This window comes from Nicotiana tabacum, chromosome 21, assembly GCF_000715075.1.
Source record: "Nicotiana tabacum cultivar K326 chromosome 21, ASM71507v2, whole genome shotgun sequence".
NCBI classification, from domain to species: domain Eukaryota; kingdom Viridiplantae; phylum Streptophyta; class Magnoliopsida; order Solanales; family Solanaceae; genus Nicotiana; species Nicotiana tabacum.
This window is the reverse complement of record NC_134100.1, coordinates 62346777-62418865: the sequence shown is the minus strand read 5'-3', so window position 1 is coordinate 62418865 and position 72089 is coordinate 62346777. Positions and strand designations below refer to the sequence as shown.

The window sequence follows — 72089 nt, the reverse complement described above, 5'->3', positions numbered from 1 at the left end:
GTTATCTGATTATGATTTCCAGGTATGTCGTAGTTCTACGACTCTACTTTCTAGTTTAACAAACCATTTGTGATTTCGGCGCTCCTACGACAGAGTTATGAATTTTCTCCTGCAGCTGCTCCAACTGCCAGGAAAGTTTTGTCGCAAAATAAAACAAGGGAAGAATAAAGTTAGCTTTAAACTTGGCTTAATCTGGAGCATAACAGAATACATGATCAACTGGTAAACACAAGAAATGAAGTTATATTCATAGTCTCGCAACATAAATTGGAACAACAGGAAACATCTATTCTCTCGAACGCCATAATAATACGCAAAGTAGACCATGAAAAGATTATAGTCAGGTAATCAGGTTTAATAAAGTATTACGTATTAATATTTCTCTCGACTTGGGTAACTAAATGACAAGGAGATGTATGAGTTACGGGTGCTTAGAATATATCAGATACTAAAGCAAAAAGACATGTGAGCTCACAATGAAGGAATGCAAGCCTCGAAAGATTTGTGTGAATATAATGCATCAGACTGGGTCTTTGTGTAGGCTCTCAAGAGTAGTATCCCAATCCTTCTTCACATGGTTTACCTGAGCTATCACTCTTTGAGAAGGATTCAAAATTCAGGATTGAGAATCTTAAATCTTAAAATTTCTGGACAAGAAAAGTGAGTTCCTGGGTAACTGAAAATAAATTAAAAAAACGGCAGGCGGCAGCTCTCTTTCTCCAATTTCAAGTGAAAAAGGAATTCCTTTGGTGTTGTGCAATGGATGAGCCTAATTCTGAAGTTGTTGCAAAAGAAGACTCCAAAATTGTCTCAGCAAATACCAAGTTAAGTCAATTCTAATATTATATTCTGCGATATACAAAGTTGTAATTGTCTATTACGTCTGAAAATTTTAAAATATGAATGGACTAATCATGAGTAGTCAAGATTGAACATCAAACCAAAAAATAAGAATAATATGGGAAAATCTCACTTTATACCCATTAAGCATCATTTAGTTTTCTTCAGGATTTGGCCCGAACTGTTCGGCAGATTCCCACGTATTACGTACCTGTTCACCACTTTGTTCTCAACTCTTCTCACCTCTAGTGCGAGACAAGCTACCTTTAGCTAGGAGCCTCTTTTCCTTCTGCCTAGCTCCCCGAAAACAACGTTCGACTTGCATGTGTTAAGCATATAGCTAGCGTTCGCCTAAACTATTTACCCTTTAATACTCAAGCCTAAACTATTTACTTTTCTTTCCTATGCGGCCCAGACTATTTACTCGGCTTACTCATTAGCTATTTACCTTCGCATTTGAAGTACATAATGTTAAAACATCCAGCTTCATTTTTGTAAGGTCATTTAGTACAGTAGCTATTACAATCTGATAACTAAATAATTTGATCTTTCTTTATTTTAAGTAGCACATACGATTACTTAATATATTAAGTTTACCGGATATAATTTTTGTGTGTGTATGAAGGCGCACCATTATTGAGCTTGAAGCTCCTCACTTTGAAATTTTATTTTAAAGATTTATTATTTTATTCAATGTGGGTGCTATAAAATATTACTTATAGTATCTTCGAGTAAGCTTCCCGAATCTGAATTTATGTGTATTTGAATATCCACCATTGATGGACTTAAAACTCTTGAATTTAAAATTTTTATTTTGAAGATTTCCTATTTGATTCAAAGTGGGTATTATTAAATATTGCTTATAGTACCTTCTGGAAGTTCATACTGAAATTTGATCGCATTTGGAGCTGATTTGAGGTGATTGAGATCGAATTTTTCAGCCGAAAATCAATGAACACATTTACTCAACAGTATACCGCTATATTTGTGTGGTTATAAAAGCTTCTCATTAAGGGTAGAATTGGAAGTTTAAGCTAAATTATTTTCAAATTTAGAAAGGGGTCATTCTTTTGGAACGGACCAAAAAGGAAATAAGTTCACATAAAGTGGAACGGAAGGAGTAGTATATAGCTATACTGTAACAGTATACTGTTATAGTATACAATATATTGTAATGGTATATTATAATAATATGCAATATATCGCAACGGTATGTTGTAATAGTATACAATATACCATAATAGTATATTTCGCCTGCTATTTTGTTGAATCATCTAGGTGCTATTATGCAAAGCTAAAGTCATGGTTATAATAACATTATACTGTTATAGTATACAATATAATATAACAGTATACTATAATAAATAAGTCTTTTTTTCTAACTATGTCCTTGCAAATATTTTCTTAAAATGAATTTTTTGATGGAGTTCTATAAAAATAATATTCATTGTATAAGAAGTAGGTGTCGCAAGATATAAAATAGTAATATACTTATTTGGTATATTTATATGCAGTTTTGGTATACTATTGTGACAAGTATTTTACAATAACATTAAATACTAATATTCCAATTAATATACTAATGAAAAAGATCTACATAAAATGCAAATGAGAAATAGTAAGACAAAAATATATTATATCAGTTATATTTAAAAAGTGAACGAATATTTACTATATCAGTTATCTTTTTATTATTGCATAGGGAAAAAAAAGAATAAAGAAAAGGAGCAAAAAAAGTGAATAAAATTAAATTATGTAGAAAAAGAAAATAAAAGGAAAACAGATTTAAATAAAATTAGAAAAGCAACAAGAAATAAAGAAAATGAACAAAAGAAAAAAAAAGGGGGCCAAAATTGAGAAATGAATCAAATTATGGTGAAAAAAGAAAATAAAAAATAATATGATTGGAAAATAAACATAAAAGGAGAAAAAAGCAAAGAATAAAGAAAAACGAAAAAAAAGAAAAGGAGAAAAAAAGGCAATTACCACAAAAGTTACAATGAGTATGAAAGGTAATTAGTTTGATGGGTAGAAAAGTAAATAAGTATCCAAGGGTAATTAGTTTGATACACATATAATAAACTTATTCGTGCTTCGCGCTGTCATAAAAGATATTAAAAAATTTATGAATAATTTATTTAAATATTTTCCCTCTTTCTATGAGAAGGAAAATGCACATAAACAACAAACATTTGGGGTTAATTATAGTCATATGCTTATTCATACGTTTGGATTATTTTAATTCTATATAATTAAGAATGATTTAAGGAGTATTTAAAAATAAAAAGGTAAAATTAAAACTAAAAGTTCTTAAGATTCATCTTATAATTTCTAATTACCATAAACATAAAAACGTTTAAAATGGAGTATTATTAGTTGTATATTGAGAAGGTATAATTTTATACAAATGAATTTAATAAAACTTTTTTATTACCAACATGAAGTGTTCTTCGTAGGCAACAAAATCAGACCGATATTTGGATGAACACCGCTAGTAGTCACACCAACAGTTAGTTTCTCAATATTCCTCATAGCCAAAAGTAGATGTCTTGGAATATTAATTTTATTCTTGTGATCTCTGTATACGGTCGAAATAGATTTCGGCCTTCCTATGTTCGATCGAGTTCAAGTGGTAAGAAGTTGGAGTGGGATTTTGGGAGTGAGCTCCAAAGTCAATACTAACGAGCCTCGAGACCGAAGGTCGCTCGAGGCGTTGGCTCGGTAACCTTATCGAGTCCGTGACCGAATCGATCCGCAAGGCACTGCTTCGAGTCGGAAATGCGCGACGCCCATCCCGAAGGTCGAACTCGAGCCAAGACCGAAGGGCTCGACCCAGTAACGAGTTCGAGCTAGTATCGAGCTCACAGACAAGAGCCGTTGCAACCGCACCAAGAGAGAGAATCTTGGCGGGAATCGAGGAAGAGACAAATCATCATGTGTCCTCCACTGTATGCTTTATTTTATTATTTTTTATAATGACCCTCTACTATAAAAGGGGGAATCCTTGTAACCTATGCACACACTGAATACATGGTATAGATTGGAATAAAAAGATCTTTTCTCATATACAAAGATATCTCCTTGTGCTCGTTTGGCTGGAACTTATTCATTCTTTCTGTTCATCATTGTCATTCTCATAATAAAAATACTTGTATTGTTATCTTTATATCAAAGGGTATTACGTATCCTTAGAACCATATATAAATTTAACATTATCCAATTTTTCGGGTAAACAGTTTAACGCCCACCGTGGGGCTAAGGATAACAGTGATTGTTTGGTATAAATACACAGTACACACCAACCTACAAACGCAAATCAGCAATGGCTTTACCTATCGACCACAAAGTCGGCCTTCAAGATGAAACCAACAACTTAGCACCCGGGGCCGGAAGGCTACTTGACGACGGCACTGAGGCTCGAATCGAAGTACCCAAAATTCGAGCCGAAGTACCATTGGATGTCAATTCACAAATAGCTCTGGAGGCGAATCAGCGTTCCGAACCAGAAAGAAGCATTCAGGGCGGTACTCGATCCGTAGCCCGAGACACCCATAACGCGGGGAAAATCGGGGCCAGCTTGTGTATGATCTTCGAGATGCTACAAACCCAACAAGTAGCGATAGCTCGGTTATAGAGCCAAACTCATATACAAAGCAGGCCGGATTCCAATCCGCTTCGAGAAATCACCCCCAAAACGGAGCCCGCCATAGTGAAATCAAACAAGCAAGAATCGGGGACCACTCTCGAAATTTCTAAATTGCTCAATGAACTCACAAAACGAGTCGAAACTAACGACAAGAGAGTGGAAACATACAATGCCAGGGTCGATCAAATCCCGGGGGCTCCACCAATGATAAAAGGACTTGATTTGAAAAAATTCATACAAAAGCCTTTTCCCTCAAGTGAGGTACCAAAACCAATCCCCAAAAAATTTCGTATGCCCGAAATTTTCAAATATAACGGTACGACCGATCCTAACGAACATGTCACCTCTTACACATGTTCCATCAAAGGTAACGATTTGGAGGACGATGAGATGGAATCCGTGTTGTTGAAAAAGTTCGGGGAGACCCTCTCGAAGGGAGCAATGATCTGGTATCACAATTTACCACCAAATTCCATCGATTCTTTCGCCATGTTAGCTGATTCGTTCGTAAAGGCACATGTTGGTGCCATAAAGGTTGCAACAAGAAAGTCAGACCTCTTCAAAGTAAAGCAAAAGGGTAAGGAAACGTTGAGGGAATTCGTATCCCGATTTCAAATGGAACGCATGGAATTGCCATCGATCACGGACGATTGGGCCATACAAGCTTTCACCTAATGGTTGAACGAGCTAAGTTCGACAGCATCACGTCGGCTAAAATAAAATTTGATCGAGTATCCAGCAATAACTTGGGCAGATATACACAACCAATATCAATCAAATATTAGGGTCGAGAATGATCAGCTGGGAGCCACATATGGACTCGTGCATCAGAACAGGACAGCTACTAAAAACCAAAGGGAGATCGACAGAGAACAAAGGTCGAACAGAGACCGATATCAACCGTACGTCGCAGATCGGATGAACAATGGTTCAGCACGCAATACAGTTCGGAACAATCGAAGGATTGATCAAGGGAAAACTTCTCGGGGACTTATGAGCAAGAGCATCTTTGATAAATATGTCGATCCTATAGAAGCACCTCGATTATCAGAATATAACTTCAGTGTTGGTGCATCCGCCATCGTGTCGGCTATCGGACGCATCAAAGACACTAAATGGCCTCGACCAATGCAAACTGATCCTGCCCAAAGGAATCCTAATCAAATGTGCGAATATCATGGCACCCATGGCCACAGAACGGAAGATTGCAGGCAACTAAGAGAGGAAGTAGCTTGCTTATTTAACAAAGGGCACCTTCAGGAATTTCTGAATGATAGAGCGAAGAACCATTTTAAAAATAGGGATTTCGACAAGCAAAACGAGCAAGAAGAACCACAGCACGTCATTCACATGATCATCTGCGGCGTCAATATCCCTCATGGACTGGTGCTTAAACGCACTAAAACATCGATTTGTGAGGGAAAAGAGATCTCGGACTCAAGATTACGCACCCATGGGGACTTTGTCCTTCGAGGATGAAGATGCAGAAGGAGTCATCCAACCTCATAACGATGCACTGGTAATATTCATACTCATGAATAAAACTAAAATTAAGCGTGTGTTAATCGATCCAGGTAGCTCGGCCAACATCATCAGATTGAAGGTCGTATAACAGCTCGGTCTGCAGGACCATATCGTACCCGCAACTCTGGTTCTAAACGGATTCAATATGGCATGTGAAACCACCAAAGGCGAGATAATACTACCAATAAACGTGGTCAAAACCATCCAGGAAACAAAGTTGCACATGATCGAAGGCGATATGAGATACAACGCCCTTTTTGGAAGGCCATGGATCCACAACATGAGAGTTGTACCTTCGACCCTACACCAGGTCCTCAAATTCCCAACATCGAGAGGTGTCAAAATAGTGTACGGAGAACAACCGGCTGAAAAGGAAATGTTCGCCGTCGAGGAAGCAAAATCAATATCATCGCCTTCGCCGATAAAGGGATCTGGCTCAGAAGGAGAACGGAAGACCAAATAGCAATCACAGACGTCGGCTTCGACCCAGCCAGATAACCAGAAGATCGAAGAAGATGATGATCAGAGGATCCCTCGATCCTTCGTGATCCCCGATGATTCCGACGCCACTAAATCTACAATTGAGGAACTGAAGCAAGTCATACTAATCGAGCACTGGACCGAATGAAAGGTATACCTGGGAACGGGGTTGAGCCCCGAACTCAGGAAGAAACTTGTTCGATTTCTTATCGATAACATTGATTGTTTTACTTGGTCCCATTTAGATATAACAGGGATCCCACCGGACATAACGACGTATCGGCTAAGCTTGGACCCTAGGTTCAGACCGGTGAAGCAAAAAAGAAGACCCCCAGTCTGAGGAAAAGCACACATTCATAAAGGACGAGGTAACCAAACTTCTCAAAATAGGGTCCATTCGGGAGGTGAAATATCCCGAATGGTTAGCCAATGTGGTTGTAGTGCCTAAAAAAGGGAACAAACTTAGAATATATGTGGACTATAAGTATTTGAACAAAGCATGCCCCAAAGATTCCTTTCCGCTGCCCAACACCGATTGCATGATCGATGCCACGGCCGCTCACGAGATCCTCACTTTTCTCGATGCCTATTCCGGGTATAATCAAATCCAGATAAACCCGTAGGACCAGGAAAAGACTTCATTTGTAACCAAATATGGAACATATTGTTATAATGTGATGCCCTTCAGGCTAAAAAATGCGGGGGATACTTACCAACGCCTAGTAAATAAAATTTTAGAAGAACAAATAGGTAAATCAATGGAAGTTTATATTGATGACATGCTAGTTAAGTCCTTGCGCGCAGAGGACCATTTGGCCCATTTGCAGGAAACGTTCGAGATTTTGAGGAGATACAACATGAAGCTCAACCCCGAAAAATGTGCTTTCGGGGTTGGTTCGGGCAAGTTCCTCAGCTTCATGGTATCAAATCGGGGAATCAATATTAACCCTAACAAAATCAAGGCCATCGAAGATATCTCCATCGTGGACAGCGTGAAAGCTGTACAAAGGCTAACGGGGTAGATTGCAGCCTTAGGCCGATTCATTTCGAGATCATCAGATCGAAATCACAAATTTTTCTCTCTACTCAAGAAGAAGAACGATTTCGCTTGGACACCGGAATGCCAACAAGCATTAGAGGAACTAAAACGATATCTATCGAGGCCACCGCTACTTCACACTCCAAAAACATATGAAAAACTTTGCTTGTACTTGACAGTATCGGAAGTCGCAGTAAGCAGTGTCCTAGTTTGAGAAGAGCAAGGTACGCAATTTCCCGTCTATTATATAAGTCGGACCTTAGGAGAAGCAGAAACTAGGTATCCGCACCTAGAAAAATTAGCACTTGCACTGATAAGCGCCTCTAGAAAGTTAAGACCATACTTTCAATGTCACCCCATATGCGTATTAACCGCCTACCCACTTCGTAATATTTTGCATAAGCCCGAGCTATCAGGTCGATTGGCCAAATGGGCCATCGAACTCAGTGGGTACGATATCGAATATCAACCCCGTACGGCCATCAAGTCTTAAATTTTAGCAGACTTCGTGGCCGATTTCACGCCAACCCTCGTACCCGAAGTCGAAAAAGAACTCCTGTTGAAATCAGGTACATCATCGGGGATATGGATCCTTTTTACGGACGGGGCTTCGAACGTGAAAGGGTTCGGGCTAGGCATAGTTTTGAAACCACCCACTGGTAACACTATTAGGCAATCTATTAAAACTACCAGGTTGACTAACAATGAGGCCGAGTATGAAGCCATGATTGCAGGTCTCGAGCTAGCTAGAAACTTGGGAGCAGAAGTCATTGAAGCCAATTGTGACTCTTTGCTGGTGGTGAGTCAAGTAAACAAAACCTTCGAAGTTCGAGAAGGTAGAATGCAAAGGTATTTGAACAAACTGCTTGTCACTTTGCACCATTTCAAACAATGGACTTTACGGCATGTTCCATGAGAATAGAATAATGAGGCCGATGTGCTTGCGAATTTGGGATCGTCGGTCCAGGTAGATGACTTGGGCTCAGGGACTGTTGTTCAACTTTCAAGATCGGTAATCGAAGAAGGTCATGCCGAGATAAATTCTACAAGCTTAACCTAGGATTGGAGAAACAAGTATATTGAATACTTAAAGAGCAGAAAGCTCCCATCAGACCCTAAAGATTCTAGGACCCTACGGACTAAAGCTGCTCGATTCACATTGGCTTAGGACAGAACGTTGTATCGAAGGACATTCGATGGACCGTTGGCAGTATGCTTGGGTCCGGGAGATAACGATTACATCCTACGGGAAGTGCACGAGGGCACTTGTGGGAATCACTCCGGTGCCGATACATTAGTTCGGAAAATAATCAGAGCAGGGTATTATTGGATCGATATGGGCAAAGATGCGAAGGAATTTGTTCGTAAATGTGACAAATGTCAAAGGTTTGCGCCAATGATCCATCAACCCAGAGAGCAACTTCACTCAGTCCTATCCCCATGGCCGTTCATAAAATGGGGAATGGATATCGTCGGCCCTCTGCCATCGACCCCAGGTAAAGCCAAATTTATTTTATTTATGACTGACTATTTTTCTAAATGGCTTGAAGCGCAGGCATTCGAGAAAATAAGAGAGAAAGAAGTTATAGACTTTATTTGGGATCATATCATATGCCGATTCGGGATACCCGCCAAAATAGTATGTGACAATGGAAAACAATTCGTTGGCAGCAAAGTAACAAAATTCCTCGAAGATCACAAAATAAGAAGGATACTATCAACACCATACCACCCCAGTGGGAATAGACAGGCCGAATCAACGAACAAAACTATCATTCAAAACCTAAAGAAGAGGTTGAACGACGCTAAAGGAAAATGGAGAGAAATCCTGCCCGAAGTCCTTTGGGTGTATCGAACAACGTCAAAATCCAGTACGGGGGTGACCCCATTCTCCTTAGTATATGGGTCCAAAGCATTGATACCAGTCGAAGTCGGTGAACCCAGTACCAGATTTCGATTCACGATGGAAGAATCAAATAACGAGGCTATGAATACCAGCCTCGAATTATCGAACGAAAGAAGAGAAGCTGCTCTCATCCGATTGGCCGCCCAAAAGCAGCGAATCGAAAGATATTATAACCGAAGAACCAAGCTCCGCCATTTCAAACCCGGGGACTTAGTGTTAAGAAAAGTCACTATCAATACCCGAAATCCGAACGAAGGAAAACTAGGACCAAATTGGGAAGGACCATATCAGGTTCTCAAGAACATCGGAAAGGGATCGTACAGGCTCGGCATTATAAACGGCAAACAACTATCAAACAGTTGGAATGTGTTACATCTGAAATGATACTACTGCTAAGGTACGACCCTTCCATATTCATTTATATTTCAAAATTGACTCCTGCAGAAGTCCGAACAAGAGCTAAGATGGACCCATCGCTTGAAAGCACGCGTTGCACTCTTTTTCCCTTAGACCGGTTTTATCCCAAATAGATTTTTCGGCAAGGTTTTTAATGAGGCAACCTATGATCATGCTGCACTTACAACAAGTATCCGAGGCCTCCATACAATCGACCTCGAATACTGGGGGGCATTAGCCCTCAAATATATCAAGTTCTGATACAAGAAAGTTATTTCGCAACAACGGGGTTCCAGTAGGAGAGATTATAAGAGCCAAAATGGTCAAAACAAACCATGATCGTGTAGTTAGCCTGAACCCAGATGCGAAACATGAACACATGAATAACGACTTATATCCAAGAAAAATTACTCTATTTGGAGATTTATTATGCAATCAGAATTAAGACAAACTCGACCATTATGCCCACGGGCTACATTACTTCGAGTTCGAATTATTCACTCGACGACTAAAGCCTACATGCTACTTCCATTTCGAGTTCGAGCGAGCACTCACTCGACCATTACACCCACGGGCTACATTACTTCGAGTTCGAATCATTCACTCGATGACTAAAGCCTACAGGCTACTTTTATTTCGAGTTCGAGCGAGCACTCACTCGACCATTATGCCAACGGGCTATATTACTTCGAGTTCGAATCATTCACTCGACGAGTAAAGCCTACGGGCTACTTCTATTTCGAGTTCGAGCGAGAACTCACTCGACCATTACGCCCACGGGCTACATTACTTCGAGTTCGAATCATTCACTCGATGACTAAAGCCTACGGGCTACTTTTATTTCGATTTTGAGCGAGCACTCACTCGACCATTACACCCACGGGCTACATTAATTCGAGTTCGAATCATTCACTCGACGATTAAAGCCTACGGGCTATTTTTATTTCGAGTTCGAGCAAGCACTCACTCGACCATTACGCCCACGGGCTACATTACTTCGAGTTCGAATCATTCACTCGACGATTAAATCCTACGGGCTACTTTCATTTCGAGTTCAAGAAAGCACTTACTCGACTATTACGCCTACGGATTATATTTCTTCAAGTTCGAATCATTGACTCAACTAGTAAGCCTAAGGGCTACGTCACTTCGAACAATCAATCATAGAGACTATGAAGTCCAAATTTGATTGAATTGTTAAGATCCTTGTGAAAATATTTGTAAGGCACGTATAAAGTCTTCACAAATCGGCCAAGTTATCCATATACAAAAATTTCTACATGATTGATTATAAACATAAAAAATAATTATGAACTAAGCTTCCTGATCATCCTCAGGAGCGTTTGCTTCTCTATCAGGCTCTCCCCTATCCTCGGATCCGCTCTTGTTACCGTCATCATCATCATCGCCATCATAAGCAAAGGCTTCAACTTTAGCTTCGAGCTCTTTAGCCTTTTTTATTTCTTCAGTAAGGTCGAAACCTCGAGCGTGTATCTCCTCGAGGGTCTCCCTCCGAGACCTACATTTAGCAAGTTCGGCAATCCAATGTGCTCGAGTGTCGGCAGTATCCACCGCCACTCGTGCCTCCATCTGAGCAGCCTCGGTATCAGCCCGATACACGGTAATGGACTTATCCGCCAAGATTTTCGATGACTCAACCTCCGCCTTGGCTTCAGCAAGCCGAGCTTCAAGCTCCTCGATCCTCTTAGCTTGAGCGGAACCCTTTTGCTTAACGTTTCGAAGATGAACATCGGCCGATAATAAGTTGGTCAAAATGGTCTCTTTTTCCGCAGCCAGGCAGTCGATAGTCTCCTTCCACCGATTACATTCAGCTTTGATTTGATCGACTTCTTCTCGAAGTGACCCGATCTTTTCAACCTTTTGTTGCAGCTGAGACTACGAAGGGTTAACTTCCACAGTCGAGTCAAATCCATACTTTAAGAGAACGAGGCTCACCTGCTTATCAAGTTCGGCCTCTTCTTCACGAGCCTTAGCCAAATCCGCTTGGATGTCCTTTATAGCCTCATCCTTTTTGCTGCAAAGAAGCCGCAGGGCGTCTCTCTCCCCCGAGACCTTCTGAAGCTCGACCTCACACTGGCTAAGGTCGACTCGAAACCTACTAATAGCATGCACAGTAGGGAAAGAACATGAGTCAAATTCAGAAAAGAACAAAGAAACCAAGTATAGTAAAATCATTACCCGAGTAATGAAACGCTGGGCCTCTTCTAGTAGAAGAGAAGCGTCCCCAATATCGGAAGCATCATCGACTCCAGTAAAGCAATCCCGAAAGGGATCCCCTACACTAGAGCCTCCGCACATATCGGGGGTCTTCAATTCTCTAGCTTCTTTTAATGCCTCCTCATAAAAAGTAGGAAGGGAAGGCGAATAACCCACTGTCATAGCCCCAAGCAAATCACTCGGGGCGTTCCGATCAAGACTCGGGATCCCGGGGCCAACCCCGATCGGTACAGCCGCCATCAGCTCAGGAGCTTTGGTAACCTCGATAGCTCTCGCAGATCGGATCACCAAAGCCGAGGCACCTCCTTCTTCTTCTTCCTCGTCTTCTTCTTCTTCTTCTCTCAGTCGTTGGACCGAGTCAATCGGAAGAGCAATTGCCTTCCTCCTCGCCCTTAGAGTTTTGGGCTTGGGGCCCTCTGACCGAAAGACAGCTTTTCGCTTCTTATCTTTCCCCGGTTTCGGGACCGGGGACTTGGTTCCTTCTTCACCGCTCAAAGGCCTCAAAGCGGCGTCCTTGGTTACACCTGCATGAAAGGAAATTGGTAACGAATGGAGCACAAAGAACACTTCGAAGGAAACGAGAAGTAAACCCTTATCATGGTTCCTGGCCTCCCATCTACCTTTTGTCAAATCACGCCAAGCGCGTTCGGCATAAGAGGAAGTCGAGGCTAACTTCCGAACCCAATCCTTGACGTCGGGCACCGCTTGTGACATCCAAGGGGCAGCTGTATATCGGGAAGAAACATCAGAAAAAAAATCAGGAAAGGATACGAAAAGCAACGTCTTATGAGAACCACGTACGGTCAAAATTCCATTCCTCGGGGAACGGCATCTTCTCTTTCGGAATAAGGTAACGGGTCCTCACCCAAATATAACTCCCCATCCAACCCCGATCCTTGTCTTCGTCGATGCTTGACATCAAAGTCTTCGATGCTCGACATCAAATCCAGCCACCCGCCTTTGATGGAGAAGAAGCGAAGTAGGATTACTATACGCCATAGAGAGGGATGAATTTGACCGAGGGTGACCTGATATCTTTTGCAAAATTCAATGATCACCGGGTCGATCGGACCCAATGTGAAGGAATAAGTATAAATACTTAAAAACCCTCCACATGGGTGATGATGCTCTCTTCGGGGGATGGAATTTGCAACACAACCTCGGGACCCCAGTTGCAGTCTTTTCTAATGGCCTCGAGATGACCCTCCGTTATAGAGCACATATACATCGACACGTGCTCACATCGGCCCGGGACGGATGAAGGATTCTCAACCTTGAAATCGATCTTCAGAGTACACGGGCCAGGAACGTAGTCATAGGTGGACGGCTCCACCGGCGCCTTGTCATCGGCCGACCGTGAAGAAGAAGCTTTCTCCTTCTGAGGTACAGTTTTCAAAGTTTTGGCCATTGATACGAGAGGAAGAAAGACAAAGGAAAGTGAAAAATTGACGACACCAAAACTCTGTTAGCGACGAGATAGAAAGAAAAGATGAGAAAATTTGGAGGAATGAATGCGTAAAAGTGGTAAATGTTAGATGGAAGAGTTATTTATAGGCTCGCATCATGACGGTTCAATATCAGAGGTGGCCGACCGCCATCTGACAAGCATTAAATACCTTGAAAGGCTAAATCGATGGGACAGCTATCACATACGTCATAATCGATCTCTGTTAAAACGTCGACTTACGACCCGATCGAACCATCGAAAATCACATCGATTCTCACTGCATCCTTCATGAGAAATGAGGGACTATCTGTATACGGTCGAAATAGATTTCGGCCTTCCTACGTTCGATCGAGTTCAAGTGGTAAGAAGTCGGAGTAGAATTTTGGGAGTGAGCTCTGAAGTCAGTACTAACGAGCCTCGAGACCGAAGGTCGCTCGAGGCGTCGGCTCAGTAACCTTATCGAGCCCGTGATCGAATCGATCCGCAAGGCATTACTTCAAGATTGGAAATGTGCGACGCACATCCCGAAGGTCGAACTCGAGCCAAGACCGAAGGGCTCGACCCAGTAATGAGTTCGAGCTAGTATCGAGCTCACAGACAAGAGCCGTTGCAACCGCACCAAGAGAGAGAATCTTGGCGGGAATCGAGGAAGGGACAAATTATCGTGGGTCCTCCACTATATGCTTTATTTTATTAGTTTTTGTAATGACCCTCTACTATAAAAGGGAAAATTCTTGTGAGCTATGCACACACTGAATACACGTTATAGATTGGAACAAAAAGATCTTTTCTCATATACAAAGATATCTCCTTGTGCTCGTTTGACTGGATCTTATTCATTCTTTATGTTCATCATTGTCATTCTCATAATAAAAATACTTGTATTGTTATCTTTATATCAAAGGGTATTACATATCCTTAGAACCATACATAAATTTAACATTATCCGATTTTTCGGATAAACAATCTCGAACTTTCATTCTAAACCGATTCTAACACCTATAACTTTTAATTACAAGTTCACTAAACAAACGAAATTATGTACATCTAAAGATTTGCAAACCACTTCTAACAAATCAAACTTCCCCTTAATATATATAACTAAAAACTATTTGACCACAATTCACTCCTTTCCATTGGAAAAAAATCTTGAAGTTTTGAACCATAAGTAAGACAAATAGTTGTTTTGAATTTTTTTGCTCAACCAATCACTTCGTTCTAGACAAAATACAATTAATTATATTGACATTATTTTTCAGAAACCAAAATAAAAAACCTTCTAATTTGCAGAAAAGTAATAATCGATTAATTTCCATACGATGAGAAAATTTACCATTTAACATCCCTATCTTATCACATCTCTAATAAGCACACCCACAAAAACTAAAGAAAAAGGAAAACTATTGCTTACATAAATAAAATAATATAAAAAGAACAAATTAAAGACGAAAAACTAAAAGGGGAAAATAAACAATATACATTAAGTAAAATTAAGTCGTCTAAATATCTGAATTATAAGAAAAAATAGATGCCTTCCAGCAACCACATTTATTCTTTTGGGTGAAGATACTCAAGTGAAGCATAACATTGTATTACAAGACGCTTTTACAAGTACCTTCTTCCATGTTTGCTCCTCCATAGATGCATCAACAATGACAACACCCCCTTCCCCTTAGCAGCGAAACTTAAATGTCATATGATCACTACAATTGTCGATGAACAATTGCTTATCCACTCATATCACTAAAAAAAATAGAACCGCCGGTCAAAACCAGAAAATGTAAATCTCAATTTTTTGGAATAGTTATAAGATGATGATTGGACATTTGTGGAATGCTATACATAAGACCTCTATAATAGAACAAACTTAGAAAATAGTAAGGAAATTTAGTTTACCGTGTCCTCTTTCGAGTTGGCTGCCGCAAAATAACTCACATGCATTCTAATAGAAAGCTTGAAGAACTGGGAATTCAAAGAAAAGATAAATTGGATGTAGTTGGGAACTCTTGGAAGCAAATGGCAAAAGACGACAGCTAGGGCTGCACCTAAATTAGAGCTCATTTTCTTATAGTACTAAAAGTTAGAAATAGGGACCATTATGAGGACTACGAATGGAATGATCAGTTACAATAAGGAGGAATATGAAAGGCTGGAATAGAAACTGTTGAGATATTTTTTACAACGTTTTTTTCAATAAAGAATAGAAAAGAGAGTAGTAGTAATGATTGAGACATTTATTCTTATACCAATAAGATAAGATAAATAGAAAGTAAGAAAAAAGTTAAAAAAGAGAAAAAAGATAAATAGAATACTTGGTCAAAGGTGCCAACTCATCTTTTATTGTCCCAACTTTATATATATATATATATATATATATATATATATATATATATATATATATATATATAGATAGATAGATAGATAGATAGATAGATAGATAGATATAGATATAGATATAAATATTGCAAGTGGAAAGACCATGTGTTGTAAAGTTGATTTACCAAAATATTCATAAAAAATTAAAAGACATTTTTATCCCTCATTTAAACACTACTCTTTAATATTGTTGTACCAAATAGTAAATTTTCCTTCCAATAAATGATAATAAATCAATTAAATGGGAAGTCATTGGCATGAAGTTCCCTGTAACTGCCACGCAATTAGTGAAGTCTATTTACTTTCTTGGAATTAGTCTACCACTTTTTTGTTTTATGTTTATGAGCTCAAACGTTTCAGTTTAGATTAACTAAGGGAAACACGTCTGCTTTAAAATTTCGCATACACTTGTACAGTAATAAATTCGGAGTTGAATTAGACAAGGTTTTCCCCAATTAAATGATGAAGTTTAAAAGACTCACTGTAGCTGTTAAATCACGAAATGCAACATGTGTGATATTTCACCTAATTTTATTGTTAAGTATCGTTCATTGACAATTCTGTCATGCAAATTTTTTGTTTTCCACCTTGTTGAGTTTAAAATACTTTCATAAGGAGCTGTGCATTCTTTGCATAATATAGTGTTGTTGCGAGGAAGCATGGCAGTGGGTATAGCTATCTCTCTTTTTTCTCTCTTTTCTTTTTTAATAATTTGGTGTAATAAAAGAATATGCACCTTTACGTTCTGTGCTTGTATAGTACAATCAAATGCATGCAATATATCATTGTTGGGTTTTCAGAACGAGAAGGATGCAATTCAAAGTCTTGATATCTTGTACAGGCAAGTTGAGGTATGTGGAAAGAGCTTTGTTTCAATATGAATTCTGCTCACAAAAAAAATAATCTATTTCTTAGCATCAATGCTTGAAATGTTGACTATTTTATTCTAGATTTTTGTATAGGATAAAATAGATTTATATTAAATGCTCGAATGACTATGTGACACATGAAACTGGAGGCATACGGAAGATGAAGCGAGTGGAACCAAGACCGAAGACAATAATTTCGGTTGGTACCGAGTAGATTCCGAAGGGAACGCAGTCAACGGAGGCAAATGAATATTTGTCGTCGGATGACATTTAATGAAGAATATTCCTCAATATTAAATACGCAGCCGTTGCAGAAAATTTTGGCATTTATGACATGTCATTACATATTCGACAATGGCCCCCTTTATTGTCATTTAAAAAGGGCTTGATCCTAGGACCTTGTTCCCTAGATATAACTATAAATAGTGACTTCAACAACTATTATAGGACACGAAATCTCTGACAAGCTTAGGCTACACACTATTCTCACGCTAAATAATACTTTATTTTCTGTCTGACATTGTTCTATTTGTTACCTTCGGAAGCCTTGCTCCCGGAACCAGGTTATCTACTATTTATCTCGATTCTAACGCTAAGTCTTATATTTTTATTTAATTTATTTATCATTTCTGGATCAAATCAGTTCGCTTGTCTATAAACCACGCAACAAATTCAACTGTACCGTTTTACGGGTAAATAATTTTTTAATTCAATCATAATTGCTAATTTTAACCTTAAAATGTAAATATACATTCTAATAAACTTCTTAAAAAAGTTAAACCTAAAAGAAAAAACAAATATGAGAACAATTTTAGGAGATAATTTAACATTATTATTTATGTTCCTATGTACGTAAGTTTTATATAATAGCATATAGATTATATAGAATTGTATACTTTTTGATAAATTATATATCTTACTTGAATAGAGTAGTATATGATACTATAACACAATATGTTAATTTATTTGTATCTTTATATGCATTGATTACGTAATATCTTATACATGTGTATGGGGTAAAATATGTTCGTATTTAATGATGGCACGAGAAAGCGACACGTGGAACCGAAGGCAGAAGATAGGCAAATCCGAAGGTAATGATCTCGCTTTTCGCCGGAGAGAATGATACTCATAACAACAAAATTAATGATGTCATCCGGTAGCATTCAATGAAGAATATTCTAAAACATTAAGTGCATGGTCCATTACAGAGAATATGACATTCATTCCCCCCTCCCCCATTACATATCCTTCAAGGGACCTCATAATCGTCATTAAAGAGGAGCTTAATCCTAGAACGTTGTTCCTTAGGTGCAGCTATAAATAGTAAGCTCTATCATCATTGTAAAGGACATGAATTTTCTGACAAACAGGCATTATACTCTATCAAAAGATTAATAACACTTTACTTTCTTGCTTATTTGTGTTATTCTTATTGTTCCCGGTAGCTCTACGCCCGGAATCACGATATATGTCGTTTATTTCAATTTTAAGGCTAAGTCTTATATTTCTATTTAATTCATCTATTATTTTTGGATCAAATTAATTCACTTCCCTATAAACTACATATAAATTCAACTGCACCGTTTTATAGGTAAACAGTTTGGCGCCCATCGTCAGGCATAGACAGTCGTGTAATTGAATTGATCCCTACATCTGTTACTAACTTCTTTGATTCTTTGTTCTTAGCAAAAATTATTAAAAATGGCAGATAATGGTATTAACAATACACAACGTTGAGGCCCAATGAAATCAGCCTCAAACGATGATTCAATTAGTGATACACGCAATAGGGGAACGAGGCCACGCCAGTCCACAGCGGCCGATATCCTCGATATGTTCGGGAGGAAACTCCTGATGATGCTGAAGAAGAGCACGTCGTTGAAGCGGTCAGGGTCTTGCAAGAGCAACATGAGGCCATTATAGGCCATCTCACACGACATGATAAGGTTATGACGGAACTGAAGCAGGCGTTTTGACGCGAATGGGCGAGGCCCAGTCCTTCCCGATGCTCCCGTAAACCGAACGACACAGAGGGTCGACAACAACACCCTGAGGGGTGAGGTCAGCTCTGATGGGTCCGAGAGGAACGGATCCTGTCACAACAACGAGAGTGATCCCTTTAAAATCGAACTCATGCGATTTATGAGGGAAGTAAACGCCCGAATAGATCAAATTCCGGGTGCACCACCAGTGTTGAAAGTGTCGGTCTCAAAGAAATATACATAATTGCCATACAAACCAAGCGCGACACTAGAATTGATCCCGAATCGGTTTAAAATGCCAGATGTGCCGAAGTATTATGGGACTTCGGATCCTCATGAGCATATCACCACCTATACAACGGAGGTGAAGGGAAATGACTTAGCTCCCAACGAGATTGAGTCCATTCTGTTGAAGAAATTCGGGGAGACTCTCACGAAGGGAGACCTGACGTGGTATTCGGTTTTGCCCGAGCATTCCATAGACTCCTTTGAGATGCTCGCAGATTCTTTCATCAAGGCCCATTTTAGGGCCATAAAAGTATAGGCCCGAAAGGCTGATATATTTAGGATTGCGCAATGAGAGTCTGAGTTGTTGCCGGAGTTCGTAACCAGATTCCAAAACGAAAGGATGTTGCTACCAGTCGTTCCGGACGAATAGGCGGCTGAAGAATTCGCCAAAGGTCTGAATCTGAGAAGTTCTGACGCTTCCCGAAAGTTGAAAGAAAATTTGCTCGAGTTCCAGGCAACAACTTGGGCGGATATTTAGTATCAGTACGAGTCTAAAGTAAGGATTGAAGATGATTAACTCAGTTTCCTAGCGTCGATTAAAGGTCGTGACCGGGAGAAGAGGAAAGAGAAATCGAAGGACGATTTCGATACAGGTCGGTAGTCTTTGAGGAGTTTGCCATGTGAACGGGTCGAAGGATGTGGCAGAAGTTTTTGGTCGGCTGATAAATTCTCTACTAATAGGAGAACCGATCGCGACCAAAATAATAGGTCCTTGCAGAACAAGGAAATGTCAGATTCCTTCTACCCCAGGCTTTCTGAGCACAACTTCAATGTCAGCATAGTAGAGCTAGTATCGTCCATAAGGAACATTAAAGAAGCACGGTTCCCGAAGCCAATGAGATCTGATCCCTACCTGAGGGATCCTAATTTATGGTGCGAATATCATGGGACAAATGGTCACGGGACTGGGGGCTACCGACATCTGCGCGAAGAGGTGGCGACATTGCTGAAAGATGCCCTTCTCAGGGGAACGAGATCAACGGGGTTACATTTTCAGCTGCGAAAAAGACGAAGTATCAGTGACCCACAGCAAAAGACTCCGGGAAGTTGCTGAAGACGACATCACTTTTATGGAGGAAGATGCTGATGGACTGTTGCTACCGCATAACGACGCCGTGGTAATTTCTCTAAATGTCTTAGATTTCAAGATTAAACGTGTTCTGGTGGATACAGGATGTTTGGCCAATATCATTCAATGGAGAGTGTTGTAGCAAGCCGAAGTATCATTCCGGCCACAAAACCCCTCGTCGAGTTCAATCTAGCAAGTGTGACAAACCGAGGAGAAATCTTGCTGCCCAGAAATGCCGAGGGGGTGATAAAGAGACCATGGCGGCACGAAATGAAGGTTGTATCGTCAGCGTATCATCAGTTCCTAAAATATCCAAATCTCGAGGGAGTTAGACAAATAAGAGGTAACCAACCTGCAACAAGGGAGATGAATGCAATCTCACTGTCCAGTAGCAAAGGGAATGAGCATGCAACATAGCAATTACAAGAGTCGGTGTATGTTCCTGAGCCAAGCGAAGTCAACCAAGGGAAAGGGGCGACGGAATCCTATTAGGTGCCAAGGTATTTCCAGGTACCAGAAGAGACGGACACAACAAAGTCCATATCAGAAGAACTTGAATAAGTCGCATTGTTCGAGAAATTCTTGGAGAGGAAATTCCACTTGGGAACAGGACTGCACCCCGAACTCAGGTCTGGTTTTGTTGAATTTCTTAAATTTAATGTCAATTATTTTGCATGGTCACATGCGGATATGACAGGCATCCCGCCGGAAGTGGCCGTACAAAAGCTAATCTTGGATCTCAGCATTCCTCCGATAAGACGGAAAAAAAGGTCCTATTGTAGAGGCCAAAAATAAATTCGTCAAGGAAGAGGTAACTCACCTACTTGATATCGGTTCAATACGAGAGGCAAAGTATCCCGACTGGATAGCTAACGTAGTAGTAGTTCCAAATAAGAATAATAAATTTCTCATATGCGTAGACTATAAAGACTTAAATAAGGTGTGCCCAAAAGATTCGTTCCCATTGCCAAACATTGATTAAATGATTGATCCAACGGCCGGGCACGAGTTAATGAGTTTCCTTGATGCTTACTCATGGTAAAATCAAATCAAAATGGACCTAGAGGATCAGGAAAAAAACTTCGTTCATCATGAATTTCGTCACATATTGTTACAACGTGATGCCCTTCGGGCTAAAGAATGCCGGAGACACTTATCAGCGGCTCGTGAACAAGATGTTTGAAAGGCAAATAGGGAAAACTATGGAAGTTTACATAGATTATATGCTTGTTAAGTATTTGAACGCAGGTGATCAGCTCAAACACTTGCAAGAAACTTTTGACATCTTAAGGAAGCACAACATGAAGCTTAACCTCGAGAAGTGTGCGTTCGGGGTCATCTCCGGTAAGTTCTTGGTATTCCTGGTGTCACAAAGGGGGATCGAGGTTAACCCCGATAAAATCAAGGCCATCTAAGACATCCTAGACCAACTATCAAGCGTAAAAGAGGTTCAGAGGCTAACGGGAAGATTGGCCACTTTGAGCAGATTCATTTTCCGGTCTTCGGAGAAATCCATCATTTTTTCTCACTGCAGAAAAAAAAAAGAACAACTTTGAATAGAACTCGAAATGTCAATAGGCTTTGAGGGATTTGAAAAGATATTTGTCAAGCCCTATATTACTATAGAAACCGGAAGAAGGAGAATTAACAGTCTCAGAGGTAGCGGTAAGTGTTGTTCTAGTCCGTAAGGATGAAGGTACGCAATCTCCTATCTACTACGTTGGTAAAATTTTAACGGGAGCAGAGAGTCGCTACCCACATCTAGATAAATTGGCCTTAGCTCTCGTAGTCGCCGCTCGAAAACTAAGGCCTTATTTCCAATGTCATTTGATAGTAATAGTGACCACCTCTCCCCTGCAGAATATCATTCATAAACCCAAACTTTCGGGTAGGCTGGCCAAGTGGGCCGTCAAAATGAGTGAATTTGACATAGAATATAAACCTAGGACTGTGATTAAGTCACAAGTTTTGGACGACTTTGTGGCCAATTTCAGTCCAGGACTGTTACATTTGGCCACTAAAGAAGCAATGATGGTGTCGGAATCGACATCAGGAGTTTGGAACTTATTCACAGATGGAGCTTCCAACGTAAAGGGTTCCAAGCTCGGCATAGTACTAACCACGCCTTTGGAGGAAACCCTAAGGCAGGCCATGAGAACGGTCGTGCTGACTAACAATGAGGCGAAGTATGAAGCTTTGATTGTTTGGCTCGAATTGGCTCGGGGACTGGACACTGAGGTCATAGAAATCAAATATGACTCCCAGTTGGTGGTAAATCAGGTCTACAGGATCTTCGAAGCCAAGCAGGAATGCATGCAACAACATGTAATGATGGTTCAGGTCCTACTCGCTCGGTTCCGGGAGTGGTTAATCACGCATATCCTGAGGGAAGAAAATACAAAAGCAGACGCATTAGCTAACCTAGGCTCGTTCACGGAAATGAAAGGATCGGACTCTGACACGGTCGTACACCTTATGCACTCGGTTCTGGACGCGGGTAGCTATGACGAGGTAAACACAACTAATTTGGTCTGGGACTGGAGAAACAAAATTATCGATTATCTCGAACACGAGAAATTTCCTGAACATCGTAAGGCATCTCGGGCGCTATGAACTAAGGTCACACGATATAGTTTCAAAGGAGGTCAATTATACAGAAAATCTTTCCAAGGCCTGTTGGCCCGGTGTTTGGGATCCTCCGAGGCTAACTATGTTATGCGAGAAGTCCACGAAGGGATTTGCGGGAACCACTCGGGCGCAGATTCCTTAGTACTAAAATTAATAAGGCTAGGATAATATTGGCCCCCGATGGAATAAGAAGCCAAAGCATATGTTCAAAAAATGCGATAAATGTCAACGCTATGCACCGTTGGTGCATCAACCGGCTAAGCCACTGCACTCAGTTCTGTCACCATGGATGTTCATGAAGTATGGAATGGATATTGTGGGACCACTACCACCAGCCCCCGGTAAGGAATATTTCTTTTGATTTTAACTCCGGGAAGGATGAAGCCGTAGCCAAAATAATATCCCTGGTGGCGACTGAAACGAACCGTTCCATCCACCTACGGTCATTGTCATAATCCATGCTAGATAGAAGAGCATGGTGGCCGCGCTTGTTGAAATGTATCATTCCCCTGCAGAAGATCTTGGGGGAATAGAGGTTCATCAATCGAGCTAGGGTTAGGTCCTCTTTCGTCTCCTAGCACAAACGTCGAAGATAAGTGACTGTCCTCCACACACAAGGATTTATCTGTGCTAGGCTCACTTCGTAGCGGATGCAAAATTCCATAATAACAGAATCAAGCTCCCCGCTAAAAGAGAATGGCCCCAAAGTGAAGGGATACGTATAAAAATACGTAAAATCCTTCTTGGGGATGGTTATTCGCTCCGCCAAATCAGGAGCAATAATGTCTAAATCTTGGCAATTGCAGTATGATTTCACAACGGGAATGCTGGAAGGACGGATGGAAGAAGGGTACACGCCAATAGACCACGTGCGAGGGTTAGCGGAAGGAAACTTCTCTTCAAAATCTTTGGTCATGACAAGACTCTTTGGGATAATAGTGCTTACCGTAGGAGGAACGACGTCATCAACTTTACCCTTGTTCTTTGAAGAATTAGGGTTTCTAGAAGAGGGGGCCATTTCTTATCAGAAAAGAAGGGAAGTTATCTCTCAAGAAGAAGGTTAAAGAAAGCTTGAACACAAAGTACAAGTTGAGTAAAGAGAGTTTAAGAAAGTGTAGAGAATTATGAAGTACAAATGAAGAGGTTTGATGCGTATAAGTAAAGATATAAGTGGCTCAAATCGTGGCTATAATTACCTCGATAACCGGCAAAACTGATGCTAATCATAGGATGACACGTGTTCGGGGCATTAAATGTGGAGAGACGTGTGTCTAATCAACCGTCAGAAATGTTTCAGAGGGGATCAGAGAATTTTCCGCCAAAAAAGGTTCTTCTACCAACTTTCCGATGACACAAAGTTATGGGGTAAAATATGTTCTTATTTAATGATCGCACGAGAAAGCGACACGTAGAACCGAAGGCATAAAATAGCCAAACCCGAAGGCAATGATCTCGCTTGTCGACGGAGAGAATGATACTCATAACGACAAAACTAATGCCGCCATCCGGTAGCATTCAATGAAGAATATTCTATAGCATTAAGTGCATGGTCCGTTACAGAGAATATGGCATTCATTGCCTACCGTTACATATCCTTTAATGGCCCTAAAAATTGTCATTAAAGAGGAGCTTAATCCTAGGACCTTGCTCCCTAGGTGCGGCTATAAATAGTGAGCTCTATTATCATTGTAAAGGAGACGAATTTTCTGACAAACAGGCATTATACTCTATCAAAAGATTAATAACACTTTACTTTCTTGCTTATTTGTGTTGTTCTTATTGCTCCCGGTAGCTCTACCCTCGAAACCACGATATTTGTCGTCTATTTCAATTTTAAGGCTAAGTCTTTTATTTCTGTTTAATTTATCTATTATTTTTGGATCAAATTAATTCACTTGTCTATAAACCACGTATAAATTCAACTATACCATTTTACGGGTAAACAACACGTCAAGTCCAAATATTTTAACAATTGCACATCAAATTCACACAATCTAATTTTAAAGGAGATTAATGGACCATTATTCCTACCTTATCATTTAGTTTCTTTATGTTTAGTATGTTATACTTATCCCAAAAGAAAGAAAACAATCTAATAAGCTTGGTAATTGAAGGCAAATTTCAAAAATCACAATAGGACACTTTCTCTTTTAAATTTTATTTTAGAACTCAAATATATTATTTTAATAACATATGTAGTTTCTTATAATTGTATATATACTCGTCTACATTGGGTACACGCACAAAAACGCATGTAATTTCTCAAACATGCATTTATGGTTAGCATACTTTAAGGTCATATCCAGGAGTTTGTTACTTGTTGATGCAAAAGTTTATCATTTACTTCACAACAACTTATCATATGATTCACCAGGTTGTTATGCTTATCTTGAATGGATTAGTTGTCGTGCTTATCTTTTGTCATCTTGATGATTCACCAGGTTGTTATGCTTATCTTGAACGGATTAGTTGTCGTGCTTATCTTTTGTCATCTTGGTTGGCGACTCTTACTCCTTAAATTTTGCACGGTTATTTAAAGGCCTCTTAACTTTCACAGGATACCAAGCTAAGTTTTCTTGGGGGGAAATTTACCACTATCTTTTATTAGAATTGATCTCAATTGTGTTTTGTTATCCTACTGACTTGAACTGAGCTTCGATTGGCTCTCGTGTTCCTTTTATCTTTCAACATGTTTGGGAAACTGATAATTTTACAATGTGTTTAAATCAAGAATGCAATTAAACAAAAAACTATAGTTTGAAAATGCACCCAAAATAAGAAGAGAACATTTGTGGTTAATTTTAGTCCGACCCTGAGGTAATATGGCAGCATGTCTATTAGGATTTAGGATGATATGATAGGAGTCTCAAGAACGGCCTAGCAAGCCTACTCTGCCTACCAAAATATTTGTTACTCTTTCTTTTTCTTTCAGAATGTCTTAAGATCGTGACATTCTAAGTAGATGATTTCATTCTATACCTACCCATGAATTACAGATACATGGAAATAACCCTCGAAATGTAGAAAGAATGACATTGAGACATTCATGGGGAGTAATTCTCAAAATTTGACGGCATTCCATGTGCAGTCCATTGACCATACAGCATAGTCAAGATGAAATTTTTGAAAAGTTACTCAGCGAGCAGTCTGGACTCCTATGGCTATAAGCATCCAAACAATAATATCATGTACTAAAGGAAATATTATTTGCTTAAAGTTACTGCTTTGAAAAATCGTATACGGAGTCCTCTCCTACGTTCTTAAAGCTCCAATTGCGCTGGTTACTCGTTGTATTGGCAGTAGATATATGTAAGACCTTTTTATGGTATTTGTAGAGGGTTCTACGATGGCCAATACTTACGTACGTGATTCCTGCAGCTTGGATTAGCTGATATAGACGAGCCTGCATACACAAAGTACAACAAAAGGTCTTTATTTGAACGCAAACAAAAGGAAGTAAGAAATAATAAATGGAATACTGTAGCCATCACCCAAGGTTTTACAAGGAAAGACCGCGACTAATGTTCATAAGGGTAAAAGTTAAGATTTCATGTGTAATTGTAGAAGAACAAATAATTTCCAAAAGTATACTCTTACATGTGACTGACTGAAATTGAAGTGCATTTTGAACCTCAGATTGCTTCAAAGTTCAAAAAGTAAAAATTCTATGCTTAAAGAACCTAGCAGTATCTTAAAGCGCGAGAAGAGGTGGAGTGTTTTAATTATCATAGGGAGATGGAGTATCATGGAGCGGAACATAAGCCCTAAGCACGGAGAGTATGCTCACAAATTATTATATTTTATGTATTAAGAAATAAAATTAAATATAAAAAATATCAAATTTATTTTCTTAGACAACATACCCAGTATATTTTCTTAGAGCCAAACATAATTTTCTAATATTAAGATGGTGCAAGAAACAGACTCCAAGAAGCAAGGCCCGGCAATGGCCCCATTAGACTTTTCTTTCTCGGGCACTTCAAGATTGCCTCACACCAAGGCAAGCCCTGAAGCGAGTTGATTTTTGCTTTTCAGTACATTGGAACAAGGGCCTTTAGTTTTTGTGACTTGTTAACCTCCACTGAGCGAGATCTATTGGTAATATGAATCCAGCCCCTATGGACCAGAGGCCTATACTCAAGAAAAGTGAACTTTGCTACTCTGAAGTCTGAATGGATGCAATCGACATGAACAAATGAATCACAAAATAAGACAAAGGCATCTGTAAATCATTAAAGTACCTCATTGGCTTCATCAAGAGCACTTGTAGATTCATCTAACAGAGCCAAAGTTGGTTTTGCAAGCAACAAACGGGCAAAGGCAAGACGTTGTTGCTCGCCAAGGGAAAGAACGCTCGACCACTCATATGTTGAATCTAGGCCGTCAAAACGAGATAACAAGTGTCTAAGGGATACGTCATTGAGAACTTGTATCAGATCATCTGATGTAGGCTGATTTGGCCTTTCATTTACACACCTTGCATCCCCTGCGTGCGTTAGTTGGAGAAAATTTCAGCACACAATCTGTAAATAGCATTCTTCCCACAACTAAAATGACATGGAGGCGACACATAGAAATATACACGCAAGTGGGGAAATTAAGCAGTTCACATGGTATAAGCGCCAAAAGAAGTAATGTAAAGCAAAACTATGCAGCAAGTGCCTACAGAGACGAGCCATATGGGGGATGACAACATGTATCAAGAACTGAGAACCTATACGGCTTGATAACGGCATAAGAAACTGATGTTGCGATGTACCAAGGATGTGGCCTAGTGGTCAATGAAGTGGGTTAAGACTCATAAGGTCTCAGGTTCAAATACCAAAGGAGGCGAAAACACTAGGTGATTTCTTTCTATCTGTCCAAGCCTTGGTGGAGAGCGTTATCCGGCACCTGTGATGGTGGGAGAAAGCAGATACCCGTGGAATTAGTCGAGGTGGGAGAAAGCAGATACCCCGTGGAATTAGTCGAGGTGGGAGAAAGCTGGCCCGGACACCATTATTATCAAATAAAAAAAACTGATGTTAAGCTATGGATCATGAGATGACATACCACTTTGTTTAGCATCATCTACCACGTTATCTGAATCTTCAGTCCATGTAGGATACAACAATTGTTGTCGGAGGGTTCCCAAAACCATATACGGTTTTTGAGGAAGAAAAATTACACCTTCAGAATTTCTACGTCCTGTGGAATCCCCAATTATCTCATTAGTTGAAGTTACTTGACTAGAAATCACATCTGGAGAGTGAGGCATATCCAATTCTCCTCTAGGTCTGACATAGATTGTAATTGCTCCACTCCCAAAATTCCAAAGACCAGCTACAGCTCTCAGCAATGAAGTTTTACCACTTCCACTTGGTCCCGTAACCTGTTACAAAGCAATAAGTAGCACCATTTAAAAGTCAAATTGGGACTCTAGGGGTGAGGCAGCCTATAAACACCCCACTATCAAGGGGGCCTAATGCCTGTAAATTGGAGTATTCGTCCGGTGCACGTTTTACACCTTGAACTATTTGGTCAATACGCCCCAAGGACAACTATGCAGACTTTATACCTTAGATTGTCCGCTTTTTGCCGCAGAACATTCTGTATCAAATCTTCTCCCATGTACTTGACTAAAACTTGTATAATATATTGTTCTATAATTAAGAAGTTGGTGAATTTAAATATTATTATGTGCATGTATCATATGACTAGTTCGTTAAATTGATTTTTTACCTGTGTTTGGATACTCTATAATTTTTTAAAGTATTTTCTGTAGTAACTTTGTGTTTAAGCGTATCAAAATTAAGCTCTTGCTCATCAAATCCCTCTCAGGTGCAGATGAATATTTAGCTAGGGACAATGGCTTATGATCCTTCTCTTTACCCTCCTTTTAACACATGAATTACCAGTAATAATACAATTCCTCCTTTCCCTAATCAGATCAACAAATAACATAAAACCTGAAAGTGGACAAGTAGGAACTCACCAGCAAGTGATCCTTTTCATAAATCTCAAAAGACAAGTCCTTAATAAGAGTTGCTTTACTTGGTGTCTGTACAGTCAACTGTTCAACATCAAGTAATTTTACATGGCTGGAAAGCGGCATAGATCCATTTGACTGTAGCCCATTGGAACAGCTTATTAAGCAAAAACTAAGTTGGATCTCTTCTTTTAAGTCATGGTCACCTTTTTTTCTGTTGCTGATACCCAAAACGTCATCAAATTCACCTGCAAATCCCAAAGGTGTCAAAATGATTTGCTGACAAGCTTACTACTGTTTTGGAGCGGTTGGATTTCATGTTGGATGGAAATAGCAAAACTGGGAAACTAAAAAAGCAACAAAGTAGAAGAAAAAAAAATTTAGGGAAGACAATAATTGAAAAGTCATAGAAGTTTCAACATAATAAAAGACAAGAAAGAAGAGATCAGTTTTAACATCCGCTCTCAAGCATCTATACTGCAAGCAGCTATAGTTTATGTATATAATAACTACTAAAGGCCTTATGAGCTGAGCTTCTTTTGTTTAAGCATTTTAGTTTTTATTTGCATATTACCTTTATACTATATCATAAGTCATAACTATGCTATGTGCTATCCCAGTAATGGTTCAATTTTTCCTCATTGGATTCAACCATAAAGTTTGATTTAGTACTAGTCACTTTCCTTAGCACTACTCCTAGATTCTTAATATAAAAATTTCCCAAAAGTAGTTCTAATTTTTTAATTTAAAGCATATTAACACTTGGTCGGCGGAATCTCAGCATTTTGCATTTCCAAAAATGAAGAAATCCACTTTCTCTTTAGTTCGAAGCAAGCTGGCAACGCCAACTTTCTGTACCTTCTGCCTAAATGTATAGATATTATAATGAAAAATCAGAGATCAATGGTTTCAACAATATAATATATGTCTGTTACAAAATAATAGAAAATAAAAAAAAATTGAAGAGCATGATTTGAATACATTGATTTGTTCTAATTGAAATATTATATTTGAGAAGAATCAATCCTTCTCTATCCTCACAAGGTAGGGGTAAGGTTTGCGTACACACTACCCTCCCCAGACCCTACGGTGTGGGATAATAATAATACTGGGTATGTTGTTGTTGTTGTTGTTGTTGAGAAGAATCAATCATGATATTGCAATGCATTTAAACGAAAAAGATGAAGGTCTTTTGGTAACTTTAATGTATAAAACTACTTTATCACTTAAAACAGAAGGGAAAAAATTAATGACAGATGCTTGAGAAAACAAGACAAAAATGGAGCAGAAAAGAAACTTGGCTATAATTTCAGCTTGCATTTTTGGGCTTTTGTGGCTTAAGAGAAATTAGAGATGTTTTGTGATTAAAGATGTACCTATTCACACTTGTAGATATAAGTGTCTACAGTTTCTGGTTTTATGGTGAAAATGATAGATGTATATGAAGTTGACACTATCACAGTTCCTCAGCTCCCTGCAGTTATAAAGGGAACCTGAGCTTTTGCATCGTAAATACTTAACACCTTCTTGGTGCTGCTTCATCTTACTTACGAAAAGAAAAACAAAGTACGGATCAAGAAACAACTATGGGATTATCTTGGGGAAACAAGAAGTTTATAATATATAATGGAAGGAGTTTTGTATAATGGAGTCCTTGCCCAAGCAGGAGTTGAAAAATATAAAAAAAATTGATCCACAAACTGTAACCAACCAGCTTTTAACCCTTATAACACAAACCATAACCAACCAGCTTTAACCCTTATAACCCAAAGCGACCCTAATAACACAAACCATAACCAACCAGCTTTAACCCTTATAACCCAAAGCGTTATGGTTCTACCCATTACAGACAGGTTCAAGCCTTATCAACACACACAAAAAATGACGACACCTAAATCCCAGAGAAAAGAAGTTAGGATCAGCTATATGAATCATCGATATCCATTCCCTTCGTTTTAGGCCAATCTCATTTCAACCCTTATTATATCTCCTACCCAACACAAGGGAAGTGAGAAGCTCAAGTTTTTCAAGTAACCTATCACATATCCGGCATCTATAAGAAGCATAAAAGAAGTGCAATTCCAAAGGTCAGAGTCTTGATTTAAAAAAAGATCCCTTTTGGTACTAGGGTTATGAAACAAAAATCTAGGCAAAATTAGGGGCTTGAGATGAGAATTGGGTTGGTCAGACATTGCTACATGTCACTCTAGATCAAAGCGCCTGCTTGGACACTACAAAGATGAGCAACATGCACAAAATTAGCTATGTAGCATGTAAAACCATGTGTAATCAAAACAAATTCATGACACATCAGCCAAGAAAAAGACAAGATCCTGCACATTGTCAGATATCATGTATATTCCCTCCCTTTGGGGCATCTCTCCAACAAAATAGATTGAAAGATGCTCCTTCTAAGGGATTACAAAGTAATATAATATATTCTGTAAGCCTTTCCATTTACCGGAGAAGAACGCGCCAGCCAGAAACAAAATAACTTACCCAGTCGGTCAATGACGGCTGAAAAGGCACTTATAGCCTGAAACTGGTAGACAATGAGGGAAAAATCACCAAGAATATGATTAAAAGCAGACGCGGACTGATTAACAACCCCAAACTCAATTTTTCCAGAGAAGTACATAGGTGCAACAACTGCGGCAGGAAGAATTTGAATAAGATAGCGGTAGCCACTGGTGAAGAACTCCAGATTTCGAGAAGATATCAGCAATTGCTGCCAATTATCAAAGGCAGGAGAATCAATTTTAATAATCACTTAGAAAACAAATACAATAAATTAAATAGCATACAACACTAAACATTTTCAAAATGCATCAACTTGTACAAAAGAAAGTCAAACATTTAATAAATGCTAAGATGAGGTATATGGGGTTAGTTTTATGCCCTGCTTCTGATTAATCAGAGATGATGAGATTGCAAATCCCGTACGAAGACATAACTCAGAGAGATCACTTCCTTGCCCCCGACATAGCACATATCCTTTAAAAGATTTTAAACTACCCTTGGAAATATGATCTACTTAGTAACAAAACCTAGCTGGCAAAAGCACTAGGTTATTAAGGGTCAATATGGTGACAAAAACATCAGAATGCATTCTTTGGCTGAAGAAACACTTGGAAACATCTGTGCGCCCCAATAGAGCAGAATGATTACAGAGATTCATACAACTGATCCCAACTAGTTAGGGATTGAGGTATAGTTGATAGAGATGTATTGATACTGAGATCACAGGATGCTGGGTAGGAACTTCCTGTGAAAAGTCCCGAGTTTTACAAGAAATTTGGATGTACTCCCAAATTTTTCATATTCAGCAAAATGGGGGGACAATCAATGGCGCTTACTTCAGACAAGGTTACACATAGTTAGACAAGCTGAGATTAAACCTAACCTCTTCACCTAATATTGGTTGCCAGATTGAACTCATTATTCAGTGTGTGACAATGAACAATTCTTTGCAACAGAAGCAATATAGAAACAACTGTTGAATCACAAATTTGAGTAGATATGCTTCAATGCAGGTAAAAATTAAGACAGTTGAAGTACCAAACAAACACAAAGGCCTCCATACATTTAGGTTTTCAAAAGCGCTTTTGAAACGACTTAATAGTAGTTGCATCTCATTCTCCTCGCCTCCATAAAATGCAATTGATTCAGCATTTTCTCGAACACGCACAAGCCCATAGCGGAAATCCGCTTCTTTCTTCTCTTGCAAAAAGTTGAGGCCCACCAATCCCTAAATTAATCAGAGTTACCATCATTTGGAGTAAAATTGGTAGACATGTCTAACTTAGCAATTCTCTAAATGTTGTATTAGTTGTGAGATTCAAAAGAAAATATGAAAGTGAAAAAGTTACCCTTCCAAGGAAGACGCTGATAGCCGTTCCACCAAGTGAATATGCAAGAAGCACAATAAAAAGTGGCGGATAGATACCGTACAAGATATTGCTGAAAGATATTAAGTCTATGGCAGCATTGAAGAGAGTCAACGAAAATGAGAGAGCTGTTCCAGTAAAGGAACTTAAATCGTCAACGATTCGTTGATCTGGATTATCGATGGTAGACTGAGACTGAATTTTGTAAAACGTCTTATTCTTCAAATACCGTTCCATGTAATAGCTTGTCATCCAAGATCTCCACCTTAAAGCTAACTTCTCTCGCGCATAATCTCTCAACACAAAAATCTGCAAAATACATAAAGCTCAAAGCTACGAAATACAACAACAACAACAACAACAACAACAAAAAACCCAGCTTAGTCCCGTACATGGGGTTTGGAGAGGGTAGTGTGTACGCAACCTCAAAGCTACGAAATGTACTTTTGTTTTACCTTTCTCACTGCTAATAAATGAGGATAATGTAAAAGAAACTTAGAAATGACAAATACTGGTAGTAGAGAAGTAGAGGTTAGAAGACCTCATTTCCGTTTTACTATAAATAATAAATGCATATATATTTTGATAGAAGGGAGCAGTCCTTCTGGATGAAGTCTCAAGGTGCATTTTGTTACTAAAGACATGATACTATAACAACAACAACATACCCAGTATTATCCAACACCCGTGGGGAACTAAAGACATGATACTCTTTAATCTATATTGTCACCAATGTGCCAGGGGCGGATCTACAGTTGAAGTTATGGGTTCGGGCCCAGACCTTGTATTTGTGTTATGAGACACACTTAATATGCATAAATATTCTATCCAGAACTCAATAAGCAAAACAAGTTGTGGGTTCAGAACCCATAAACTTAAAATCTTGGATCCGTGCCCTTATCAATGAAATAGCATGCCAAGTACCCATTCTAGGTTGCACAATATCTGCATAATTTGAAGGAAAAAAAGACTATTCGGAGCTATACCTAAAAAATATGGAGCAATGAGCTCACCGGAATACCACCAGCAAAAGCAGCAAGGTAGTATAACAGTTGTTTGGTGAACTGTTCTTGGTCTTTGTCTTTGCAAAATCAGACAAAACATACAGAAATTAATTAGTGCAGTCAAAATTCTTTTTAAAAAAAAAAACACAATCTGGAGAAAGAAAACATACTGGCTAGTGCATTATAAAAGTCACGGCCGAGGAAATTGAAACCAACGCTGATACCGGTGGTTCCTAAAGTAAGTGCAAAGACAGCAGCTAATTGCAGTCTGGCTTGGACTTTATCATCGGATGACCAATATGGAACAGCAATCTTCCAGAACCTTCCAGTAAGTGTTTGAAGATCCGGTGGCTTTCTTTGCTCATCCTGATTAAATTTTTAGCAATAGATATATACATTTAAGTTTGAGGAAAGTTTTGGATTTAAAGAAAAAAAGGATGGACCTGACTGGCTGGGCCGGGAGGAGTTGTTGCTGCTGCTGCTAATGAAAGGCGTCGTCGAGCGGTAAATGAATGAAATCTTAAGGATGAACGATGGGCGAACTTCAAACTGCTCTCCAAAGTGCTAACAGTAATACCGCAGGAGAAATGAGGTTCTACTACTAGTTTTGCTTGGGTGACCATGGTGAAGGAGAAGAAGCTTTCTTCTTCCTATTTCTCAAACCCGCAGATTCATTCGGCTTCTTATCCCAAAGAGGTTTGATTTGAGCGGTCCATATGAATTTGGCAGCTCTAGTGATGCCACGCCCACGCCTGGCGCCACTTTCACTTTCCCTCGTTTCGTCACGGAACAAAAAATGTATTGCCCATTTACTTCATTTTTTTTTTTTGGCAAATTATACTAGTGGCATGCCAGCAGCTATTTTATTAATAATAATAATAAAAAAAAAAGAAAAAAAGAAATCACATAGGAAGAGTACAAAATAAGGGGATAATAGCACCACTAGTGTTGCCTATATGCCTTCGCTATATAGTCACTCATTTGCGCCTCTCATTGCCTTATGATGGCAGTCTCGTGTAGAGTATCATGGTGTAGCTGTCGGTGAGCTCGTGTAGAGTATCATGGTGTAGCTGCCGGCAAAGTCTCACGAGTGCATATAATCTCATAGTCGTTTGGATATCTTTCCAAAGGCATAGGACTAAAGCAACACACACTGGGCTAAACTTTACCTTACTAATCCTATTGAGGCATAAAATACCTCATCTATATGCAAACATGAAGAAAAAATGAACTACTAACAACTAAGTATTCTATGATCATCACAGAGTTTATAACATACTCTATGATGATGTTACAAATGATGATACTTAAAAAGTGATAAAATAACACAATGTAAAAAAATTGAGTCTTGCCTCTCTTTTTTTAACTTTGTGTACTTTTCAATTTGTATCTCCTTGGCTTCTTCTTCAAACCTCTTCAATATGTATGAAAACATCATCATTTCTTTTTGGAGCGACTGGACCTTGTTGACGTGGTTGAGGCAGCCACTTTTTGCTTCGCGGCTCTCATTGGGAGTCGCCTCACGGTTATTTCCTTATTTACTTTGTCGTCCCAACTTTTCTTCCTTGTATGTGATTTCTTACCTTTACCACTATGCATAGGTGATAGATCACTTCTTTTTGCTGGCTCTGCCCCGCATTCTTACTCCATTGATTCTACGTGTTGTAGTGATTTTCTCCCAAATTTCAAATTATTCAAGTTACCTCACAAGGTAATAAAATTATCATTCACTAATATATTTTTTCGTGCTTCGCGCGGCTGTAAAATATTTTTAAACTTCACTTAATATTAATATTATAATTTAAAAATTATTTTTTATTAAGCATCCCTTTATGATTCTTGTAATATTCTATGTGAAATCCTTTGAAAGAACAACATATCCGAGAAACATTTAAGATTAAATATAAAACATACATTTAAAATATATATTTAAACTTAAATAAGAAGACAATAGAAAATAAAAAAAATTATGAAAAATTGAAAAAGAAAGGAATGTAAAAATATGGGCAATGTAAACCTAGAATGTCACCCATTTTTTTCTTAGTCCTCTTATAATGACCAGACCGGTCATTTTAAACTTTAGCGTTCCGTTCGGTGGTTTAACATCTCGAGTAGCTTTGTATTATGCATTATGACTTGCATGTATGGTCGGTTTCAATTTTCGAGCGATTCCAGATTGATTTGGAAGAACGATTCTTATTTTAGAAGTTTAAGTGGCAAGAGTTGATCGGAGTTTTGACTTTTTTGTAGACAACTCAGGAATAATATTTTGATGATTCTAATAGTTTCGTATGGTGATTTAGGACCTAGACGTACGTCCGGATTTGGATTTGGAGATCCGTAGGTTGATTTGATACTTTTTGGCGAAAGTTGGAAACTTGAAGGTTTGGAAGGTTGAGAGGTTTGATCAAGAGTTGACTTTATCGATATCGGGTTCGAATTGTGGTTCCAAGAGTTAGTATAGTTCTGTTGTGTCATTTGGGACTTGCATGCAAAATTTGAGGTCATTCTGAGTTGATTTGACATGGTTCGACGTGAGTTTTAGAAGTTGAAAGTCCATTAGTTTATTAGGCTTGAATTGAGGTGTGATTTGTAGTTTTGTTGTTTGGTGTGATTTGAGGCCTCGAGTACGTCTGCGTTATGTTTTGGGACTGATTGATGTGATTGGACGGGGTCCCGGGGGGCTCGAGTGTGTTTCGGATGGGCTACGGGCCATTTCCTCATGTTTTGAACTCCTGATTCTGAAATCTGGTTTTCTTCATCGCGATCGCGACTAGGAGTCGCGTTCGCGTAGTGTATCTAGGTGGCTGACAACTTCTCTTCTTCGCGTTCGTAGAGATTTGGTCGCAATCACGGAGCGATTGGTCATGCTGGAGAGGTCGAGTTCTTTGGTCTTCGCGTTCGCGGTACAGCCACGTGTTCGCGTAAACTTGCTGCCTGATTCATCGCATTCGCACCCATGCTATCGTGTTCACGAAGTTCATTTTTGGGGCAGTGTTGTTTCTTCTTCGCGATCACGATGTGATTTTCGCGATCGCGATATGTTTCACTGGGCAGAATGTATATAATCTATTTCGGGGTTTTTGGTTATTTTATGACTTTTTGAATTACAAAACTCAGTTTTGGGCGATTTTGGAGGGGGGTTTCACGATTTGGATTGGGGTAAGTATTCTTGACCAGGATTTGATTATATTTCATGATTCCATCCTTGTTTTTAACAATAAATTGATGATTTGAATTGGAGAAATTGAGAATTTTAGTAAAAACTTTTCTAAAACATAAATAGATGATTTGAAGGTCGATTTGAGGTCGCAATTGGATGATTTTGGTGTGGTTGGACTCGTATTGGAATGGGTGTTCGAATTTTGTGAGTTTTGTCAGGTTCTGAGGTGTGGACCTATGGTTAACTTTTTGGGAAGACTTTTTTATTCTTGTTCAAGATTGAAGCTTTATCATTCGGAATTATTTCCTATAGCTTTTATTTATGATATTAAGTTATTTTGGCTAGATTCGAGCAGTCCGGAGGTTGTTTCATACGGGAAGGGCTTCTTAGAGTATTGATTTAGCTTCTTTGAGGTAAGTATTTTGCCTAACTTTATGTGCGGGAAACTACCCCACAGGATTTGATTTAACTGCATTATTTGGATCATGTGAAAGACATGTACATGAGATGAGGAATGTGTACACGGCCTTATATATGAAAATTGACCATTTTAGACTCTTAGGATTCTTAAATACTTTAATTGAATTTGCCAGTACATGTTCTACCTTCTATTGTCAAGTTTATTATTATATGCTTTAATTGAAGTTGTTATTCCATGTTCTATCTTTCATTATCGAGTTTACTCTTTTATATATTTAATTGAGGTTGTTATTACATGTCACGCCTTTTATTATTATTGAAAGTCATTAACCTGTTTTAGTTGAAGTTGTTGTTTAATGGACTATCTTTCATTATTGAGTTATTTTCCCGTTTCATTTTGTTGTTATTGAGATTCTTTTAAACATTGTGATTGAGCCGTGGGCAATGTATTATGGTAACATTGGTATTGTTGTTTTGGAAATGTTGTGGCCTATGGGAACGTGTGGTACGAGTTGATATGTTGTGTTGTTGTGATGTTGGCACATGTGGATTTGTTATGCAGATTGATTGTTGCCATGCAGAGTATAAAGGTGGCATTTCACTGTTGTTGGTTGTGCGGAATAATACGGATGGCTATTGAGATATTGTCTGGGCAGGGCGATACGGGTAACTCTTGATATATTGTCTAGGCAGAGCGATATGGGTGGCTATTGATATATTGTCTGGGCAGAGTGATACAGGTGGCTACTATATTTATTGTCTGGGCGGAGCAATACGGGTGGCTATTGTAATATTGTCAGTGCGGTGGGATAAAAGTGGCTATGTCAGGGATGATATGTGATGTCTTGGGGGCATATTATTGATGATATTCGTGTAATATGTGACTTTCCTTGTATGTGTCATGCACATTACGTGACTTGTTGTGTTGTGTCCAATGGGCTACTCGATGTCTTTAATATCACTTGTTAACTTGGGCTATAATAGTACACTTGCACATGCATAAACCGTAACATGTCATTTATACAGTTCAGGAGTATGAAACTTGATATTCATTGATCATGCACATGTATTCTTATATATCTGCTTTCAATATGTTATTGAGCCAGTGACCAAATCGATCGATATTGGTGTGAGTTGTCCGTGCGATTGTGATTGATAATGTGGATACAAGGTGCCATGTGTATATGATTTGTGATTTGGGACTTGTGGCTTGTGGTTATGAGCTGTGGCACCTCGGGGTGATTTTGTTGTAAACTTTATGTTAGAACGGCTTGATTATTTGGTTGTCATTTGTTTTTATTATTTGGTTTCACATGTACTTTAACGGTGTCATGATTACATTACTGCTTTATCACATGTTTATTCCTTGTTGCTACTGATTCTTGTTTCCATTATTAGCTTTATACTTATATACTGCATAGGTTATTATGTCTAGTAGGTGTCTTGACTTTTACCTCGTCACTACTCTACCAAGGTTAGTCTTGATACTTACTGGGTACCAAGTGTTATGTACTCATAGTATACTTCTGCATATTTTTGTGCAAATCTAGGTGTTGGAGGCTGTGGACCCAGATAGTATTAGCTTCTTTGATCCCGAGGATTCGAGGTAAAGCTGCTCGATCGCCGCAGTCCCTTCGAGTTCTTTTTTCTTTTAATTGTACTGTTAATTCTCCATCTGAACAGTATTTTATTTTGTTTTGAAATATATTTATATATTCAACTAGAGTCCGTGACTCTGTACTGTCTTGTCTTGGGAAGATCGTTGTGATTATTGCCACGCATACTTGTGTCACCTTTATTTCGGTATTTATGTCAAACTTTGCTTTAATATCATGTCAAAATTTTTAACTGTTGTAAGTAAACGACTTACCTAGTTTTAGAGACTATGTGCCATCACGATCCTTAAGGTATGATTTTGGGTCGTGACAAGTAGGTATATATTATCTGGGCGGAACGATACGGGTGGCTATTGATATATTGTCTGGGCGGAGCGATATGGGTGGTTGGTGGCAATTATGATATTGTCAGTGCGGTGGGATAATGATGGCTATGTCAGGGATGATATGTGATAGCATGGGGGCACATTATTGATGATATTCGTGTGATGTGTGATTTTCCTTGTGTGTATCATGTACATTACATGACTTGTTGTGTTGTGTCCAATGGGCTACTTGATGTCTTTGATATGACGTATGTACTAATCCTCGAGAGGCTGCACAACCTTTAGGAAAAATTTATATTCTTGAAATTCTTGTCGTGCAAATCTATTGATCCGAGTACTAAACTTCTGTTATTCTATTCTCTCGCAGATGGTGAGGACACGCGCTACTGGTCAGGATGGATGATCACCAATACCACCAGCTGTGGCAACCAGAGGCCTGGGCCAAGGTAGAGGCCGAGGAGGGGCACGTGCTGCAGCTAGAGCACCTGCTAGAGCAGCAGCTGAGGAGCCACCAATAGCTCCGGTTGGGGGCAGGCACCTGAGATGCATGTTGCTACCCCTGGACTTCAGGAGACCCTAGCACATTTCCTGAGCATGTTCGGCACTTTGGCTCAGGTGGGATTGATCCCAGTTCCACCAACTACATCTCAGGCTGGGAGAGGAGCTCAAACTCCCACGGCCCCGTACTCCAGAGCAGCATGTCCATGTTGATTAGGATAACGGGCTTTGTGCAGGGAGTTATGCACACAAAGCCCGTTATCCCGGTTCAGCCTGAGGTCAGGCCAGAGGCATCAGAGGAGGAGCAGAAGAGGCTTGAGAGGTTTAAGAAGTATGATCCTCCTACTTTCAGTGGCACAGCTCCTGAGGATGAGCAGGGTTTTTAGACAAGTGCCACCATATTCTCCGCACCATAGGAATTGTGGAGGTGAGTAGAGTCGTATTTACTACATTTCAGTTGTCAGGGGTAGCATATAGATGGTGGCAGGCTTATAAGGAGGGTAGGCCAGCTGATGTAGTGCCACTCACTTAGACTCAGTTTTCAGATATGTTTTTGAGGGAGTTTGTTCCCCAAGCCCTCCGAAATGCATGGTGCACAGAGTTCGAGCTTCTGCTTTAGGGGATTATGATGGTGTCAGAGTATGCCATTAGGTTCAGTGAGTTGTCCCATCATGCACATGCCTTGGTTTCCACGGTCAAAGAGCGAATCCGTAAATTTATCGAAGGGGTTAGTTATGGTCTTAAATTCAACATGGCTCGAGAGTTGGAGACATATACTCCATTTTAGTAGGTTGTAGATATTTCCAGGAGGTTAGAGTGTATTCGGAGTCAAAGATGGTGGATAGGGAGACCAAGATACCTCGAGGTCTTGGAGGATTTAGTGGATTCTACTCTTCTACTCTGACCCATCAGGGCGGAGGCTCCGTCAGTCGGCCAGTCCAGTCTGCACTTTAGACTACTCGTGGTGCTCCATCTAGTCAGGGACCTCAGGGTACTCATATGGGACAATTATCTTTTAGTGCACCTCCTGCACGGGGTTCCTACCACGATTATTCCATTCATCCAGCACAAACTCGGTACCAGCAGCCACGCCCGCAGAGGAGTTGAATGAGTGTGGTGATACTAGGCACATCATAAGATATTTCCCCAGACTTCGGAGAGGTGGAATTCATCAGAGTACTTAGGCTATGGGCTCCACTCCAGTTGCTACTCCACATGCACATCCAGCTAGAGGTGAAGGACAGACGGGTAGAGGGCGTCCTAGAGGGGGAGGCCTGGACCGTTGTTATGCTTTCCCTAGTTGGGTTGAGGCTGCTGTACTAGATGATGTCATTACAGGTATGATTTCGATTTGGCATAGAGGAGCATCAATCTTATTTTGATCCGGCCCTATTTATCGGTATAAGTCCACCTATCTTGCTTCATATGTGGATGTGTTTCATGATTCTTGTACTCTGTTTATGTGTTTACACCTGTTGAGAGATTCTATAGTGGTAGCATGTGTCTATCGTTTTGGATTATTTACTATTGAGAGCTATGAGACTAGGATGAACTTTCTATTACTTAATACGATAGGTTTTGATGTGATTTCTGGATGGTTTGGCTACGACTTGTGATTTAGGTGTTCTACATGTATGAGAAGTTCGTTATGTGTTGTGATTTTATTCTGCGGGATTGAGTGAGTGAAAGATTTTTTGTTGGTGTGATGTGTATTCTACTTGTGATTCAGAGCTGAGGATGTGATCCTCGTGTTTTCGTATGGGTTGGTATGTTTGGACTAGGCTGCATGCCGCGGTGGAGTCATGTTAGGATGAAATCCTTTGTGATTAGCTCGTATTTTTTGTTTCTCTCTTGTGGAATGAATTCGTAGTATGGTACTAATAGGGAGTTGTGCCTATCAGATTTGTTGGGTAGCTCTCTCACGTGTCTCTCTTTCCATCTTCAGTTGTATTCGAGTTGTAATGGTTCGGTACAGATTGCATCGTATGTGTCTAGGCGGTGTGGGATGTGACTCGTTGATTGGGTGAGTAGTTATGAGATTTACATGTTCCTTACATCATTAGCAGTGTTGGGAAGGTTTAGAACAAGGTTCTAGTTGATATAAGGTTATTTACTAGTACCGAGTTGGATTATGGGCAACTATTATAGCCGGAGATATTGCTATGGACTGATGGGTGTGTTACGTCGTGTGGTTACACCTTGTGGATGTATGCATGAGTTATTGTAGCTGGTTGAGGTTGATATAGTGTGTTTATGTGAGGATCGGGTCTTTGGCGGAATGCTTGGACGATGAAATTTGGTTCTAAGGCTTATCAGTATAGGTGGAAGGAATAATCTTCAGTCGAGATGGTGTTGTCGGGCTTATGTGCATTGGGGTGGAGTGGGATCACATGTGTGTATGTGTATGGTGAGTTTATACAGTGATTTGATTGCCTCAGAGCAACTATTGGTATGTTCGAGGGTGAACGTTTGTTTAAAAGAGGGAGAATGTAATGACCCGACCGGTTGTTTTGAGCTTTAGCATTCCGTTCAGTGGTTTAAGGTCTCGAGTATCTTCGTATTATGCATTTTGACTTGCGTGTGTGGTCGGTTTAGGTTTCTAGATATTCGGGATTGATATGGAAGAATAATTCTTGTTTTAGAAGCTTAAGCGGCAAGAGTTGATCGGAGTTTGACTTTTATATAGACGACTCCGAAAAAGTGTTTTGATGATTCCAATAGCTTCGTATGGTGATTTTGGACTTAGGCGTACGTCCGTATTTGGATTTGGAGGTCCGTAGGATGATTTGATACATTTTGGCGAAAGTTGAAAAGTTGAAGGTTTGGAAGGTTGAGAGGTTTGACCAGGAGTTGACTTTATCGATATCGGGTTTGAATTGTGGTTCCGCGAGTTGGTATTGTTACGTTGTGTCATCTGGGACTTGCATAAAAAATTTGAGGTCATTCCGAGTTGATTTGATATGGTTCGCCGTGAGTTTTAGAAGTTAAGAGTTCATTAATTCATTAGGCGTGAATTGAGGTGTGATTCGTAGTTTTGTTGTTGTTTGGTGTGATTTGAAGCCTCGATTAGGTCCGCGTTATGTTTTGGGACTGACTGGTGTGATTGGATGGGGTCACAGGGGCCTCGGGTTGTTTCGGATGGGCTACAGGCCATTTCCTCGTGTTTTGAATTGTTGGTTCTAATATCTGGATTTCTTCATCGCGATCACGACTAAGGAGTCGCATTCGCATAGTATTTCTACGTGGCTAGTATCATCTCTTCTTCACGTTCGTAGAGGTTTTGTGGTCATGCTGGAGAGGCCGGGTTCTTTGGTCTTCACGGTACAACCACATGTTCGTGTAAGCTTGGCTATCTAACTCGTCGCATTCGCACCCATGGTATCGCATTCGCGAAGTTAATTTTTAGGGCAGTGCTATCTCTTCTTCCCGATTACTATGTAATTTCCGCGATCGCGATGTGTTTCACTATGCAAAATGTATAAAGTACTCGATTTCAGGGGTTTTGGTTATTTTATCACTTTTTGAGTTAGAGAGCTCAGTTTTGGGCCTTTTTTTTGGGGGGGGGGGGAGGAATTTCACGATTTGGATTGGGTAAGTATTCTTGATCCAGATTTGGTTATATTTCATGAATTTATCCTTGGTTTTAGTATTTAATTAATAATTTGAATTGGAGAAATTGGGGATTTTAATTAAAACGTTTCTAAAACATAAATTGATGACTTGAAGGCCAATTTGAGGTCAGAAATGGATGATCTCGGAGTGATTGGACTCGTATCGGAATGGATATTCATATTTTATAAATTTTGCCGGTTTCTGAGGTATGGGCCCAGGGTTGACATTTTGGGATGACTTTTTGATTCTTATTCAAGATCGAAGCTTTATTATCCGGAATTATCTCTTATGGCTTTTATTTATGATAGTAAGTTATTTTGGCTAGATTCGAGCCGTCCGGAGGTTATTTCAGATGGGAAGGGGTAGATTCGAGTCTTTGAGGTAAGTATCTTGCCTTACTTTATGTGGGGGAATCTACCCTAGTGGATTTGATTTAATTGCAGTGTTTAGATTATGTGAAAGACATGTACATAAGGTGACGAGTGTGTACACGACCTTATAGGTGGAAATTAACTATTTTAGACTCTTTGGATTTTTATATGCTTTAATTGAATTTGTCAGTACATGTTCTATCTTCCATTGTCAAGTCTATTCTTATACTTTAATTGAAGTTGTTATTACATGTTCTATCGTTCATTGTCGAGTTTACTCTTATATGTATTTAATTTAGGTTGTTATTACATGTCATGCCTTTCATTGTTGAGTTTATTCTTAAGCAATTACTTGAAGCTCAAGTTATTGAGAGCCATTAACCTAAGTTAGTTAAAGTTATTGTTTAATGGACTATCTTTCACTGTAGAGTTATTTTTCCATTTCATTTTGCTGTTATTGAGATTCTTGTACACATTGTGGTTGAGCCGTGGGCTATGTGTTGTGGTGACATTGGTATTGTTGTTTTGAGAATTTTGTAGCCTATATGCACGCGTTGTATAAGTTGATATGTTGTATTGTTGTGATGTTGGCACATTTGTTGTGTGGATTTATTGTTGCCATGTTGTTGATTGTGTGATACATGTGGATATTTATATATTGTCTTGGCGGAGCGATACAGCTGACTATTAAAATAATTTTTGGGCGGAGCGATGCGAGTGGCTATTGATATATTATCTGGGCGGAGCGATACAGGTGGCTATTGATATATTATCTAGGCAGAGCGATACGAATGGTTATTGTGTTTATTGTCTCGGTGGAGCGATATGGGTGGCTATTATGATATTGTCAGTGCGGTGGGATAAATGTGGCTATGTGAGGGATGATATATGATGGCCTGAGAGCATATTATTGATGATATTTGTGTGACGTGTGATTTTCCTTGTGTGTGTCATGCACATTATGTGACTTCTTGTGCCGGGTCCAATGGCTACTCGATGTCTTTGATATCACTTGTTAACTTGGGTTGTAATGGTACACTTGTATATGCATACAGCGTAACATGTCATTTATACAGTTCAGAAGTATGAAACTTGATATTCATTGACCATGTTCATGTATTCTTGTATATCTGCTTGCAATGTGTTATTGAGCCTGTGATCATGCTGGGCGGATTGTGATAGTGAGCCTGTGACCATGCCCGGTGGATTGAGATATTGGCACGTGAGTTGTGCCTTGTGCGTGCATTGGTGAAAGTTGGAAAATGAGAGATTTTGGAAAGTTTGACCGGGAGTTGACTTTATTGATATCGGGGTCGGATCCCGATTCCGGAAGTTGAAATGGGTTCGTAATGTAATTTATGACTTGTGTGTGAAATTTGAAGTCAATCGGAGTTATTTTGGTATGATCAGCATTAGTTTCGGAATTTGGAAATTCATAGTTCATAGGCTTGAATTTGGGTTGCGATTCATAGAATTTATGTTTTTTGATGTGATTTGACGCTTCGAGCGTGTTTGTATGATATTTTAGGACTTGTTGGTATGCTTGGTTGAGGTTTTTGGAGCCTCGAGTGTAATTCGGACCATGTTTGGCGCATTTCGGAACATGGATGATTACTTAATCTAGTGCTTCTGGTTTCCTTATATGCGATCGCGAGTGGAATAACGTGATCGCGAAGAGTAGTGTGGTACTTGAGGTAGTTTGCTCTATGCGATCGCGAGGTGGTGTATGTGCTCATGGAAGGTTGGTTTATAGCGAATCGCGAACGCGTGTAGGAGGTCGCGTTCGCGAAGAAGGAATGGCGAGGTTGGGGCTGGCTTTTTAATTCTTCAAAAAGATCGTAATTTCATTGCTTGAATTAGTTTCCTATAGTTATATTTATAGTATGAAATAGTTTTGACTAGATTTGAGCCGTTCGGAGTTGGAAAATCGAGGGAAAGGCCTTCTAGTAGATTGATTTAGCGTGGTTTGAGGTAAATGGCTTGCCTAACTTTGTGTGGGAAAATTTCCCATTAGGATTGGTGTTGCTTGTGATAATTGTGATGTGTAAGAGCCGTGTACACAAGGTGACGAGTGTGTACACGGGTTAAATGTGAAAATTGCCGGTTTTTAGCTATGTAGATTCCTTTCATGCTTTTATTGAGTTTCCTTAACATGTTATAGTCATCATATTTAGTCTAATTTCACATGTCTACTTGTCTTATCTCTTACTTGCTAATTACTCTGCATGTTTAGTTGAAATTCTTGTTTCCTTATTCCGTATTCATTATTTAACTGTTGAATTCTTACTTGAAATTGATAATTCTTGGAATATCCTGTTGAAATTGGTATTGAGTTGCAAAGGCCGTGATTCCTATTGAGGCAAAGTGTTAAGTTGTGAAATATCTTTCTACTGAGTTATTCTTCCGGTTGTTATTGTTGAGACTTTGTGTACACAGTGGTTGAGCCGTGGGCTCTTTATTGTAAAATTCTGTCATTGTTTGGTTTCTCTAGCAAATTGCGATATTGGACACTTGAGGTGCGATTTGTGATACGCTATGATATTGATAGGCATGCGATGGTATAAAGTCTGGTGTTGAAACGCATGTGGTGAGATAATGCGGGCTTGATACACGTAGCTAGTAGAGAACTACTAAAATGTGATAAGGTAGGCCAAAACGCGGGATGCTATTTCGGGAAAAATTATTTTCAAAACTAAATGTAAAGGCTCCCGCGGTGATATAAGGAAAGATTGTGATTATTTTTGTGATTTGAGACTACGAGGCGGTACCTCGGTAGTGACTCTTGTTGACATTTCCCCATTCTTTTCTACTTGTCTTTGACTGTTGTTTCCTTAGCATACTATTAACTGTCTTTCTCCGTGTTGCATTATTTGCTTAGTTCTGTGTAGCTAATCTTGTTATACTATTCGTTGTTTAATTTCATTACTGTCTTTATTACACTGCCTACGTTTGTTCAGTCTTTTATTATTTCCAGTAGGGCCCTGACCTGATCTCGTCAGTACTCTACCGAGGTTAGGCTTGGCACTTATTGGGTACCGTTGTGGTGTACTTATGCTACTCTTCTGCACATCATTTTGTGCAGATCTAGGTACTTCTTACCAGCCCAGGCATTAGTTAGGATTCTATTACAGAGACTTCAAGGTATACCTGCCGGCCTCCGCAGGCCATGAAGTCCCCCTGTCTCTAGATCTCTTATTTCATTATCCTTTATATATAGATATAATGTGTAGGCATGGTGACGAGCTCGAAACACACACTTAATTTATGCTCGCTAATCAAATATAGTATAGTATAATATCGTATCCACAGGGATTTGATTTAAATAGTATTCTCGTAGTTTCTAGCTTGATCGCTCTCCAAGATGATCAACAATTAAGATTTATATGATTTCTAACTAAAAGTAACTAAGATCTAAAGCTATTGACTAATGACAATTGAAATAAGGAAGTTATCAGTGGGAGAAAATAGGGGTTGATAGGATAGGTGTAAGATAATTGTTTGGGATCTAACTCTAGATAATTCACTTCTAATGTTTAAGTGAGTCTCTCGAATTCACTCAATTATCAGTTCAACTGTTCAGCAAAAACTCCTCTCTAGATTGAGTTTCAACCTCACAAGATGAACTATTTTAAGCACGTGAAGATATGCAAGAATGCGTAGTGGATTGGTCTTTAGGAAAACCTCTTTCGATTATTCTCCTAACTAGGTTTAATTAATGATTCAACTAGCCTCTTTCGATTACTAAGAAGAATCTATGAACTCAACCAATAAAATAATGCAAATATGTCATAAGTTATGCCTCTCTTGATTACATGAACAACTGAATATAGATGCAACAATTAAATCATCCAAAAATGCTTCACTACATAAAACTAGAGTTATAATCCACAAACAATCATCAATATACCAAATCTATCAAACCCTAAAGGTAACTACTCCATAGATATGGAGCAATTCATCACAAATAAGTTTAAAGTAAAGGAAAACATAAATTCAATCCAAACTCGGGTCTTGAGTGAGGAAGGAATGATGAAATTCTTGTGCTCATGTTTTTCCAACTCCTCCTTCGCCTCCTTAGGTCGAATATGTGTCAAAAGTCCAAAAAATAATATTTTTCCATGTATTTATACCAAGTAGGATCGGACCCAAACAAAATCAAACTTTCCTAGCCGAAATAGGACATTTACTATGTAAAAATTGCACAGGCGCGCCGCATGGGGCGACGCGCCATGCGGGGTATTAGTGGAGAAATCCAGAGAGCTCAACAATTCAATAAGCAGCACAAATACACTGCTACGCCGCACTATGCCTCGTACCCTGCGACGCACTAGTGCAAATTTCTCAGAGTACGACTCAAATCTTGCGTTTTGACGTCGAGACTTGATCCTCGATCCCCAAACATGATCCCGGCTTAATACCTTGGGCTTTTACTGTGACTTCAAAGCCCCAAATTGCTCGAATTCATTCCATAACATCTACATATCTCGAAATCACTCCTACAAGGCATAAAACAGATAATAAGTGCAAAACACTATCAATTAAAGCTCAAACACAAGTAAAATGCAGTTAATTAGAGTGCAATAAGCGACTAAAATACGAGATTATAGCCTACTATCAACAACCCACACTTAAACCATTGCTCATCCTCGAGCAATCAAACTACACTTCACATAGACACGACCTTTTTCAACAACTCTCATAACTCATCACACCAAGAATATTTAAAACAGATTAAGTACAACACCGTAACATCCTAGCCTCAAAATTTGACTCAAAAGCACCACGCATCATTTATAACCCGCTCACTTACTCTAACACAGAGGTCAAGCATTACCTTTCCTTCATGAATCAAGTGCTCTCACACAACAATAAAGTGTAGTTCCACACACAATAAAATTTAAGAGCAATTAGGAACTCAAGATAGAAAGAATTTGCTCACTCTCATAAACAATATTCATGTGCCACAAAAGACGTACCATAGGCTTGCCCATAGTGTAATACTCTACTAATTGAGCTGATTTAGTCAAGGATCAAGTAGGACTTTATTTGGTTGTAATGCAGGTTGCGGGACGGATAAGACACATTTGGATATAAGAATGACTATACCTCCCTAAGCACTTTAATACATACATTTCATTGTTCACAACCCCGCACTTATGTCAAACCATAACTCCACCTTCACATCAATATACATTAACTCCCTACTTCTTTAAGCACAAGTACATCAAGAGTCACCACTATCAGCGAATCTAATTTTTGTTTTCTTTTATTATTCAATTCAAGTGGCTCTTACTTTTTCAAAACAATGCATCTTTCTATTTATTTCAATAATTCCACTCTAAAGCCAAACCAACCACCCCACACTTCAACTTTTACAAAGTTCATAACACTTTAAAGTGCTCACGAGAGGTACAAGGTTCAAATAGATAGTCAATTCAAATACATGGATAAGGCTTGTAATGTGGTTGCAAAAGAAACAAGATTACAAGCTCAAAGGGTTTAACTAAGATACATAACAATCAGGTAGGTAAGAGCATCTAACCGGTTTAACAAAGAAATGCCTATATCACTTCCAAGACTGAATAAAACTACTATTTCGCTTTGCAAATACACGGGGCAAGTTCTAGACATCAAATGCAATGCATAGAATAACACAAAACCTCACACACACATGGCACATAACTCACTCAAGAATGGACTATCAAGACACTCTAGTCAAAGCAGTTAAGCAAAGTTAAGATCATACAGTTTAAGGTACTCATACAAGAATAAAATATTGAGCCTAATCGTCACAACTAAAGCACTTACTATTCTCAAGGTATGATAAAGTCAAGAGGTATTGCCTTCAATTCAAATCATAGCACAAGGTTTCCTACTCCTAACAAAAATAAAAACTAACTATACCCAGTTTAAACAACACCCTTGGAAAAGAACCGCGGCTCAAAGAAAAACTAAGGGGAAATTAATACACTACTTAACAAAAGAAAATCTTTTTGTCTTTTTCTTTCGACTTTAATCCCTTAAGAAACCGGTCGATGATATCCATCATCGGGAAAAATCAAAATTGTTTAAAAATTATGGGTTTTTTTCGAATTTTTTTTAATTCTTAACTACTACAACTAACAAAAAGAAAACTAATATACATACATACAAACAGATATCCCTCATCCCATACTTTAAGTTGTGGCATGTCCCCATGACACACAATTAAAAAGCATAAGGTAAAGGAAACTTTCCTGAACATCTAGTCGGTGTCTAAGTCGATGTCGGGCTCTATTCCTCGCGCTCAACCTAATGCACACATCCATACAAACTGCTTCTTCTCAGCCTTTTTGGGGTATACCCCACACTTATCTTTCTCGCTCACGCCAGCCTTCTCTTTCATGCCCGTCACTTTCCACTCAATACTAACAGTTGGTTTTTCTTTTTGTGCCCTTTTTCTTCATTCATCTTGAAAGTTACAGTCTCCTCACTCACTCTAAGCATGCCTTTTCTCTCTTGTATATCTAATATTGCTCTCCTCATGTTTCTCCCTTCTCGTTTTTTCTTCCTTCTTCTTTTTCTCAACTTTTATTGGGCCTTTCTTCTTTTTATCAACACTACTCTTCAGCTACTCCCCACTTTCTTTTTCAAGTATCACATCTAGGGTGAGATATTTCAACACTTGCCCACTTCTCAAGGTTACAACATTCACCGTTTCTTTGGGATTCTTTTCTATATCAGTAGGGAGAGTGCCTGGAACCCTCTCAGATAATATTGTTGCAATCTGTCCCACTTGATTCTCCAAATTTTGAATTGTTGCCCCTTGTATTTCAAATCTTTCATCAGTTTTCACAATGAAGGCCTTTATAAGATCTTCTAAACCAGGCTGATTGGGCTGTTGAGGCTGAAACTGCTGCCTCGGCTGATTCATAAAACCAGGAGTTCCTTGTCATTGGAATCTGGCTTTGTTTTATTGTCATGCATTTGCGGTACCCCAGATGACCTCCATGAAAAACCAGGGTGCTTCTGACCCATTGCATTAAAATTATAATTTCCCACATCATTCACTTCCTCAGTTGAGGCTTGACACTCATGAGTATAGTGTCCTCTTCCACATATATCACAAGCTGTGTGAGGCACATTGTGTATCGAGGCTAAGGTCAGCTTTCATATTTGTTTAGCCATAGCATCAAGCTATACCTGCACAGATGTGTTAGCATCAACCTGGTAAACACTAGTTGATCTTCTTCTTTCAACACTCTCAAAGGGCCACTGATTTGCATCTTCAGATAAATCATCAAGAATTGTAACCATCTCCTCTAGAGTCTTCTTCATCAACGAGCCTCCAGCTGCATTGCTCAATGTTTTACGCGAGGACGGTGTCAATCCATACCAAAAGTCCTGGAGTTATATCCAAAGTTCAATTCCACTATGTTGACACTTTCGAACAATCTCCTTAAACCTCTCCCATGCTTCAAAAACAGTTTCAGTACCTTTCTGGCAGAAGTTATGAATTTCTCTTCTAAACTTGCTAGTCTTAGCTGATGAGAAATATTTATCAAGAAATTTTCTGGTCATCTCCTCCCAAGTTCTAATTGATCCTGTGGGCAAGCTTCGAAGCCACTGCTTTGCATTATCTATAAGAGAAAAGGGGAATTCCCTTAAATACACTGCATCTTGTGACACACCATTATATTGAAAGGTGTTCATAATCTCCTCGAAGTCCATTAGATGTGTGTTTGGATCTTCGTTTGGCTTCCCTCTGAAGACACAATAATTCTGAAGAGTTTGAAGAAACCCTTGCGTCAGTTCAAAATTATTTGATCCAATTGGGGGTGGTCTAACAATTGATAAACCTTGATTGTAGACCGGTCTAGCATAATCACCAAGTGGTCTCCCAGGCCCGGGAGCTATATTTCCGAACTGGTCTATAGCCAAGAGTTTATTTTAAGCAATTCTATGACCCCTCTCTTCTTCGTAGATAATTTGTGCATCTCTAATAACTGTTCCTCAACATCCCGTGCAACTTGTTCTCTTCTTTGGGCTGCTTCTCTCGCAGCCAAATCTATATTATCCTCACCGTTTCCAGCCATAAATTCTTTGGTTGAGGATTGCCCAACCTTTTCTGATGTATTGGTGAGATTTCTTTCCTTCTTCAGCTGTCGCAATTGTTTTTCAATTTCTGGCTCGTATGTTAGCACTTCTTCCGCAGAAGTTCGAGTCATGCACCAATCTTAGCATGTAACATGCGCAAAATCAAAGAACACCAACTGTAAAAAGAGAAAAATAAACTAAAATAAAAAGTATTTTTTTTTGAATTAGCACTACAAACTATTTCCAACACTACTGATTGCCAATTCCAGGCAATGATGCCAAAATTTGATGAGCTCGAAACACATACTTAATTCATGCTCGCTAATCAAATATAGTATAGTATAATATCGTATCCATAGGGATTGGATTTAAACAGTATTCTCGTAGTTTCTAGCTTTATCGCTATCCAATATGATCAACAATTGAGATTTATATAATTTATAACTAAAATTAACTAAGATCTAAAGCTATTGACTAATGACAATTGAAACAAGGAAGTTATCAGTGGGAGGAAATAGGGGTTGATAGGATAGGTGTAAGATAATTATTTGGGATCTAAGTCTAGATAATTCACTTCTAATGTTTAAGTGAGTTTCTCGAATTTACTCAATTATCAGTTCAACCGTTCAGCAAAAACTCCTCTCTTGATTAAATTTCAACCTCACAAGATGAACTAATTTAAGCACGTGAAGATATGCAAGAATGTGTTGTGGATTAGTCTTTAGGAAAACCTCTATCGATTATTCTCCTAACTAGGTTTAATCAATGATTCAACTAGCCTCTTTCGATTATTAAGAAGAATCTATGAACTCAACCAACAAAATAATGCAAATATGCCACAAGTTGTGCCTCTCTCGATTACATGAACAAGTGAATATAGATGCAACAATTAAATCATCTAAAAAATGCTTCAAAACATAAAACTAGAGTTATAATCCACAAACAATCATCAATATACCAAATCCATCAAACTCTAAAGGGAACTACTCAATAGATATGGAGCAATTCATCACAAATAAGTTTAAAGTAAAGGAAAACATAAATTCAGTCCAAACTCGGGTCTTGAGTGAGGAAGGAATGATGAAATCCTTGTGCTCATGTTTTTCCAACTCCTCCTTCGCCTTCTTAGGTCGAATATGTGTCAAAAGTCCAGAAAATAATATTTTTCCATGTATTTATACCAAGTAGGGTCGGGCCCAAATGAAATTACATTTTCCTACCTGAAATAGGACATTTACTCTGTAACAATAGCACAGGCGTGCCGCATGGGGCGACGAGCCATGCAGGTCATTAGTGGGGAAATCCAAAGAGCTCAACAGTTCAACATGCAGCAAAAATACACTACTGCATCGCGCTAGTTTAAATTTCTCAAAGTACGGCTCAAATCTTGCGTTTTGACGTCCAGACTTGGTCCTCGACCCCCAAACACGATCCCGGCTTAATCCCTTGGGATTTTACTCAGACTTCAAAGCTCCAAATCGCTTGAATTCATTCCATAACATCTACATAGCTCGAAATTACTCCTACAAGGCATAAAACACACAATAAGTGCAAAACACTATCAATTAAAGCTCAAACACAAGTAAAGTATAGTTAATTAGAGTGCAATAAGCGACTAAAATACAAGATTATAGCCTACCATCAATTATCCAGTATTCACACTTAGAGCTTGTGACTTGTATTACGCTGTGTCTCAGGATTTGTATATGCTAAGTTGTAACGTTGTTTCGATACAGCTGTTGAGTTTGAGACTTATATCTATTGTTATTTCAATTATTCCACATATTGTTAGGCTTACCTAGTCTTAGAGACTAGGTGCCGTCACGATGTCCTATGGAGGGAAATTAGGGTCGTGACAAGTTGGTATCGGAGCTGTAGGTTTATAGGTGTTACGAGTCACAAGCAAGTTTAGTAGAGTCTCGCGAATCGGTACAGAGACGTATATACTTATCTTCAGGAGGCTATGGAACTGTTAGGAAAATCTTCACTTAGTGAGGACACGTACAACTGGACACGTACAACTGGATCGGATAACCTGACACCTGCGCCCCCTGCTAGAGTCATGAGAGTCCGGGGCCAGGGTAGATGCCGAGGACATCCACGTGGTGCATCCAGAGCACCTGCATGAGCTGCTACAGAGGAGCCACCAGTAGCCTCAGTTGGAGAGCAGGCACCTGAGATGCGTGTTACTGCTCCTGCACTTCAGGAGACCCTTGTCCAGTTACTGAGCATGTTTGGCGCTCTAGCTCAGGCAGGGTTGATCCCACTTGCTCCTTCCACATCTTAGGCCGGAGGAGGAGCACAAACTCTCGCCGCCCGTACCCCAGAGCAACGGGTCCAGGTTGACTAGGTCCTAGAGATCATACCAGTACAATCGGTCACCCCAGTTCAGCCCGAGGTTAGGGCAACAACTTCTGAGTGGGAGCAGCTCAGGCTCGAGAGGTACAAGAAGTACCACCCTCCTACTTTCAACGTTTTGGCATCATAGGATGCCCAGGGTTTTCTTGATGAGTGCCATTGTATCCTTCGTACCATGGGTATTGTGGAGTCTAGTGGGGTTGCTTTCACTACGTTCTAGCTTAAGGGAGTGGCTTATCAATGGTGGCGAGCGTGTGAGTTGGGTAGTCCGGCCGAGATAGCTGCACTCACCTGGGATCAATTCTCAGATATGTTCTTGAGGAAGTTTGTTCCCTAGAGTCTTAGAGATGCATGGCGTGCAGAGTTTGAGCAGTTTCGCTAGGGTTCTATGATTGTATCAGAGTATGCAGTCTGGTTCAATGATTTGTCCAGGCATGCACTAGCATTGGTTGCTACTATTAGAGAGTGAGTCCGTCGATTTATCGAGGGGCTCAACCCTGATATCAGATTTAGCATGGCCCGAGAGATAGAGATGGATATCTCAGACCAGCAGGTAGTGGAGATCGCTAAAATATTGGAGGGTATGTGGGCCCTTGAGAGAGAGGAGAGGGAGGCCAAAAGGCCTCGAGATTCTGGCACATACAGTGGTGCCCGTTCCCTAGTTGCAACCCATCATGGTAGGGGCTATGTGAGCCGCCATGTTCATTCAACACTTCCACCTTCCAGCGGTATTCTGGCCACTCCTAGGCCCCAGGCTCCCCATTAAGCACCGCCATTGTCTAGTGCGCCTCCTATACGGGGTGCTTTTAGTGGCCAGTCCAGCCGATAAGGCCCGAGCCAGTCACAACAGCCACGTCCTCCGAGAGCTTGTTTTGAGTGTGGTGACACTCGTCATATGGTGAGGGATTGCCCCAGACTAAGGAGGGTTGCACCTCCACAGACTACTCAGGCTTAGCATATTCCACCAGGTCTTCAGGCCATGGTTACCGCACTAGTTGCCACTCCACTTGCACAACCAGCTAGAGGTGGAGGTCGGGCAGGTAGAGGTCGCCCTAGAGGGGGAGGCTAGGCCAGATATTATGCTCTTCCTGCTAGGTCGGAGGAAGTTACATCCGACTCAGTTCCACTTATTCCTATGTATCATCTTACTTTGCTCCATATTTTGGTGTATCCCGTGATTCATTGAGTTCTCCTGTCTATGTGTCCACACCTATAGGATATTCCCTTGTTGTTGACTATGTGTATCGGTCGTGTTTAGTTGTTCTTAGTTATTTTGAGACTAGAGTCGATCTATTATTGCTCAGTATGGTAGATTTTGATGTTATTTTAGGCATGGATTGGTTGTTGCCCTATCATGCTATTCTTGACTGTCACACCAAGACTGTGACGTTGGCTATGCCAGGTTTGCCACGGTTAGAGTGGAGAGGTACTTTAGATTATGTTCCTAGCAGGGTTATCTCATTTCCAAAGGCTCAGCGGATGGTTGAGAAGGGATGTGATGCATATCTAGCATATGTGCAAGATGTCAGTATTGATACCCCTACTGTTGAGTCAGTTCCGGTAGTGAGAGATTATCCATTTGTATTCTCGACATATCTTTCGGGCGTTCCCCCGACAGGGATATCGATTTTGGTATTCATTTTTTAACGGGCACTCGGCCTATTTCTATTCCTCCATATCATATAGACCCACTAGAGTTGAAGAAGTTAAAGGAGAAGTTACAGGAGTTACTTAATAAGGATTTTATTCGGCCCAGTGTATCACCTTGGGGGTGCTCCGGTCTTGTTTGTAAAGAAGAAGGGTGATTCTATGCGCATGTGCATTGATTATCGCCAGTTGAACAAGGTTACAGTGAATAATATGTATCCATTACCACATATTGATGACCTATTTGATCAACTACAGGGTGTCAGAGTGTTCCCCAAGATTGACTTGCGTTCAGACTATCATCAGTTGACGATTCGGAAGCCAGATATCCCGAAGACTGCCTTTAGGACTCGGTATGGTCATTACGAGTTCATTGTGATGTCTTTTGGGATGACCAATGCCCCAACAACATTCATGCACTTGATGAAAAGTGTATTCCGACCCTATCTTAACTCATTCATCATTATGTTTATTGACGACATTCTGGAGTACTGCCAGAGTCGGGAGGATCATGAGCATCACCTGAGGACCGTGCTTCAGACCTTGAGAGAAAAGAAGTTGTATGCAAAATTTTCAAAGTGTGAATTCTGGCTTGATTCGGTGGCATTCAATGGGCATTTTTGGGGCATTTCTGAAGAAGATTAAAGCAATGCAGAGTTGGCCCAGACCGTCTTCAGCTAATGAGATTCAAAATTTTCTTGGTTTGGCATGGTATTAACGTCGATTCGTAGAGGATTTCTCATCTATTGCTGCACCTATGACCAGATTGACCCAGAAGGGTACTCCGTTCAGGTGGATCGAGGAGTGTGAGGAGAGCTTTTAAAATCTCAAGACTGTTTTGACTACAACCCATGTGTTGGTGTTTCCTTCGGGTTCGGGGTCTTATACTGTGTATTCTGATACATCGCATATTGGTCTCGGTGCGGTGTTGATGCAGGATGGTAGGGTGATTGCCTATGCGTCTAGACAACTGAAGGTGCATGAGAAGAATTATCCTATCCACGACTTTGAGTTAGCAACTATTGTTCATGCCTTGAAGATCTGGTGACGCTATTTGTACGGTGTCCCTTGTGAGGTCTATACCGACCACCAGAGTCTGCAACATCTGTTCAAACAGAAGGATCTTAACTTGTGACAACAGAGGTAGTTAGAATTGCTTAAGGACTCTGACATCACCATTCTATATCATCTCGGGAAAACCAATGTGGTGACCGATGCCTTGGGTCGCAAGGCGGAGAGCTCGGGGCAATTTAGCATATCTACCGGTAGTAGAGGGGCCATTAGCCTTGGATGGTCAGGCCTTGGCCAACCAGTTTGTTGGATGTTTCAGAGCCGAGCCGGGTTTTGGCTTGTGTGGTTTCTTGGTCTTCTCTTTATGAGCGTACCAGAGAGCGTTAGTATGATGACCCCCATCTGTTTGTCCTCAAGGACACGGTTCAGCACGGCGATGACAAGGAGGTCACTATTGGAGATGATGGTGTATTACGGATGTAGGGCAGGCTATGTGTGCCCAATATGGATGGTTTGCATGAGTTGGTTCTCCAGGAGGCTCACAGTTTGCGCTACTCCATTCATCCGGGTGCCGCGAAGATGTATCAGGACTTGAGGCAACACTATTGGTGGAGGCGGATGAAGAATGACGTAGTGGATTATGTAGCTCGGTGCCTCAACTGTCAGCAGGTGAAGTATGAGCACCGGCGTCCATGTGGATTGCTTTAGAGGCTAGAGATTCCTCAGTGGAAATGGGAGCGGATTACTATGGATTTTGTTGTTGGGCTCCCACAAACTCGGAGGAAGTTCGATGCAGTATGGGTAATTGTGGATAGATTGACCAAGTCAGCTCATTTTATTCCGGTGGTGACTACTTATTCTTCAAAGAAGCATGCTCAGGTTTATATTCGCGAGATTGTCAGGCTTCATGGCATGCCTGTATCCATCATATCTGATCAGGGTATGCAATTTACATCGCGGTTCTGGAGGGCCATACAACATGAGTTAGGCACGCGAGTGGAGTTAGTCCAATATTTTACCCTCAGACAAACAGACAGTCCGAGCACACTATTCAAATATTGGAGGATATGCTTTGTGCGTGTGTGATGGAGTTTAGGGGTTTTTAGGATCAGATTTTGCCGTTCACGGAGTTTGCCTACAATAAAAGCTACCAGTCGAGCATTCAGATGGCTCCGTATGAGGCTTTGTATGGTAGACAGTGTTGGTCTCCGGTGGGTTGGTTTGAGTTGGGTGAGGCTAGGCTATTGGGTACAAACTTGTTTCAGGATGCTTTGGAAAAGGTTAAATTGATTCAGAATCGACTTCGTACAACCCAATATAGACATAAAAGTTATACGGATCGGAAGGTTTGCGATGGTGCATTCATAGTTAGGGAGCGGGTCTTGCTCCTAGTTTCGCCCATGAAGGGTGTCATGAGGTTCGGGAAGAAGGGCAAGTTGAGCCCTAGGTATATCACACCTTTTGAGATTCTTGAGAGGGTTGGAGAGGTGACCTACAAGTTTGCACTACCACCTAGTCTAGCTGCAGTTCATCTAGTGTTCCATGTTTCTATGCTCTGGATTAAAGCTCAGTCTAGTTGGACAAAGATCTCTCTTATGTTGCGGAGCCGCGGCCATTTTGGACAGGCAAGTTCAAAAGTTGAGGTCAAAGAAATTACTTCAGTGAAGGTTCAGTAGAGAGGTAAACCGGTCGAGGAGGCGACTTGGGAGATCGGGAATGATATGCGTAGCCGCTATCCTCATCTTTTCACCACTTTAGGTATGTCTCTATACTCGATCGAGGACGAATATTTGTTTTAAGAGGGGGAGGATGTAATGCCCCGGCTGAGCGTTTTGAGTATTTTAGCCCCGATCCCCTAATTTATGCTTCCTCTATGTTATATTGTGGCTACGTGACTTGCCGGGGTGTTTGGTTTTGGTTTCGGGTGAGTTTCGGAGTGAAATAGGACACATAATCCCTAAGTTGGAGGTTTAGGTTGTAAAAGTTGACTGTAGTTTGACTTATGTGAACATGACCCCGAAATAGAATTTTGACGGTTCCAATAGCTCCGTATGGTAATTTTGGTCTTAGGAGCGTGTCCGAATAGTGATTTGGAGTTTCGTAGGTCGTTTCGACGAGAATTGACGGAAGTTGGAAAATGGGAGGTTTTAGAAAGTTTGATTGGGGATTGACTTTATTGATATCGGGGTTGGATCCCAATTCCAAAAGTTGGAATAGGCCTGTAATGTCATTAATTACTTGTGTGTGAATTTTGTAGTCAATAGGAGTTGTTTTGGTATGAATCGGCATTAGTTTCGAAATTTGGAAGTTCATACTTCATAGGCTTGAATTGAGGTTGCGATTCATAGAATTTGTGTTGTTTGATGTGATTTTGACACTTTGAGCATGTTTGTATGATGTTTTAGGATTTTTTGGTATGCTTGGTTGAGGTCCGGGAGGCCTCGAGGGTAATTCGGACCATATTCGGCGCATTTCGGAACATGGATGTTTGTTGAATCTGGTCCTTCTGATTTCCTTATACGCGATTGCGAGTGGAATAATGCGATCGCGAAGAGTAGTGTGGCACTGGAGGTAGTTTGCTCTATGCGATCACGAGGTGGTGTATGCAATCGCGGAAGGTTGGTTTATAGTGAATCGCGAACGCGTGTAGGAGGTCGCGTTCGCGAATAATGAATGGCGAGGCTGGGGCTGAGGCAGTTTGTGCTACACGATAGCGTGGCCTAGCATGTGATCGCTAAGTTCAGGAAGCTTGTTAATCGCATTCATGCTTTCTTTCACGCGATCGCGGAGAGTAAATTTGAGCTGCGCAGAAATTGTGTTACGCGATCGAGATGTGTAAATCACTAGGCAGCAGACTTAAGTTTCAAAATCGAGGGTTTATTCCATATTTCACATTTTGGACTTAGAGAGGTCGGTTTGAGGAGAAATCTTGAGAGATATTCAGAGAGATCATTGGGGTAAGAATTCCTAACTCGATTTTGGTTAAATTACTCGAATCTATCATTATTTTTATCATGTAATTAGGGATTGGAGTTGGAAAAATTGGGGAAAAGTGGTAGAACTTCTTAGACTAAATTTTTAAGTTTTGAAAGGTTACTTGAGTTTGAATTTGAGTAATTCTTGTATGGTTGGACTTGATATTGAATGGGTATTCAGATTTTATAATTTTGGTAAGGTTTCGAGACGCGGGCCCGAGTTTGACTTTTGGATTGACTTTTTAATTCTTTGCAAAGATCGTAATTTCATTGTTTGAATTAATTTCCTATAGTTATATTTATAGTTTGAAATTGTTTTGGCTATATTTGAGCCGTTCGGAGTTGGACAATCGAGGGAAAGGCCTTCTAGTGGATTGATTTAGCATGGTTTGCGGTAAGTGGCTTGCCTAACTTTGTATGGGGGAATTTCCCCTTAGGATTGTTGTTGCTTGTGATAATTGTGATGTGTAAGAGCCGTGTACGCAAGGTGACGAGTGTGTACACAGGCTAAATGTGGAAACTGCCGGTTTTTAGATATGTAGATTCCTTTCATACTTTAATTGAGTTGCCTTAACATATTATAGTCATCATATTTAGTCTAATTTCATATGTCTACTTGTCTTATCTCTTACTTGCTAATTGCTCTACATGTTTAGTTGAAATTCTTGTTTCCTTATTCCGTATTCATTATTTAACTGTTGAATTCTTACTTGAAATTGCTAATTCTTAGAATATCTTGTTGTTAAAATTGGTATTGAATTGCAAATGCCGTGATTCCTATTGAGGCAAAGTGTTAAGTTGTGAAATAGCATTCTACTAAGTTATTCTTCCAGTTGTTATTGTTGAGACTTTGTGTACATTGTGGTTGAGCCGTAGGCTCCTTATTGTAAAATTCTGTCATTGTTTGGTTTCTCTTACAAATTGTGAAATTGGGCACTTGAGGTGCGATTTGTGATACATCGTAATATTGATATGCATACGGTGGTATAAAATCTGGGTGTTGAAACACATGCGGTGAGATAAGGCAGGCTTGATATGCGTGGCTAGTAGAGGAACTACTAGAAGCCATGCGGTGTGATAAGGTGGACTAAAACGCAGAATGTTATTTCGAAAAAAATGATTTTCAAAATTAAATGTAAAGGCTCCCGCGGTGATATAAAGAAAGATTGTGATTATTTTTGTGATTTGAGACTACGAGGCGGTACCTCGGTAGTGACTCTTGTTGACATTTCTCCATTTTTTCTTACTTGTCTTTGATCGTTGTTTCCTTAGCATACCATTAACTGTCTTTCTCCGTGTGCACTATTTGCTTAGTTCTGTGTAGCTAATCTTGTTATACAATTCATTGTTTAAATTTCATTACTGTCTTTATTACACTGCCTACATTTACTTCATTTTTATTATATCCCAGTAGAGCCCTGACCTGACCTCGTCACTACTCTACCGAGGTTAGGCTTGGCACTTACTGGGTATCGTTGTGGTGTACTCATACTACGCTTATGTACATCTTTTTGTGCAGATCCAGTTACTTCTTACCAGCCCAGACATTAGTTGGGATTCTATTGCCGAGACTTCAAGGTATACCTGTCGGGGTCTGCAGGACTCGAAGTCCCCCTCTCTCTAGATCTCTTATTTCATTATCCTTTATATATAGACATGATGTATAGGATTATCCAGTATTCACACTTAGAGCTTGTGACTTGTATTACGCTGGGTCTCGGGATTTGTATACGCTGAGTTGTAACATTAATTTTTATACAACTGTTGAGTTTGAGACTTATATCTATTGTTATTTCAATTATTTCGCATGTTATTAGTTTTACCTAGTATTAGAGACTAGGTACCGTCATGAAAAAATTGGGGTCGTGACATTTACTGTTTTATCACATGTTTATTCCTTGTGCCATTAATTGATTCTTGTTTCCATTATTAGCTTTATATTGATATACTGCACATATTATTATGTCTAGTAGGTGTCTTGACTTGTACATCATCACTACTATACCAAGGTTAGTCTTCATATTTACTGGGTACCGACTGTGGTGTACTCATACTATACTTCTGCACATTTTTTGTGTAGATCCAGGTGTTAGAGGCCGTGGACCCTGGCAGTATTAGTTTTTTTGATCACGAGGATTCAAGGTAGAGCTGCTCGATCGCCGCAATTCCTTGGAGTCCTTTTTCCTTTTAATTGTACTATTAATTTGCTATCCGAATAATATTGTATTTTATTTTGAGATATTTTTATGTATTCAGCTAGAGTTCGTGACTCTGTATTGCCTAGTGTTGGGAAGATCATTGTGATTATTGTCGCGTAGACTTGTATCACCTTTATTTCGGTATTTATGTCAATGCTGCTGTAAGAATATCATGTCAATTAGTTTAACTGTTGTAAGTAAACGACTTATCTAGTTTTAGAGAGTCGGTGCCATCACGATCCTTAAGGTGAAATTTTGGGTCGTGACACCTCTAAAGCCTATATCTCTTAGTAGTATTTATTTCTTAACATGAATTTTTAAAAGTTATTTTCATAAGGTTGACATTTTCTCATTTATGTCAAACAAAAATTAAAGAAAAAATTTAAATGGAAAAAGAAACGAAGAAGAAATTGATAAAGTAAAGAAATGCAAAAAACAAAAAAGAGAACTAACATACATTTGGGGATATTACCGCACGCACACCCCTTAGAGTACTACTAAGTTTATAGGTACTTATTAAATTAAAATGAAAAACCCCCCACCAACCTGAACATTAGTGCCAAAGGTTTACATTGCGACCTCGTTATCCTTTAGTCAGAGTTTGATTTGAGTTCATTTATTATCAAAAATAATATCATTATTATGGAAAAGAAAGCGTACTTTACTAAATATGCTGAATAATTGAGGTTGTAGTATTTCGATTGTTACTCATCAAATTTGGGCTCTCTAATAGAATATACACTCGTGACCACATTAAATTGCATTAGAAGAAAATCACCAAAGAATAATCACATAGGCTAAGTCTTAAGAATCTAAATGAAACATGAGAAACTTTTTCAGAGTATACTTATATTTTTTTTTATAGGTTTCAATGCAAGATAAATAAATAGAATAAGAACTTCCGCCAATTCTAGATTGGACATCCTAGACTTATTTTAAGCATTCATTTTACACATAAAATACTGCAAACACATCAATAAAATCTACTAATTAAAATGTATTCTTTTGCTTTCCTTCCTTCTTCTTTCCTATTTTTTTTTTTTTTTGATTCTTGGTAGTAAAGGAAGTGATCTGTGGAAAAAAAAAATATAGAGATAAAGTTATCTCTTTAAGTGGCCCTCCTTACTTGGGTTAGTTTTTGTCAAGAAATTAAGGACATCCATTTGGTGGAATTCATATATATTCATGTAAACAATAAATTGCGTCAGAAAAATAATCGAGACCGAAAAATATTACAATAATCGTAGTATTTTATTTTAAATAATTTGAATGTTAGAATCTCTATAATTTCTCTGATTCTTCTTTCCAACGGTAAATAAATTCAAGGGCCTATAAGCTTAATCTTGAATTTGATTTGATTTATCCGTCACGAACGCCTTGATAGTCTCCACGAACATTGATTTTGTCAGAAACAAGAAGTCTTGATCTTGAACGTCTTGTATTTAGTTTCGCTCTTGAACTTGAACTTGATTGCTTGAAACTTGAAGATTGTAGAGAAATTTATGGTGTTTGATCCACGGACTCTCTCTTGCTTCTTGTTATGATTACTGGTATCTTTTCTGAGTTATGAAGACCCCTATTTATAGTTGTGGAAGAGAAGAGTTGTGATGAGAACAAACTCTTTCCGACCAATCAGATTGGGTCTCTAGGAAGATGACATCTTGGGATGGGTTAGTCCAATGCATTTGGACCTATTTATTGGATTTGAATAACTAATCCCATTATATTAGCCCATGATATTTGTTTGGACCAAAGTATATTTAATTAAAATTAAATCTAATTTTTTTTATGAATTTAAATTCAATAAAGCTTTAATTGCCTGCCGTTCAATGGAAGGATACATTGGATTGGGTTGTAAAGATGAGAAAGTTCCATCTTTTTTTAACCCGGCTACCTTAGAAAAATTGCATATTTTTACTGATTTTGAAATAGTTACGTTTTCAACTACTAATCGCTGAAGTATCCCGATTGATTTCATCAATCAACTTTTTGTCTTTTTTCAGATGAGAATTGTTGAGTCACATATTCAAACCCATGAAGGAAAAAAAATGAAAATATATAACACTTTTCTATTTTATTATGGCAAGACAAAATGGCACACCCTTTATGGTGTGTCAAGCCATCCACTTTGCATGGCAATATATTTGGATTATTTGTTGTTCTCATGAAGCCATCATATAATCCGAAGATATTTATTTCCAAGCATACTGTAACAACATCAATTTCAAATCGCAAAATATGTTTAGAAGCCTTGCAATATGTCTGTCAAAGCAGTCGATGTTCAATCAATGGTGTGATGACCTAATAGAGTCGCTTTTGCGAAGGCAGAGTCGCATTTGCGACTCAGCATGGTCCTTGGCAATCTTCGCATTTGTGAAGTGGTGGTTCGCATTTGCGAGAGCTGGGGGTTCGTATTTACGACCGAAAACATCGCATTTGCGATGACTGTGTTTCTGAGAGGAGTTCGCATTTGCGACCTCTTTCTCGCAATTGCGATGTTCATAATTGCGAACAAAATATCGCAATTGCAATGTTCGCAATTACGATCCGCAGCAGGGTAAAGACTGAGATAGACATGATTTTGCTCATTATTTCAAAATTCTCAACCCTAGAAACCTTAGAAGGGATTTTCCCAAGAGCTTTTCTTCCTCAATTTATTGGTAAGTGACCTTAATCTACTTTCTTTTATTTACCCATTATATTTCATAAGTTTTCATCATTAAACCTACAATTTTCATGGTGGAAATTGGGGATTTGGGTAGAATTAGAGATTTTTATAAAATTAGAATTTAGACCTCGAATTGAGATCAGATTTTGAAACAAATTACATAACCGGGATCGGGGGTGAATGAGTAATCGGGTTTGGTCCGAATTTCGGGTTTTGACCAAGCGAGCTCGAGGTTGACTTTTGTTGACCTTTTCAATAATGACCTAAATTGAACCTCTTTCATTTGTGGGTAGTTCCTGAGGCTTATTTTGAATTGTTTGGTTAATAATTTGCTAGATTTGGTTAGTTTGGAGGCTTGTTCGAAAGGTAAGGTCGTGGTTGGACTTTGAGTCGATTGCGGAGCGAGATAAGTGCCGTGGTTAACCTTGACTTGAGGGATTAGGATTTTTTTGCCTATTTGCTACGTGTTTAAATATTTGGGTACAACGTATATGTGAGGTGACGAGTACTTATGCGTTGTTATTGGGTTAAAGCATGCAGGTGGGACTTGTTTCTTGTAATTTATTGCCTTCTTTACTTATGATATCCATGCTTAGATTATTTTATTCCTCATTTGATCATTTTTTCCGTATTTATGAATTTTATTGTGATGGTTGAGTATTCTTGGAAATTGAGGGTCGGTATCTTGGAGCCCTTATTGACGTAAGGTTTATTCTTGTATTATCTATCTCCCAATTTTTATATTCATTACTACATGGTAAGGGAGAGTGTTAAGGAACGAAGGGTGATGTGCCGATTATTGCTTCAATTATTGATTAATACACAGTGAGGAAGAGAGTTAAAGCACGAAGGGTGATGGTGTAACTTATTTATTGTTTCATAGAGAGATTGAGAGTAAAAATACGAAGGGTGATGCCGTACCGTTTTTATTCATTATGTTTATCTGTTTTCTTTGATTGAGGATTTATTTGACTGTCTTATGTTGTCATTCCTGTTGTAATTATCGTATCTTGTTCCCCTTCGCATGTCCCCTCCCAATCGTACGTATTTAATCTCTATTTGTTGTTATATTGCATGCATATCTTCGTTTGTACATGATTAATTACGTGAGTGTCCTGTCATAGCCTCGTTACTACCTCGTCGAGGTTAGGCTCGACACTTATAGAGTACATTGGGTCGGTTGCACTTATATTACACTCTGCACTTCTTGTGCAGATTTTGGTACTGGTCTCAGCTATACATGAGATGCATCAACTCGGATTGGCATATCTGGAGACTCGAGGTAGATCTGCTGGCTTCCGCAGACCTTGAAGTCCCCTTCCTCTTTCCTTAGCTACTGTGCATTTCATTCGAAACAGTTGTATTTATTTCAGACTCTATTTGTAGAACTTCTAGTAGCTCGTGCACTTATGACTCTAGATCCGGGGTTGTACTTAGATATTTTTGGTTGTTTTACCTTTTCACACATTATTTCAGCTTTATTTCAGTTCAAATGGGATTAATTACTTGGAATGTTTACAATGGCAAAAGATTTACTCTAACGTTGGCTTGCCCAGTGAGTGAAATATTATACGCTATCACGGTCCCGAAAGTGGAAATTCCGGGTCGTGACAAGTTAATATCAGAGTACTAGGTTGCCTAGGTCTCACGAGTCACGAGCAGGCTTAGTGAAGTCTGGAGGATCGATACAGAGACGTATGTACTTATCTTTCAGAGGCTATGGAGTTTAGGAACAATTTCACTTCTATTCTTCTCTATCGTGCGGTTTCATTCTATCATTGATTATTGAACTCTTATATTCTTGTTCTCTCGCAGATGGAGAGAACACGTACTGCATCTACAATTGGACAATAGCCGGAGCCCCCAGTGGCAGCTCCTACTAGGGACAGAGGTCGAGGCCGAGGCAGGGGCAGAGCTCAGCCCAGAGCTCGAGCAGCAGCACCAGTAGTGGAACCTCAGGTAGATTTTGATGAGGAGGTTCCAGCTTAGACTGTACCTGTTGGACTAGCTCAGGTCCCGGAAGGGTTCATAGCCACTCCAATGCTTCAGGACGCTCTAGTCCGTTTGATGGGCCTTATTGAGAGTGTGTCCCAGGCCGATACATTTCTGGTGGCACCAGCCGTCTCTCAAGCTGGGGGAGGAGCATATACTCCCACTACTCACACACCTGAGCAGATGGCTCCTCAGTATTAGACTCCAGTAGCCCCGCTAGTTGGGGTAGTTCATCTGGTTGTTGCGGCAGAGGCCGGTTATAGGCCCGCCATGTCTTTTGAGGCTTTATTGAAATTGGACAAGTTTACAAAGCTCTTTCCAGTTTACTTCAGTGGTGCACCTTCTGAAGACCCACAAGATTATCTTTACCATTGCCATGAGGTGCTGCGGAACATGGGTATAGTTGAGACCAATGGGGTCTTTTTTGTTGTGTTTCAGATGACGGGTTCCGCCAAGAGGTGGTGGAGAGATTATATGTTGACCAGACCGGGTGGGTCGCTTGCACTTACTTGGGATCAGTTCTCTCAACTATTTCTAGAGAAGTTCTTCCCTATCACACTGAGAGAGGATTACCGTAGGCAGTTTGAGCATCTCCAGCAAGGCAATATGACTGTTACTCAGTACGAGACCCGTTTTGTGGATCTAGCTCGTCATGTCCTTATCTTGCTTCCTACTGAGAGGAAGAGGGTGTGGAGATTTATTGATGGACTCACTTATACTATCAGGCTATAGATGGGCAAGGAGACTGGGGGTGAGATTTCTTTCAGACGGCTGCGAATATTGCTAGGCGGATCAAAATGGTTCTTGCACAGGAGAGGGGGCAGGGGTATGATAAGAGGCCTCGTCATTTCGGTGGGTTCAGTGGTGCCTCGTTTGGAGGAAGGGGTACTTTTGGTAGAGGCCATCCTCCCAGGCCATTTCAGTCAGCGCTCCAGGCATCTCATAGTACTTCAGGTAGTCGCGGCCCTCATGTGTCTCATCCCGACCAGCTAGCCTATAGTGCACCACCAGCTCCTATTAGTGCACCTCCGCTCCAGAGTTTTCAGGGTGGTTACCCAGGTCGACAGTGTCAATTCCAGGGTCAGCAGTCACAGCAGTCGAGGGCCTGTAATACTTGTGGTGATCCGAGGAACATTGCTAGATTTTGCCCTCGGGCACCGGGCAACACACAACAGCAGGGTTATCGTGCCATGGTTCCGACATTGGTTGCTCCACTGCCCGCTCAGCCAGCTAGAGGTAGGGGTCAGGCAGCCAGAGGTGGAGGTCAGACCGTTAGAGGTGGAGGTCAGGCCATTAGAGGTGGAGGACAGCCAGCTAGGTCCTGTCCCAGAGACATAGTTTAGAGTGGTAGGGCCCAGCCCTAATTTTATGCTTTTCCAGCTAGGCCTGAGGCTGAGTCCTCTGACGCTGTCATCACATGTATTGCTTTAGTTTTCCATAGATATGCTTCAGTTCTATTTGATGCGTGCTCTACTTATTCCTACATGTCATCCTATTTTGCTTCATATCTGGTTGTGCCTCGTGATTCTTTGAGTGCTCCTGTGTATGTGTCCATACATGTGGGAGATTCTATTGTTGTAGATCGTGTCTATCACTCGTGTGTGGTTACCATTGGGAGTCTCGAGACTAGCGTAGATCTCCTACTTCTTGACATGGTAGATTTTGATGTCATCTTGGGTATGGATTGGCTATGACCTTATCATGCTATATTGTATTGTCACGCCAAGATGGTGACCTTAGACTTGTCGAGGTTGCCTCGATTAGAGTGGAGGGGGATTCCTAGCCATTCTACCAGCAGGGTTATCTCTTATGTGAAGGCCTGACGTGTGGTCGAGAAGGGATGTCTAGCTTATTTGGCTTATATTCGCGATTCTAGTGCGGAGGTTCCTTTCCTGGATTCAGTACCAGTTGTTCGTGAGTTTCCAGAGGTGTTTCCTGCAGATCTTCCGGGGGTGCCACCCAATAGAGCTATTGACTTCTGTATTGATTTGGCTCCGGGCACTCAGCCCATTTCTATCCTGCCATACCATATGGCCCCTCCAGAGTTGAAAGCATTGAAGGAGCAGTTACAAGATTTGCTTGATAAGGGCTTCATTAGACCTAGTGTCTCGCCCTGGGGTGTGCCCATATTGTTCGTGAAGAAGAAATATGGGTCGATAAGGATGTGCATAGATTATCGATAGTTGAACAAAGTCATCATCAAGAACAAGTATCCATTGCCGAGGATTGTTGGCTTATTTGATTAGCTTCAAGTTGCTAAGGTGTTTTCGAAGATTGATTTTAGGTCTGGCTACCATCAGTTGAAGATTAGGGCATATGATGTCCCTAAGACAACGTTTCGGACTCAATATGGGCATTATGAGTTTCTATGTCATTGTCGCGCCCCTCTTTCTCGCGAAATCGGGTTTCGACATGTGACAACTCTTTTAAAGGAAAGGGTTAAAAGAGAAAGTCTCCACCTAAGGGGTTTGAGGTGCGTTAGGGCACCTATTTGCAAGTAACTCTAGTTTAATCAGTTTGCGTCATCAAAGATCGGGTAAGGGCTCAAATTACCTCGAGGAAAAAGTGTTAGGCATTCCTCGAGGTCCATAACTGTGGGTCCCGGCCAAACTCGAATTATATAAATTAGTCCAAAATAAAGAGAAAAGACAAGAAGTTGGGCAATTATTATCAGAAATCTACTAATAAACAAAATAATTAATTTTAAGACAAGGTTGGGAGGGGGGGGATCCTAAGTTTTTTAGCCTAAAAGATCACCCCGTACAACATAAATAATACTTCGTAACTCCCTCGAGATGGGGTGTTGCTCGTATTATTCAGCGGGCACAGACTATCATCTCCTGCTACCCGATTACTATCTTTAAATTGTTACCTAAGGCGCACTAATTGATTCTAAGTCGTACCTTATGCGTGCACTACTCGTCCCATGCCTATGGTCCAGGAGGCGTTTGGACCTCTATTTTAGGTGGTTCTAGACCTAACTTAGGTTGCTCAAAATGAGAAAAACTAGGCGACATACAAAACAAGTTGGACTTCATGTAAAAGAAAATAAGGGCTCAAGTTAGCCTCCACACTTTAGACAACAAATGCACGCAAAAAAATTAGGCGTTTGACAGTTTCAGTATTGAGACGAGTTAAAGTCATTAAGCCCTATATACATGATTTCTATGTGACATGGGAATTCAAACGCGTAGGCAGTTCCAAATGAGGGGTACCATTTTAGATATAATTCCTAAGTGACTACAGAGTTGCCCACTAATTACAAGTTATAAGCGATTAAACCTATAGACATGCTATCTAGGTGATTTTTGCAGTAGTTGGCAGTGATAACTACAGGAGATATTTAGAATTACTTAGTTTGATCCTATAGATGTGCTCTCTAATAGTGGCAATGAAACAGTGTTGAAAGTTCAGTTTCACACTTAAAAGCGAGTGTGATTACCATATAGGCATGATTTCTATGATTAGCGATTGAAACTAGTTTTAGCTCCAATAGGCATGTTTCCTAAGCGAGCAATTATAACAACAACACATTAATCAATTAAAACCCTATAGGCATGATTTCTAAAAGTGCAGATTTGTAGAGCATAAAGCTAACATGACCCTATGGTCATAGACTGAAACACTGATCACTTTATTCCCTATAGGCATGATATCTAGCAAGACATATAGAAGCAGAAAACATTAAGCGAATGAAACACTTAGATCCTATAGGCAGGTTATCTAACAGCACATAGGAGCAGAACATGTTTGAGCAAATTAACCCCTATAGGCAGGATTTTTACCCGTTCATGCAAAGGTGAGAATAAACCCATTTTTCCAATTTTACTAACACCCAAATTGTTATTACAACATTATTACAGGCCCAATGAGTAAAATAAATTACAGAATTACAAAATATCTATAGTGGGCCTAAGGTAGGCCCAATGCATACCCACCCTGGCTAGGCCTTCAATACCATATCCATACAGTTTCACAATAGCCCAAAACACAACCTCCGTTTACACAAAATGGCCCACATCCAGTTTCCATAACTTGATCAAAAGTCCCAGGTGAACAACTATTTACACAAACCAACTGGTTTATCCAGTAGGTAAAAAGGGGGCAAAGTTGAGCAATTAGGAAAAGTGGCAAAGAACCTGGACCCTAGTATGTCAGAGTTCCCAAGGGCTTCAAGAACCCAGGGCAGTGCTCATACTAGGGAGGTTGATAGAGGAGACTTAGGAGGAAGGGCTTTGGCTTTCAGCCAGCTCCAGAATTAGAAACAAGTGATAAAGATAATAAGTTTGGAAAAGCATTTGCAAACACTATAGGATAATCACATAATTAACTCCAAAAGCAAATTAACACACTGGGAAGGGTGACATGTGCTAAGAGACAAAGATTTTAGGATTGCAAAGTTAACATGCAAGGGCATTAGGCTAGTTAAACCAAGTAATGCAACTAGTTTATGACTTAATGGATCAGATTATACTAACTCAGGTTTAGATAGTATAACACAAACAGGATCAGGTATCATAGATGGTATTAATCAAAGGAGATTAGTTTTAAAAGATCACAAGTCATTAGGGGTATAGATTGGTCATGGCAAGAACACATATAATAGAAACAATAGTCATAAGAGCATACAACATTCGGAGTATGGTCTTAAATAAAATGGGGGCCGGTTAATAACATCAATTGGCCATTAGAAGTTCAGAATTAGGCAGAGAAACATGGATTAGACCATATAGTCAAAACACAACATTTGAATTATCAACAATACTAAACTAAGCATGCTTTATTCTTTCCAAACTAACTAAGCTAGGTGCAGAGACATTATTAGGCTAACAATCATAGGCAGAATTAGGCAGAAAAGAGTCAAAGAAATACATTAAATCATGCAGTTTCAGAGAACATGCTTAACATAATAGAGTAAACATTGCAAGGATTTAGAAACTAACTAGTGATTGTTCGATAAACAAAAGAAGGATTGCAGTAAGGACCCAGAGTCCTGAATGTGTCAAGTTCCAAGGGCTTCAAGAACCCAGGCAGTGCTCACACCCAAGAGTGGTCAGTAAAAGTAGAAGTCCAGTGGCCTTGGCTTTCAGCCGGCCAAGAGCCAAACAGAATAGGATAGTAAACAAGTATATAGTAGAAAACTTCAGTTTATAGTGAGAGAAAAACGATTAAAGTTCTTTCCAGAAAGGGGAAGGGGGATGGGTTTTTATAGTAGCAAAATTAAACACACAAACAAGGAAAAATAATCAATCAATCTTAAAGAAAAAGGAAAGAATAGCATGCAGAACTAATTCAGAATCAATTTAGGAGAAGTCAAGCAAATCCTAGTTTTTAGGAAAACAAATATTACCCGAATATACACAAAAATAATAACATAGGATGAATATAGTCACAAATAGCACTAAAAATCAGAGAATCCAACCAATTTTGGTCTGATTTAAGGAAATCTGAAAACCCTAATTTTAGGGTAAGTAAGAATCAACAGAATATAAACAAATATTTGGACTCACAGTAGCATAAGATGAACATAGATGGAATAACATTCAAAAATCAGGGATTTGAATCAAT

General features: G+C 39.7%; 1 protein-coding gene, 1 long non-coding RNA gene and 1 other non-coding gene across 3 annotated transcripts; 1 reads left to right on the top strand and 2 right to left on the bottom strand.

Moving 5' to 3' along the window:
• Positions 1–14809: 14809 nt before the first annotated feature.
• LOC107798685 (uncharacterized) lies at positions 14810–15703 on the bottom strand. Its single transcript, XR_001650965.2, has 2 exons — positions 15413–15703; positions 14810–15259 (listed from the first exon to the last, which is right to left on the bottom strand). It is a non-coding gene; the product is annotated as an uncharacterized LOC107798685 (long non-coding RNA).
• A 10075-nt stretch (positions 15704–25778) lies between these two features.
• Positions 25779–34423, bottom strand: LOC107798686 (ABC transporter D family member 2, chloroplastic). Its single transcript, XM_016621712.2, has 10 exons — positions 34034–34423; positions 33761–33956; positions 33600–33667; positions 32569–32895; positions 32283–32447; positions 31199–31427; positions 28706–28947; positions 27784–28102; positions 26973–27217; positions 25779–26134 (listed from the first exon to the last, which is right to left on the bottom strand). Exons 1-10 carry the CDS (start codon positions 34211–34213, stop codon positions 25949–25951), a joined length of 2157 nt encoding a protein of 718 aa, XP_016477198.1. The 5' UTR covers positions 34214–34423; the 3' UTR covers positions 25779–25948.
• A 16578-nt stretch (positions 34424–51001) lies between these two features.
• LOC142175630 (small nucleolar RNA R71) lies at positions 51002–51108 on the top strand. Its single transcript, XR_012704726.1, has one exon. It is a non-coding gene; the product is annotated as a small nucleolar RNA R71 (small nucleolar RNA).
• The last annotated feature ends 20981 nt before the right edge of the window (positions 51109–72089 follow it).

What these genes read in the sequence shown, in the direction of transcription:
- LOC107798686 (XM_016621712.2), bottom strand. Translation starts at nt 34,213, where the DNA reads ATGGTCACCCAAGCAAAACTAGTAGTAGAACCTCATTTCTCCTGCGGT. An exon ending in CTTTTGCTGGTGGTATTCCG is followed by an intron (nt 32,896 to 33,599) that starts GTGAGCTCATTG and finishes TGTATTTTGCAG; the next exon opens with ATTTTTGTGTTGAGAGATTA. An exon ending in GCGCTTTTGAAAACCTAAAT is followed by an intron (nt 31,428 to 32,282) that starts GTATGGAGGCCT and finishes GATAATTGGCAG; the next exon opens with CAATTGCTGATATCTTCTCG.